Raw genomic sequence first — 54,230 nt, 5'->3', positions numbered from 1 at the left:
GACTTCATGTAATGATAAGTTTAATTATAAAACACAATTTACTTCACGTAATGCAGTTTTTACCTCACATATTAAAGAAATGAAATGATGTAAAGAAAAATTCATTTCATGCAATAAAGTTTTAACACAATGTAAACACATTATCACTTCACATAATGAATTTTTTACTTTAAGTTATGAAGTGCTGACATAATGAAAAGATGTATTTACTTCATGTAATGCAGCATTGACATGATGTTAAGATATATTTACATCATCTCATAAAAAATGGACATAACGTAAAGATATGTTCACATCACGTAATGATAAATTGACATAATAAATGCATAGTTGTATGCTATAAGGCAGTGATGGCGTTCCATAGATTTCGTTTTACAAAAATCTCTTATTTTTGTTTACAAATATCTTTAATCAGATCTTTTTAGAGACAAGAGGCCCATGGGCCTTATAGGTCACCTGAGTATCATGTGACAACTTTCCAACAATTGAATTTGATTTATGTTTTAAACTAAAGGCCATGAAATTCACAATTTCGAAAGAGGCACCATTGCTTATCATAATTACACACTCAGCATGCTTATTTTGGTTACTTAATACCCAGAGGTAGATCAGAGTAACAAAGAGAAAATGCATTTCCACTTTTAGTGAATTTCAGGGCCCCTGGGTCAGGGCTTCTTGTGTTAGGGCGGGTCCATAGTCGAGCTCCCCATTCCACAGGAACCACTGACCCTAGGGCCACATCTTTCAAAATTTTGGAATTTTTAAAAAATTTTATTTCATCATGCTGTTGATTGATATCAAAAAGAAGATTTCAAAGTATTAAATTATTTCAGACTATGTTACCCACCCCCCAAGAACCTCTTCTGTCCCAGGGGCCATGAAATTAACCATTTTTGGAAGAAGCAGGTTTTTTGTCAGAAATATATACTAAGATCATTGACATTATACCCAACAACAAAGGAAAAGATTTTTCAAAGAATTCAAGCATTTTCACTGTATAAACATTAGAGCCCCACCCTGACACAAGAAGCCCTAACCCAGGGACCCTGAAATTCAAAATCCTTCCTCCTCATAGCTACATGTATGTACATAGTTCATTGATTTAAAATACTCAGGTGCAGAAAAGAAGAGTTTTAAAGAATTTGTACATTTTCATTATATAATCAATAAAGCCCCGCCCTTACGCCAGAACTCCCAACCCAGGGGCCATTAAATTCACAATTTTGGAAGAGGTAGCCTTATTCAACATAACTATGTACTTGGTTAGTTTATTTAATACTCAGGAGCAAAGAAGAAGATTTTCAAAGAAATAATTCATTTTTTACTATATAATTTATATCGCCCGACCCTAGCCCTAGAACCCCTGACCCTGGGGCCATGAAATTTACAATTTGGAAGAGGCAGCCTTATTCAACACAACTATGCACTTGGTTAGTTTATTTAATGCCCATGAACATAGAAGAAGAATTTCAAAGAATTTTTGCATTTTCACTATATAGTCTATATAGCCTCACCCTACCACTAGAACCACTAACCCTGGGGCTATTAAATTCACAATTTGAGAAGATGCAGTCTTATTCAGCATAACTATGCGCTTGGTTAGTTTATTTAATGCCCACAAACAGAAAAGAAGAATTTCAAAAAAATTATGCATTTTCACTTTATAATCTATATAGCCCCGCCCTGGCACTAGAACCCCTGACCCTGGGGCCATGCAATTCACAATTTTGGAAACGTTAATCATTTTCTACTTACCTATGCACTTGGTTAGTTTATTTAATGCCCAGGAGCAAAAAAGAAGAATTTTAAAGAAGAATGCATTTTCACAATACAACCTGTTTAGCCCCGCCCTATTACTAGAACCCCTGACCCCAGGGCCATGAATTTCACAGTTTTGGTAGAGGACTCAATGCTGATTACAATCATACCAACAGTTTGACTGTTTGATGTCCCGGAGTGAAGAAGATGTTTAAAGATTGCACTAATTTTAGTGGTTTTTGCCCCAACCCCCAAGCCCCAGGGGGGCAGGGACCATGAAATTCACAATTTTTGTTCCCCTTCACCCATAAATGCTATATGCCAAATTTGGTTGAAATTGGTTCAGTGGTTTCAGAGAAGAAGCTAAAAATGTTCAAATGTTAACGCACGACGAACGACGCACGACGCACGACGCACGACGAAAACAGATAGCAATAGGTCACCTGAGTTTACTCAGGTGACCTAAAAAGATGTTGACTTAAACAAATGTTTTTGCGTTTATAAATCCTCATTGGAATGTAACCTTGAGATATGTAATATGACTTTCACTCAAGATTGCGATTTCACTTTCGATTAAACATATTCGATTTTGATTTGTTAGATCAAGGATTCCAAAATATTTTTCTTAATAATATATTGCTGAGGACAAACCAATAGAAAGCTCGAGGACCGCTCAAACAAGGAGTTGTAATAAAAGCACTGTGCCTTTTCTCTGTTTATGGGCTTAACTGACATTTGTATCACATAATTAATAAATGTCGTAAGTTCAATAAGGTTATTAGATTCTTCTCGCTGTTAATAGTGATACAAGATTATGTTTTTATACTTGTTTATATATAGATCGCAGTCTGAAAGCCTTATCAACGTGAGGAAATATAGATAAATGATAAATGCATTGCAACAAATTCAACTGATGGGAATGAAGCACTATGAAGGTAGCTCAGTCGGTAATGTGCTCGCTCCTTGATCGGAAGGTCATGGGTTCGAATTCTAACTGCGCTGCGACTGAAAAGGTAGAAAATGTTTTTCGTTAAGAGATTGGTAGTTTGAAGTGAAAGGAAAAGATCTTAATAATCGAGGCCCCGTACTACGGCAGGTGTTGGTAAAATAAAGATCCCTCACTGCTAAATCACCCTAAATGCCGATAAATTCAAGTCCTTCATTGGTATATAACCATGTCTCTGTATGAATGAAACATTCTCGAACTGGACGTAAAACAAAATACTATTAATCAATGAATCAAATCAAGTATTTTCCGTTAAATTACCTTAAACCCATAAAAAATCTCATGCTTAAAATTTGCTATTAAAACTTCAATTAAGGCTTCAAAGTTACCTGGATGGACGTCTCTGTATTGGTGAAAAATTCTCAAACATGTCGTGAAAAAACAAACAATCAGTTAATCAAAGTTACCTGCAATTATTCCGTTCGTAGCTACCAACATCCAAAAGAATTCTACAAAGAATGAAGTTCAACGACGAGCAACATCCCCCTCTAAGGCGGAAGTGACTTTACAGCTCCATCTGTTGATGAAATAACTCGCCAAAGGTCCTTCATTTAAAGCAATATTCTTGTTGATTAATTCTTAAATGTATGTTTTCTTGAATACTAATATATGGTGGCATATTTCTGCCTATACAAGATAATTATGTTAACATGCAACATAATTATGTAGACATGTCAGCATGCAAGTTAATTATGTTGATTTGCAAGTAACCCAACTTATAAGAAAATAAAATTTAAATATGGGTGAATTAACTTAATTACTAACGCCCCTATCTGTCATTATAGATGCAAGATACAATATCATTATGTAGACATGCGACTTAATTTTGTAAACATGCGACTTATATTGTAACGTATTTACAATTAATCATTGGGATCGTACCTGGTTATTTCCAGGGTTTGGGGTGTAAAACATAAACTGATTTAAAATTGATTGGTATGATTTAAAAGGACTGCCGAAATATACAAATACGTCCTAACCTTATCTAGGTAAACAATAATCAAATGGTGAATCAATACAAGAATCGGAGGCAAGTAACAACAAATTATTTGGTAGACCTAATAATACTAAATCGAAAGCCCAGTCGCCCTCGGACTACCGCATATACTGTAGGATGCCTTATTCAGGACGGACAGTATATGTGATAGCCCTTCAACCACTACACTCACTGTAGGATGCCTTATTCAGGACGGACAATGAGTATAGCGGCCTGGACGGACTGGTCAGCCAATGCAGACGAACTTTATGGCTAGCCTCTTTACTTGAGGTTAACCTCTTAGTGGCAGGCCTCATAACTGGTTTGTCAAACCTCAAATGGCCTTCCAAATTCTCTCTCTAACTGAATGAACAGGCGAGGAATTAATAATAGCAAACTTGATTTGCTATGCACAGTCTTTGAACACCGTCTATCGTCTTCTCTCCTTGGCTGCATCCGAAGAACAACAACGGATGACTGCGGAGTCTCCGTATATATACACAATCAAAGTCACGTGATGTTAACAATGACTAATTGAAAAATCTATATGGTCATACCTTAAAATTCCGGAATTGTCACACTACCCATGCCTCCGATGACATGCGCCCCGCATGTACAACTTAAAAACTAAATGATTCTTAACAGATAACAAATCAAAAGATATGTGCAAAAGATTACCTTTTTTTCATTTTTTTTAAACCACTATATATAAACTATGTACAACTCTGGTAGAATCAATTATCTTACATGTCAGTCTCATAATCATGTAACCAGATGGGTGGCCTACGAGATCTACTTGGACGACTATTGCTTGCTGGATTTATATTTGAGGGGATATCATCATAACTAGCATGATGATCTGAGTCACAGTTTTCTTGACCATCATAATCATCCCTTAAGTCATCAGTTTCAATATTCACTATGTTATCATTTTCGCCTGATAGAACTTGCATACGCTTTTTGCGCATTCTATCTACATGAATGACTTGGTCTGAACCCCTTGGTCCACAATTTACAAGATATGTCAAATCTGACATCTTTTTCTTAACCTTGTAAGGACCCTGCCAGAAACTGGTTAACTTGGGCGATGTTCCAGGTTTTCTTCTTGGGAAATAAACATACACCTCATCGTTGGGTTCAAACTTTTTCCACATCAACTTGCGGTCATGATAGTGCTTTTGTCTCACCATTGACTGATTCATTTTGGTCCTAACAAAGGAGTGAGCCTTCTCCAGACGTTCCTGCAACTCCCATACCCATTTATTGCTTGGCGTGTCTTTTATTTGAGGTGGCATCTCATATTGGAGATCCAATGGTGTACCAACCTCCCTTCCAAACATCATCATGTTCGGTGTCATACCAGTAGTTTCGTGTACTGAACTGCGGTAGGCCATCATAATGAAAGGTAAGTGCACATCCCAGTCATTATGATGATCATTTACAAACGCACTGAGCATTGTTGTGAGCGTTCTGTTAAAACGCTCAACCATCCCGTCTGACTGGGGATGGTACGGGATGGTATGCGTTTTCTGGATGTCCAGTAATTTACACATTTCCTTGAAGAGAGTACTTTCATATTGTGGTCCTTGGTCTGAATGAACCACAGCTGGTACTCCAAATCTTGTGATAACCTCCTCAGCAATCTTTGCTGCTACTGTGGACGCTTCCATATTAGGTATTGCAAAACATTCAGTCCACTTTGTGAAGTAGTCTGAAACTACTAGGATATATCGATTACCATTGGCAGTCACAGGGAGCTCTCCAAGAAGGTCAGTGGCTATTCTTTCGAATGGATAGCCAGAATACACCAACTTCATTGGAGCCTTGTTGCTTGGGATTGGTGCTTTCCGTCTAGTACATACTTCACAACCAGCAATGTAGGAATGTACGTCTCTTTGCAGACCAGGCCAATAATAAGACTGTCGAATTCGGGCAAGTGTTTTGTGAATACCAAGATGGCCTGCAGATCTACAGTCATGGTAGTGCTTTAACACGGTTCTCCTTTCACTACTGGGAACAATGGCTTGTAGAATATCTTGCCTCGTAGTCAAGTCAGTCCATTTCCTGCAGAGAACTTCATCATTTATGACAAGCCTGTCCCACTGGGAACAAAGAGACTTCACAGTGACCGACTCTGATGACACGACATCTTTGCTTGGTCTACTTTTGAGTGATAACCAAGCTTTTACTTTTGATATGTCTTTGTCATCATCCTGTAGACATTTCAAAGGCTTCTGCTGAAACAACTGTTCATCCACTTTGGCACTACAGATACTCATGTGGTCAGTAACACAATGCTCAGCCTTACATTGTTTACAAGGTGCTCGACTAAGGCTGTCCGCATTGCCATGCAATCTTCCCAGTCGATGTTCAATGGTAAAATCATAGGTAGAGAGAACATCCATTCATCGGGCAAGCTGTCCCTCAGGATCTTTGAAGTTCATTAGCCACCTGAGTGAGCTATGATCTGTACGTAACGTAAATTGACGACCATACAAGTAATGCCGGAAGTATTTCACAAAGTGAACGGCTGCCAATAATTCCTTCCTAGTAACACAATATTTCTTTTCAGATTTTGTCAGACTCCTGCTTGCAAAAGCAATAGGCCGCTCTATACCGTCTTGCATCTGAGACAACACTGCGCCGATAGCAAAACTGCTGGCATCAGTGTCCAAAATAAACCTTTCACTGAAATCTGGATGGGCCAGGACTGGTGATGTTGACAATTCTTTGCGAAGTAGATCAAATGCTTCCTGGCATTTGTCACTCCAAATAAAATGTGCTCCTTTCTTTGTTAGGTCATGAAGTGGCTTAGCTATTGTTGCAAAGTTTGCTACAAAACGTCTGTAGTAGCTACAGAACCCGAGGAATGACCTGAGCTCTGATACATTGGAGGGAACTTCCCATTCTTTCACAACCTTTATTTTATTTGGACTTGTTGATATCCCCTTTTGAGACACAATATGTCCCAAATATTCAACCTCTGACGCAAACAATGTGCATTTTCTGGCTTTCAACTTAAGGCCAGCTGCTACTAAACGGTCGAACACTTGAGTTAGATTTTTCATCATATCATCTACAGTTTCGCCGACTACAATGATATCATCCAGGTATACAAGGCAAATTTGCCATTGCAGACCTCTCAAGACCGTTTCCATTAATCGCTCAAAAGTCGCCGGGGCGTTGCAAAGCCCAAATGGCATGACTTTGAAGTTGTATAGACCCTTTTTGGTTGCAAACGCTGTCTTATCTCTGTCTTGGGAAGCCACTTCAACCTGCCAATACCCTGCGTTAAGATCTAATGTTGAAAAATATTTCTTCCCTGATAACTGATCCAGGGAGTCGTCGATTCTTGGGAGTGGGTATGCATCTTTAATGGTTACATTATTTAACTTCCTATAGTCGACGCAAAACCTTGCGCTCCCATCCTTCTTCTTTACTAGCACGACTGGGGATGACCATGGACTTGTGCATTCCTCTATTATTTCCCTTTTCAGCATATCATTAACGTGGCGGTCCGTTTCCTCTTGCATATGAACGGGCATGCGCCTTGGAGGCTGTTTAATTGGTGTGGCTGTTCCAGTATTAATGGTATGCTCGGTAACTTTTGTTTGACCTAAATCAGCATCTGAGGCCGCAAACAGGTGTGAATACTTCAAAAGCATGTTTTTAACAGCCTTGGCATTATCTGCTGTCAATCCTGTAACTGACCTTGCGTACAAATTCTTAAGATGGTCAGGCAATTTTCTCTTATTGTCTTGTAAGTAACTGGTCTTATCATAGACGTTGTCAATGTCAGACAAAGTAGCTACAAAAGTTCCTTTATATAAGGTTTGTGTTTCTGCAGAAGGATTCATCAATCTAACGGGCGCTACTTTATTGCCTTCTACTAAAGTTCTGGCCACTAAACCTCTATCAGATTCTAAGAAACGATCAGACGACTCTACGATACCAAATTGTGGTATCTTCTCAAAGACAGGAGGTATGACATTCCCAATGGTAATAATTTCACTGTAAGGCGGAACATTGACATTCTCAGCTAAGGTTATCCTACAACAACCTATCTTGCCCTCAAAAACTAATTTTTCACGCTTGCCCTTAATAATCATACAAGAGTTTGTCAAATCAATCAAGCAATCATTGTTCGTCATAAAATCAAGCCCAAGTATACCGTCAACACCAGTGTCGGCTACAGCAAATGTTTGGCTAAACGTTGAGTCCGCTATTGTAAAAGAAATTGAAAGAGACCCTTCCACTTTCATGGCAGAACAATCAGCCATTAGGATGGGCTTGCTCACCTCATTAAGTCTTGGGTGCGGATCCTTAAGAACAGAATGTAGTATGTCTGGTGAAATAATACTGAGGGTCGCACCAGTATCTACAAGTAGTTTAACCCTATAGCCATCAATAACTGCTTCGATAAAAATACCAGCTTCCCCAGCTTTTCGACTAATGCCTGTCTTGTTGGCTGTGCTATCCTTTTGCTTAGCATTCTGATGTTCACTTCTGATAGGCGCTGGCCTTTGGCTTGCGTTGGCATTTGTCATGCCTTGTATCGCATTTTTATACTTGAAACAGTTCTTCTTCACATGGCCTTTCTTTTTGCAGTAATGACAGGTCACACCAGGAGAGGATGGCTGTGTAGAGTTTTGCTTCTCTATTCTCATCTTCATAGATTGCATTTCCTTTTTGATATCCTGGACTGCTTTCAGTAGGGAGGTAATTGTATCTCCTTGGTCTGCCTTTTCTTCTGGCTTCATCTCCCTCAAATATCCTTTGCTCTCTGTCAAACGCCGTTCAGCTGAATTGAATGCATCTAATTCAACGGCATGCCTGATTGCGTCATTCAAGTCCACTGGCCGGGCTTGTTTAATGCGCAGTCGCATGTCGCTTTCCCTTAAGGCATCAATGAACTGTTCTTTCGCCAGGGTTTCTCTCACTTCCACAGGAGCTGTTGGGTAGGCCAGGTTTGCCAGACGACGCATGTCCTGTCCAAGCTCTGGTAATGACTCTGTAGCCTTTTGCCTTCTTTCCCTCAACTGAGCCCTATATAATTCAGTCTGATTGGACGGCAAAAATCTCTCTTCAAGTGCCTTACTTAAAAGTCTGTAGTTACATCTGTCTACAGCCGGCAGATTTCCAAGGACACCCTGTGCTTGACCTCTTAGGGCAACGGCTAAATACATCCCCCTCTCAGCCAAAGTCCATCCGTTTAGTTCTGCACAGACATCGAAGTGAGACTTAAAATCAGCCCATGACGAGCTTCCATCAAATTTATCTGGTTTCACCATGGCGTTTTTCCGTTTGTCAGCCTGTGTAATATTCTCAGGACGGCGGGTTGTAATGTTTGCCTCATTCAACAATGGGAAATCATGCCTGGATGTATAAGCATGGTATGGTGTGCTCGTAACGGAAAACCTATCTGACTCGCCATCATCAGCTCTTCTCACTTCGCTAAGGTTGTCAGGCCTAGTATATATACTTGGTAGGGTGGTCGTCCTATTTGTTTTAGGTCTTACGCCCTCACCTAAATCTATGGTAGTCCGCCTACTTTCAGGTAATCCTGAATCTCTGGCGGCCGACTTTGCTCTTTCTTTATTTATACTGGCCTGAAGCTTACTTAGCTCCTGCTCTAATGCAGACATCTCCGCATCCACAATGTCGCTCTCAGACATATTAATAATTTACAATAATAAAATCAACTAAGATCAACCAAGACAAAACAAAATATGTATATAATTATAAACTTATATGATTGAATGCAACCCCAAATCCCGACGCTGCCACCAAATTTTTGTAACGTATTTACAATTAATCATTGGGATCGTACCTGGTTATTTCCAGGGTTTGGGGTGTAAAACATAAACTGATTTAAAATTGATTGGTATGATTTAAAAGGACTGCCGAAATATACAAATACGTCCTAACCTTATCTAGGTAAACAATAATCAAATGGTGAATCAATACAAGAATCGGAGGCAAGTAACAACAAATTATTTGGTAGACCTAATAATACTAAATCGAAAGCCCAGTCGCCCTCGGACTACCGCATATACTGTAGGATGCCTTATTCAGGACGGACAGTATATGTGATAGCCCTTCAACCACTACACTCACTGTAGGATGCCTTATTCAGGACGGACAATGAGTATAGCGGCCTGGACGGACTGGTCAGCCAATGCAGACGAACTTTATGGCTAGCCTCTTTACTTGAGGTTAACCTCTTAGTGGCAGGCCTCATAACTGGTTTGTCAAACCTCAAATGGCCTTCCAAATTCTCTCTCTAACTGAATGAACAGGCGAGGAATTAATAATAGCAAACTTGATTTGCTATGCACAGTCTTTGAACACTGTCTATCGTCTTCTCTCCTTGGCTGCATCCGAAGAACAACAACAGATGACTGCGGAGTCTCCGTATATATACACAATCAAAGTCACGTGATGTTAACAATGACTAATTGAAAAATCTATATGGTCATACCTTAAAATTCCGGAATTGTCACAATATATGTCAACATGTAACAAATAAGTAGCATGTTGACATAACAATCTTACATGTTGACATAAATAAGTTGCATGTCTACATAATTATCTTGCATGTTGACATGAATAAAACTAAAGTCTACATAATTATTTTGCATTTTGCATCTACAATGTGAGATACGGGCGTTAAACAGTATAGACTTTATTCATCAGAGTATCAAAGCAAGAGACAATGAGAAACCAAATGGGGCTACACTCATTTCCTCGTTCATTTGGCATCTTTTTCATGGGGAATTTTACTCCCAAGTCTATGTATATTTTTGGTTTATAAGTATGATATATACTACACTTTATAATGCATTTCTAATTCATGTATAAAGGTAGTTTGTAGAATATTTTACTTGATATATATCAGTTATCAGATGCCTGCTGGGATCAGCCCCGGGTATAGAACGCCGACACTGTCTTATAGCAGAACACTACTATTGCATTGTGTCAACCTTCCATTATATTATGTCAACTCTTTATGACATCAACCTACACTACTATTGCATTGTGTCAACCTTCCATTACATTATGTCAACTCTTTATGACATTAACCCACACTACTATTGCATTGTGTTAACTTTCCTTTACATTATGTCAACTCTTAATGACATTTACCCACACTACTATTGCATTGCGTCAACCTTCCATTACATTGTGTTAACTCTTTATGACATTTACCCACACTACTATTGCATTATGTTAACTTTCCTTTACATTATGTAAACTCTTTATGACATTTACACATACTACAATTATATTTTGTCAACTTGCATTTCGTAATGTTTACTTTTCATGACATCTTATTTTTTATTAACTGATTTGAAAAGCTCATGTCATACTGTGCGCACTCTTCTACATTATGTCGATTCACTATTACGTTATGCGAACTCGGGTATCCTCGGCCTTTATATAAGCATGACGTGTTTTCCGCGTTCCGCAAGCACTAAAAATGGGGGAAAGAAAACTGTCGTAGAAGAAATTCTCAGCGATTTAGGAATGGCATCTTTAAATGAAAACTTTAAGTGACAAATTGTTGACAATCTTGAAACATGCAAGGTCTTAACACTGCGACTGTGAATTAAAGTCACGTCGAAATTCAATGGTGTTTACTTTAATCTGATAATTAAATAAATCAAATATTATGAGTCGTGCAGCAATTTTTTTCTTTTTATTGTGAATTGGTTATTTTTTATTAAAGTCTTAAACTTTGTAAGACATTGCATTAGTTTCACATTAAGTTTAGCTGAATTAAGTTGAAAACTTTATTCTATAAAACTATAAAGCCTGAGAGCTTCTCCGCTTTTCGCCCTTGGTCTCCGACCATATACCGTCCCCCTTCCTTGTTCAAAATTACCATATCCGCCACTGATATGTGCCCATGCATGCTTACTAAGGCATTTCAATTGATTTAGATGTGCGACTGGTAGATTTTTTGTAATAGAATTCTGGCCCTGGAATGGTTAAAAAAAATTACTGATTCCAGTGACGTAGCATCTTTTTTTTTTTTTTTTTTTGAAAGAGGAGGTCATCCAGAAAAAAATTATTTACCAGAAAAAACTTGACAAGCCAAGAAAAAATTGTCCAAGCCCAAAAATCCTATTTCAGGGAGAGTGATTCAACTTCGATCAGTCTTACTTTTTTTCCAGATATACTACATTACCCTTAGTGGACTATACTTCAGCAAAACGTGGGGATAGGGGCTGTACAGTTTCAATGAACATTACATTTTCTATAGTAACGTTATGTCTGGGAAAAGAGGGGGGTTGATACTATGTGCCTTTAATTCGTCCTAATCAATCAGGACCCTCCCCCCTTCTTACAAGTCATCAAAACACGGTCGTCAACATTCATTATATACTTGATATACATCTTTGAGATAATGTAAATATATTTTAACATCAGGCAATGAACTTTGGGAATCAACATGATAAAGAGTTAACACAATATGAAGATATTTTTAAATCACATAAGAAAGAGTTGACATAACGTAATTATATATCCACATCACGGAATGGAGTTGATATAAGGTTGATATAATATAAAGATACGTTCACATTATGTTATACACTTTTTACACTTTTTACACTTTATACACTTTTTACACCACGTAATCAAGCACTGAAAGAAAGGTAAGATGTGTTCACCTCACATCATGATGTCCTCGCCGTAAAATAAATATGAATCCATATCACGTTATAATGCTTTGATATAAAAGAAATATACACTCTCAAAAAGGAATGGGCTTTTGACTTCATGTAATAATAAGTTTAATTATAAAACACAATTTACTTCACGTAATGCAGTTTTTACCTCACATATTAAAGAAATGAAATGATTTAAAGAAACATTCATTTCACATGATAAAGTTTTAACACAATGTGAACACATTATCACTTCACATAATGAATTTTTTACTTCAAGTTATGAAGTGCTGACATAATGAAAGGATGTATTTACTTCATGTAATGCAGCATTGACATGATGTTAAGATTTATCATCATCATTTCATTAAAAATGGACATAACGTAAAGATATGTTCACATCACGTAATGATAAATTGACATAATAAATGCATAGTTGTATGCTATAAGGCAGTGATGGCGTTCCATACCCGGGCATGGTTTTCTTGCTCCTAGATGCCGGTGTAACGACGAAAAGTGACCCCGTAGAATATTGACCAGGGGGTCATTTTTCTACGTAGAAATTTGACCCCCTGGACAATATTCTACATAGGAAAATGACCCACTTTTCCGTAGAAATTATGGTCTTGGGGTCGTTTTTCTCCGTCTGCATTGTAGAAAAATGACCCCGTAGAATAATGACCCTTTGTCATTTTTTGATGCAAAAACATTCGTTTTGGTAGGAATATTTTTGTTAGGTGAATGTACAGCTCAACAAACTTTTTAAGCTCACATGGTTTTTCGCACAAATTAAGGTCACATTGTTATAATGTAATATTGTGTGTTGAGACATCAAAATACATTTTAAAAGTATTTGTTTTACATTATTTGAGTTTCATTTTATTCACTAAAACATAATTCAAACAAATCAATTTGTAGAACTTTGATATTTTCTTGGCAGAAAAATAACTATTTCCGTTTGATTTTTTGTGGATTCTTGCCAATTGCAGCTGTCTTTTTATCCAATCTTTTGAAAGCAGTGGCTCTTTGCAGAAACATAGATACAGGCTCAGTACAGCTACTGTAACTTGTGTTTTCTGTACATTCTTACTCTTTAACGCAGGATGATAATAATATTTTTTCATCTGTTTGACTGATTTGTATGTTAATAAGGTGGCATTTTTCACAGTCACCTTCTAGAATCTAGAATCATGAAAGATTCATCCCACAGGAAAATTTTATCCTTTCAAACCGTAAATGCAGAAGAAGTTTCCTTTTCATAGAAAAAAATTACTATTTAAAAAAATAAACAATACTTCATTATCCTACCCTGTAGTATGGTTTCTTCCTGTAATGTTATCCCTTTTCGGTGCTCCATTTCGACAAAATCAAGATGAGTATGATAAATGAGCAAAGAATTTTTAAAAATACTCACCTTTAAGAAGGGGCTTCTGTTTTTATTTTTGAACGCCAACTTTTTGCTTGTAATGTATATATGTTTTACAATTTTTTCTGTTATTTCGTACATTATTTTGACATGTAACAGGGGAGATCATTATACAACTTTACTTGTTTATGTAAAAGAATATTTGTATAAGGTTTTTTGATCTCCCCATTTATTGTATTCTTTAATACTCATTGTCATTTTCAATAAATGACAATTCACATAAATATGGAGTTGTGATTTTTATCCAGGAAGAAAGTGGAAGGTTATTTAGATCTCAATAATATGTAAACAAGCAGGTATTATATAAAGAAGAAAATGTAAAATTTTCAACTACATTGTATCAAAGAAAGCACATTTTATATTATTTGTAAATATCCTATGTTAGAGGCCTATAGTAGAAACATCGTACCATTCATTAATAAATTCCCCTCTAAAACATCCACTTTGGAAACTTAAGATAATAATTTTAAAGGACATTTATACTTGACGTTATATTATATGTAATATAACGTAGGGCTATGTCATCGTTCTGAGGTTTGAAAATAATATTTTTTATTTAAAAAATGTGACCTTAATTTGTGCAAAAAGCCATGTGAGCTTAAAAAGTTTGTTGAGCTGTATACGGGTAATATCAAGCTGCCCAATGCTTTGAAGTGTTATTTCTGAAAGCTTTTAAGCTTAGATAACGAAATCAAAGCTATACAATACCTTACATTAATAATACAAACTGTTTCATCCTCATTAAAGGAAAACAATATTTTAAAAAAATGTTCTCACTAAAGGCTTTTAGAGCAAAGATAAGCGCATTCATGGAAACGTTTATTACATTTTATACAGTAAGTTTTCACAGTTGTCATTTTAATCCTTAGAAAAGGTTATGTTCTAGCTGGTGTCAGAAAAAAGTTTCCATAATTAATTAATTATATATATAAATCTCTTTGATTTGATAAATAATTTGCAAAAATCAAAATAAAGTTTTATTTTTCATAAGTTTAACGTTTTTGATGCCTACTTTTAAAACTGGCGCGAAAAAGAGCGCTAGCTTAGAAAAATAGATCTTATAAAAATATTTGGTTTTCCATGAATGAAATTTCAAACGTCTCGTAAAAAAATAGGGATGATTTGATTTTGTAAAAATAAGTACGAAATTAGATTGCCTCTGACCTATGATACAAGGGAAACAAAATGTGGTTAGCTCAAAACCTGTAAAATGTCTTTTGTCGTTTGCAAGTGTCAACAAAACCTTCACATTGGGGGTTGTAGCAAGTAACATGATTAACTACAAAAAAGGAGTGCGTGTCTTTCCAAGAATTGGCACATGGTATCGTTTCCCCCGTTCTACATGTACTTACATTTAATGATTTTAGGAGTTTTTTTACCAATAGAAAAAAAAACAAATGTTGGATGTTGAAAAAGTTGTTAATTTAATGTTATACTTATGCCCCCGTAAACGAAGTTTCGAGAGTAAATATTTTTTTACCTGTCCGTCTGTCTGTTTGAATCTTTGTCCGCATAAATCTTGCCCATATCTTTGGACTGGATGGGACTATGGCTTTCATATTTCACAGTTGTATTTTTACGACAAGACCTTTTTTGTGTACAACCAACTTTGACCTTATGACATTGATCTTGGAGTTTGAGACACTTTTACACCAAAATTCCACACTTTTACTTTAGGACGGTATGTGCTAGGACTTTATATCGAAGTAATGGCATGATAGACTAATAGAGTTCATTATTTTAGAAAGGTAATGTCTATAAAATCTCAGAAGAAAGGGAATGTAACAGCAACCATTGGTCAGGTGTCTGTGGGCTAAGAAGTGTTGAAAACGGAAGTATATATATTTTTTTTTTTGAATTTATAGATATCTTTGAAGGTTGAACTATTATTTACTCAGATGTAAATTTTTGCTGTTTTGGAGGAATTTTTAATATATTATAAGAACGTTCTCGATGTGTATGGTATTTCCTGTATATACATTAAAACATTTAGTACTTTATATAAGGAAGTTAAAAAGTGTGTAATTTAAAGCAGAATGCACAACCCTGCTTCTTCAATTGGCGTTGGAATTTCATAAATATTATGGATTCTGTTGAAAATTACGCCAGACAATGGGCCACATAAGAAAAAAAAGACGTTGACACTTTGTCAGCATGGATTAAATGTATCAGATCCATGTTTAAGTCGCGTATTAAAAGATTGAGGGGCAATATGAAAAGCATCTATTCTTCTCTATTCAATAATCCAGAATTGAAAAAAGAATTAGATAGATTACATGATCAGTTCGTACTGGTCCCTACCGACAAAGCAGGTAACAATACTGTCTTCGTTAGCTCATTATTGTTATGGGTCAGAATAACCCTAAATGATACTCTGGACATGGCATCTGCAATAACATTGTCTTTGCCTTTGATATGCTTAATTGTTATGTTGTATTCTTGTAACAACAAATTCCATCTAGTCAGTCTTTGATTTTTGTTTGACAATTTATGCAAAAATGTCAGGGGGTTGTGATCAGTATATACAAGAATTGGATGCAATGTAACATTCAGATAAACATCAAAATGCTGTAAGGCTAACAACAAAACAAGGCATTCCTTTTCAATGGTGGAATACTTTTGTTGACATTTTGTAAGTTTCTTTGAAAAATAAGAAACAACTCTATCTACCTTATCACTATGTTCTTGAAACTAAGCTGCCCCGATTCCAACATCACTAGCATCAACAGTTAACTTAAATTGCTTAGAAAAATCTGGAGTCGACAGAACTGGATTGCTCATAAGGACAGATTTGATTTTATGAAAGGATTTTTCACAGTCCTTTGTCCATTCAAAGTTAACCCTCTTTTGTAAAAGATTTGTAAGTGGACTAACTACTGAGAAAAATTTGGACAAAATTTTTTGTAAAATCCAGCCATGCCCAAAAACCTCATTAACTCTTTCTTGTTTGTAGGAATCGGGAACTTTGCAATAGCTTCCACTTTAGCCATAATGGGTGTAACATAACCTTGACCTACTTTATGGCCTAAATACTCTACATAAGCATGACAAAATTCGCTCTTCTCAAGGTTCACAGTTAAGTTTGCTTTAGCTAAAATGTCAAATAAAGCACGCATGATTCGGAAATGTTCGTCCCATGTGGCGCTGTATATGACGACATCATCAATGTAAGCCTCGCATCCCTCGAGGTCTTGGAGAAGGGAGTGAATCATCCTTTGGAAAGTAGCCGGTGCGTTTTTCATGCCAAAAGGCATTACTTTATACTGGTAAAGTCCATCTGGTGTAGTAAAAGCAGATATTTCTTTTGCTCTTTCTGTTAACGGCACTTGCCAGTAGCCTTTCAACAGGTCAAATTTACTGACAAATTTCGCGTTTCCAATGTTGTCAATACAGTCATCGATTCTAGGTATTGGATATGAATCAGTTTTGGTAACAGAATTCACCTTTCTAAAGTCCGTACATAATCGGTAGGTACCGTCCTGTTTTGATACAAGAATACATGGTGAGCTCCAGTTACTTTTACTAGGTTCGACAATGTCATTGTCCAACATGTACTGCACTTCCCTTCTTAGGTACTGCAATTTTATTGGATTAAGACGGTACGGATGTTGTTTGATAGGCAGAGCGTCACCCACTATGACATCATGACAAGCTGCATTAGTTTTCTTTGGAACATCCGAAAAGATTTGATGATACTCACTCGTCAAGTTTTTAACTTGTTCTTTTTGGTGAATGTTCAAATGTCCAAGTTTAGCATCCAAATTAGCCAAAACTTCTGAGTTTTTCAAACGGACACTCTGATTACAATCTTTCTCATTCATTTCTACACTTGTATCACTTTCAATTTTGAACAGTCTTAGCATCGGCTAAAGTGGAAACTGGTTTTACAGAATTTCGGTCACACCTTTCAAAATACTCTTTCAACATGTTTATGTGACAAACCCGTTTCTCTTTACGTCGACCTGGTGTCTTAACTACATAGTTTACATCACTAATCTTGCTTTCAATTTCATAAGGGCCGTAATATCTGGCCTGTAAAGGATGACCAGGAATAGGTAAAAATACAAGAACCTTATCACCTGGCTTAAACACCCTATTTCTGGCATCTTTGTCATACCACATTTTCATTTTCATCTGAGAACTCTTCAAATTTTCTTGTGCTAATTTACAAGCATTGTAAAGTTTTTCTTTGAAATCAGACACATAATCTAAAAGATTAAGATCACTAGTCTCAGTCAGCCACTTTTCCTTCAACAATTTCAAAGGACCTCTAACTGTATGACCGAACACCAATTCAAAAGGACTGAACCCAAGAGACTCCTGGACTGCTTCTCGTGCAGCAAATAGCACAAGATGAACCCCTTCATCCCAGTCTTTCTCATACTGATAACAATAGGTCTTCAGCATTGTTTTTAAGGTCTGGTGAAAACGTTCTAGCGCCCCCTGGGACTCAGGCTGATCTATATTGCCTTATACCTAACTCATGCATGACTTGCTGGAACAACCCCGACATAAAATTTTAGCCTTGATCCGACTGAATTGCCTTGGGTGCTCCTACAAAACTGAAAAACTTGGTTAGGGCCTTAACTATGCTCTTTGCCTTTATATTCCTAAGAGGTATGGCTTCAGGAAATCGAGTGGATGTACACATAATGGTAAGTAAATACTGGTTCCCAAATCTAGTCCTAGGCAAAGGTCCTACACAATCCACCAACACTCGACAAAACGGTTCTTCAAAAGCTGGAATTGGTTGGAGAGGGGCGGATGGTATATTCTGATTCGGTTTACCTACCATCTGACAAACATGACATGACTTGCAAAATTTCGAAACATCCTTTCTAGCTTAGGCCAATAAAAATGACTCAAAATCCTATTATAAGTCTTATTGACACCTAAATGACCTGCCATAGGTGTATCATGAGCTAAACTCACTACATCTTGACGATAAGCAGCTGGTACCACTATTTGGTGAACAACACGCCACACTTCGTCTGGGGAAGCGTCAGGTGGTCGCCATTTTCGCATAAGGATGCCATCTTTCATATAGAAACATTCTCCAACTTTAGTGGTCTCTTCTGGTGGAAGTGCCCTCTTACTAAGTTGAATGATATTTGGGTCTTTATGTTGTGCTGAAAGTAACTGCTCTCGGCTTATGATATCCTTGCCTTGGCTTTCTGGTAGATTTAACTCATCTTCATCACCACTAAATTTTGATAAAGGTTCATTCGTCACCAACTTCTTGATATTGTGTGGTTCCATGCTTGTTTGAGTGCCATCAAGGTCAGATAAGAAAGTGTCATTCAAATCAATATCAGTAGAAGAATTTGCACTGTCAAAGGCTTGAGTATGGTCTGCCTCCATTTCTCGTCTTTTGGTCATTTCTCTGGTACAGGCTGGATATATGTCATCATCTTCATCATTACACATGACATCTGAAGTGATTTTCTCACAAACTATAGGATCTGGTACAACTTTTCCACCAGCTAAATCGTTGCCAAGCAGCAAGGAAATGCCTGGAACAGGAAGAGTAGGTCGAACTCCTGCAGTAACAGGTCCAGTAACTAAATCTGACTTCAAACAAATTCTATGCAGGGGAACATCAATGACGCCTAGCTCCACACCCTGTAATAAAACTGACCCATCAGTAGAAGTCTGCTCAGACGAAGGAAGCACGCCCTCTAACAATAACGTCTGTCCAGCACCAGTATCTCTCAAAATCTGGACAGGTTTAATTTCGCTATAGTCACCGAGTGAAACAAATCCCTGAGACATAAAGGGCTTATAATCCTCCATAAAATCAATAGAACTGGACTGTGAACCCTGGACATCAGGAGTGTCAGAACAAATCGAAACTAAGGCTTCTCTATCACCTCTAACTGCTGCACAAGCGTGTGGTTGAGTTTTATCAAAATCATTTTTTCTCTTAAGTTTAAAGCATTCACTGATCAGATGACCTTTTTTCTTACAATAACTACACGTAGGAAGCGACCCTATTCCAGATGATCCTTCAAAACGTCCTGAACCGGACTTAAAACCACCTTGGGATGGAGACTGGGAAATTGTGGAAGACTGAGACTCTGAACCACTCTTTTTATATGTGTCTTAATTTGTAGAATTATTGCTAGACTGAGATCTTGAAACAAAATTCTTTTTATGAGACAGAGCATAAGTATCAGATATGACTGCTGCCTCTTCAAGAGTTTCCACATTCTTATCTTCTAGATGTGTTTTCAAATCTTGAGGAACACATTCCTTAAACTCTTCTACCAGGATGACTTGGCGCAAATTAGCAAAAGTTTTATCAAGTTTCTTAGATCTAAACCAGTGATCGAATAAATCTTCTTTCTCTCGTGAAAATTCAACAAATGTTTGATTATCAAACTTTCTATACTTTCTGAACTTTTGTCTATACGCTTCAGGTACTAATTCATATGCTTTTAATATTGCTGCTTTGACTTTCTCATAGTCTGAACTCTCAACTACCCCTAATGCAGAGTATACCTCAGCCACTTTTCCAACCAGTACACTTTGTAACATCGTTGACCAAACATTCCGTGGCCATTTAAGATTCTCTGCGACCTTTTCGGATTGCGGGAAATATTTGTCTACAGATTTTTCTTGAAATTTTGGAACTAATCTGATATTTTTTGCTGCGTCAAATTCAGTTTTGACAATTGACGGTTCTGGTTGGTGCTGTAATTTTCATTTCTCTAATTCAAAGTTCATTTCACGCTCTCTTTCTCGCTCTTGTCTTTCTAATTTGTCTAATTCAAATTTTCGTTCACGCTCTCGTTCTTCTCTTTCTCTTTCTCGCTCTTCTCTTTCCCTTTCTCGATCTTCTCTTTCTAATTTTTCACTTTCAAATCGCATTTTCTCTAACTCTACTTGAAACTGATATTCTGCCATTTTATAAGAGCCTAACTCTGATTTAACTGTATATTCTGGAAGTTCGTATTTTTCAAAGATGTGTTCTTCTACTAATTTATTTGCAACCTTTATTCTGATATCTTGCTTTTTCTGAGAGGATTTAACATCTAACCCAAGATGCAAACCTAATGCGATCAAGTCATCCTTTTTTAACGTATCAAAAACCTGAACACTTGGTGAATTAAGAAAGTCTGTGACCGAAAACACCATGTTGATTTCTGCTGGCTTATAATTTAATTTAACGATTCAATTAACAAAATTCTGACAATAAACTGCAAAAATGCAAGAAATTCTTGATCCCGGACGAGCCCCCAATTCTGTTATGGGTCAGAATAACCCTAAATGCCAGCAAAGATCAATCACACAATTTAAACTTAACAAGAATCTAAAAATGCATACATCAGAGTGTCCGTTGCTGCACACAATGTCCAGTGTAATTATATCCCAGTCTCTTTATACACCTGTACATCAATGTTACTTATACGACAAATTATTTTTTATGCATCGAATTGACAGGGTATTTATACAGTACTAAAAATCTAGAAAATTCTAGAAGTTGTAAGTACATGATATTACTGGAAAGTTCTGGACATACACAAAGTTCAAGAATGTTCTAGAAAAAATGACCGAACATGTTGACCACTCTGGAATGTTCAAGAAACTTAATGTTATTAATAATATACATGATGAAACAATACAAATTACAACACACCTCACAACATTATACAAATTGTATTTTAGAAGAACTTGGATTTAATTCTACAAATGGTAATCCTACTTATACTCATAATTCCCTTTCTGAGGAAGAAATTCTTCAAAATCATATGTCAGTTTTGAATATTTTTGATATTCCACAGAGCCAAAATGAATTTGAACTACCCTATATATATTGGATTCCAAAACTTTATAAGAATCCTTACAAACAAAGATACATTGCGGGTTCCAGTAAATGTTCAACCATGCCTCTTTCGTTACATCTCACTAAGAGATCGACAGAAATGAAGGAAAAACTTCAAGAGTGTTGTGCAACAAAATATTCAAGAAGTGGTGTGAATCAGATGTGGATACTCAAAAATTCCAAAGAACTTTTGGACAATTTGAAATCACAAGATCAAAATCAACAGCTTAAAAACTTATGACTTTTCAACTTTATACACAACCATTCCCCACGATAAATTAAAGTTAAAAAAGTCCAGACTTTTTGATATCATTGGCAGCTACTTTTTCAGTAAAAATAGAACTCGTAAATTCGTTTACCTGATAATTTGTCATTTGCAAAATTATTTTGTTAAAACACACTCTGATTACATACACAAGTACTCTGAAGTTGACATCAAAAAGATGCTTAAGTTTCTGATTGAAAAAATCTATATGGTTTTGGAGACCGGGTGTTTAAACAATCTATTGGAATTTTCATGGGTACCAATTGCGCTTTGTTATTAGCAGACATATTTTTGTATTCATATGAAGCGGAATTTGTGCAAGATCTAATGCGTGAAAAGAAGAAAACACTTGCTGTGGCCTTCAACTCGACATTTAGAAATATCGACGACGTATTGTCAATTAACAATGGTAATTTTCATTCCTACGTCGATACGATATATCCTGAAGAGCTGAGATAAAAGATACCACAGAGTCTGACACATCTGTTTCATACTTGGATATTTTACTTGAAAAAGATGTAATGTAATCTAACAACTAAGTTATATCATAAAAGTGATGATTTTAACTTTTCTTTCGTCAACTTCCCTTACTCAGGCACCAATAAACCTTCATCACCTGCATACGAAGTGTATGTATCTCAGTTGATTTGATACGCAAGAGCATGATCTAGGTATGAACCTTTTCTTAAACGAGGTAAATCGTTGACAAGCAAGTTGATGAAACAAGAATATTCGTTCAAAGTCATCATTTCGTAAGTTCTATGGTCGATACAAGGATCACACGGCGGATGTGACCGGTCAGCAGGGGATGCTCACTCCTCCATGACACCTGATCCTACCTCTGATGTTTTGGAGGTCCGTGTTTGCTCTGCTCCTATTTTGTATTGACTGTTTTATGGACTTTGATATTGAATACTGTTCGTTATCTCCATATCCTTCTTCCATACAGATGTATATGTAAGTTTAAATGTAAGAGCTAAGGGAATTGAATTTATATAGTTAAAATAACGTTGCTTTTCTTGCTTCTGTGCTATGTTTTTGGATTTGTAAAAAAAAATTCAAAATTTATAGTTATCACAAACATATCATGCCATTTTCGGAACAAAACCTTTGAATGATAATAAAACACCCAAAAATATAATAATAAATTGATGCTCCTCAATGAATAAATATTCATTGAGATTCTGGAAACCAAAAACAAATCCATACCAGATACATTAATAGTGATGCTACTATTAAGATATGCAATCAAATATATGTTGAAAAGGATAAAAGTACTTAAAAAATTCCCCTATTTGCATTTGAAAGTATGAAAAAATATCAGGAGACACATATCTAAGGTTTTATTGTATAAAAAGGTAGGGGGTCAAAATTCTATGGGGTTCATTTTTCAACGTGTGTGGAGTCGTAGAATTACTGGTCTGGAATGTTTTTCTACAGTCGAAAAATGACCCTAGTTGTCGTTACACCGGCTGGGATATTTTTCTTGACTCGGGGTCATTTTTTTTTGTTCACGCCTGCCGGGATCAGCCCCAAAATTTTGCGTTACACTGACCCCCCAGCATGGTAAGCCATATGCAGGTTCTCACTTTACTATCTTAGACAAGTCTTGATGTTCGAATTAATTTAGAATTCTATTTTTCCACCAGTGGTAAGGGTTGATAAAGAAGAAATGAGCCCGGGCATGGTTTTACATGTAGCTGTATTGATGTTTGAGGTTGTAACACTCAATAAATTCTAAACTGTACTCTCTCGTCAATTGTTTATAATTTTCAATTATAAATCGCAGACTTAAAAATTCAGGCACATGCTTTTGTTATAATAAATTTTCTAGCCCATAGTTGAATAATATACGGGTTTAAAATTTATTACAAAAACAAGTGCCTATTATAAATGTGCCAGATACCGCGGCGTCTTTTTTTTTTAGCTTTATTGAATATATTTTTTCACTGTATGAATGAAAATGAAAACAAAATTTTGTAATTTGATTAAAACGTCGAATTGAAAGCTATACAAAAAGAGACCTTTCATATTTTCTTACAAGATTGGTAAGTTGCATGTCAACATATCTAAGTTGACATAAATACATATTTTTGTTGCATACTATAGACAAAAATCTGTAAATGTAGATATCACGAAGTTAAATAATTCCTAATTATAAGTGTTTTATTTTGTCAATTGCTAAATTGATATTATTACTCCCATGTTTTGTTTGTTATATGTTGTTGAACGTCCCTCTCGAGAATTTTTCACTCATATGGAGACGCCACCACTTGCCGGTGGAGAGCTTCAAAATTTGTCCGATACTCGGTACTTACGGCCATTGATATAATAAATTAAAATTCTAATGTAATCCTGCATAAACGTAGTGGTGTCGAGGATTGAAGTTACACTGTACATAAAGAATATCTCTATGATCTTATCTACACTTAAATTTGACTTTTTTGTTGTTTTTTTTAAGTTTATACAGCGTACCTGAGATGCTCAGATGATTAATGAACAGCGACCCAACGACTGAGGTAGTGTATAAACATCAAGAAGCGCCAAATGTATAACACCAACTCCATAGAGCAGTAAGGATAACAAAAAGTGGATTATAAACGCAGCTATTAAGGTAACAATTGTCTCTCGTGAATTCACAAACTGCATTGTGCTTAAAAATCGTGAAGAAAGATGTCATGCCTACATTTCAAGAGAAAGTTGCAGAAACTTGCGATTATTCCCTATATCAAGATGTATGAAGAGCCTTGTCTAAATAAAGATATATTTAAGTAGATGAATATCGTAACGAGGGGTATTTCCAGATTGATATGGTAAAAACACTACATATATTACGTTTATCTTATGTCTTGTAGACATTTTGGTGCTTTAATATCCTACTTTAAAATTATTTTTAAGAATACAGGTATTTGGGAAAAGGCTCTGTGGAAATGAAATTTTTTTTGATCTTAAAAAACAGTTAATTCATCATGAAATTGCATATTTTGGAACAAGGGATTGCTTTATATGAAATATTAAAATAAAAACTTTAACTTTAGGCCATTTTTCATAGGAATATTAATGATACATGTATATGGAAATATGACACATTTTATGACGTTATTCTACATTCGTGGCTTTTTTCATAAAAATTTTGCATTTTACGACTCAGACTAAAGTTTCACCATAGCGTAAAATTTTATTTAATGACTTTTTTTTCAAAATAATTATGATAAAGATGAAATTAATCAAATCTAGGTCATAATAGTGCTAAAAAATACCCTTATCTATGTCATACTGCTTCCGTAAACAATAATTCATGTTTTTATGTATGGTGACATCGATTTAGCTTGATTAGGACATTTAGATTTTCAGTTATTGTATTAAATTTTCAGTTCAAATAAATTAAGTTAGACATCATGGTCCAAAATTTACAAACGCAACGAAGAAATAAATTGAATTTAAACAATTGCACTATTTAATTGAGTCATTTTATTTGTTGTACTCCCCTCTGCTTCATGTATTACCGTTGTGCTATTGGTCGCTCACCTCTGTAGTTGATAGATGAGTGATCTTATGTGATCTTACGAGGTCAATATATATACTATAATTCTTTTTATTTAATCAATAGTGTAGCTGTACATTTGAAATCTGTTGGACATTGATAAATTTAACAAATTTATAAAATCCATTGAGTCGATACCATTCAAAAATACAGTTTTACTTAATGCAATAGAATGTTGACCTTTGTTTCAAATTACACGTGGTACACCAGTATCATATAATGACAATTTCTAAAATGAGGTACATCATTGTCAAAGAAGTTGATGAAAAAAGAATATCAGCAGTCTCATTTGCATGCTAATTGTTAGGTCAATATTTAAACAATAAATTGTCGGCGGATTTTTCGTTTTTTTCCGCTCATGACAAGGAGCACACGGCGGGTGTAACCGGTCAGCAGGGGATGCTCACTCCTCCATTGAACATACTTTAAACATATTTTATTGAATAACACAGAAAGGGTGTGGAAACAGGCAAGGCCCATGTACACCCTCTCCTTGTATAATAGGTCAAGATACAATAGTTAATAATAATACATGTACACGATAATAAATAAGATTATAATGAAAAATAAAGATTCACAATCAAGTATTATTTATATCAATATTATATTTCAAAAAAGATGACGACCCCTAACTGTAAACATATTATTTACATACTGTTCCAGCTTAAAATTAATACAAATATTTGGAAAAAATTATGCATTTAATAAAGTATTTAATATAACAGTGTTCCCAATTTAGTCTCGTAGAAGATTTAATAAATTCTTGTACATATGAAAATATTTTGCAATTTGTTTGATAAGAGTATTGACATTTTCCTCTTAGCAGAGTGTCAAGTTCAAAAACAACATCAACAATATCATATAATTTTTTTTACCAATAAGTTTCTTTCAACAACATATGATGGGCAATTGATTTAATAATGTTCAGTATCCTCAGTATGAAATCCTCAATTTTGACATGATTGAATATCTGATAAAAATGATTTTTTTTTTAAAATGTGCATTAAGATGGCTAGCATTGGAACATGATTCCTTCCCTGAATTTATGGAGGTCTCCTTAAGGGGGGACCTATGTCGTTCTACGTCAAAGCAGCGTTATGTGACGTCACAATAGCGAACTTTTGCAACTGTGATTATAGGCATAACATTGTTATTAAGCAATAACGTACACAGTTTACAAAAAGAAATTTTTTTTCATCATTTATAACAGTTTTATTTGATTTATGGAGTTTGTTAATATTAGAATTCTCTTCCTTTGGTGGATAATTCATAGCAATTTCAGTTGTGAAGAAATACCTCCATGATATGCTGATATAAAAATGCAAAAAAATATAAGATAAAATTCAGCAAAGACCGCGGCTTAAATCAGGGAAATATGTTTAATTTTATGATTACCATTCATTGTATTTTCTGGATAAAACTAAGAAAAAATTAAGAAATGTACTTGTACCTATATTTTATTGATTTATAGTGTATGTAGATTTTATTGTATAAAATCTTTCCTAGGTTCTATTAGGTGTTGGTTGTTGACGGGGAAGGGGGGGGGGCAGATTGATTAGAATGAAGAAGAAAAGAGTTTATCTGTTTTAATTATTTCTTATCAAAACAAAATACTCGTTTATTGCAAAATAGATTTATATGCAGATGTTTAACAGTACTAACTTACCTTTTTTTAGTGCAGAAAGGTCAATATTTATGACAGAAGAGTACGAAAATAAAAGAAAACGTCATATTTCTCGTTTTTTATATCATAGAGGTATACTTTTTTCTTTGTTAAAATAAAGAGAGGGGTCATTTCTTTCAAAAAATATTAATTACAACATTTTCACACAAAGACTTTTGAAGATATTACCTGTTATGCATGTCGGAATTGTAAAAAATACGATGATTTACATTGTGCTCCTTTATAATTTTTCATGCGAGGTGAATTACAATGAATTTGCCTTCATTTTAAAAATACAAGTCATATAAATTAAATACATGTTGATTTCGAATGTGATTTGACATTTTTGGTTCTTTTTAGCGCATATTTGGAGTAGAACAATAATGTCTGAAGATAATCTATTTTTAGCATTTCACACTGTTTTTGCACGTGCTCCTGTGTAAAAATAAGCATATAAAGGTATTATTTTTTATACCTAAAAACTAAAAGCAAGTGGTCAGGAAAGAAATGTCAAAGTTTTGAAAATTTCACACAAAGACTTTTCGGACATAGGTCCCCCCTTAAATAACGTTCGTGATATCCATATTTTTTACATGTATAACTAAAAGCAGATAAAGCTATTCCATGTATTTAATGATACCCACTTATCATCGCTGTTTTGGCCTTAATTTATCAACTGACTCCAAAATAACTTTCTCTACGAGCAAAATGATCCTTTTACGACAGTTTATGAGCCATGGTAATTTTTTTACAACCAATTCAAAACAGAAGTTACCCTGATATCCTTCGAGTCATGTTTAAAATATTCACAAATCAGACTTACATTAAACAAGTTTAAATTTACACTCTACAATATCTCCTTACTCGGCTTCAGAAGGTACTAGAATTTTTAATATATCAACAGGACATTCTACTTCTTGCGCCTTTTTACGCAAACTCTGCATTTATTTCATTTTAAATTGTGTATGGTACATATGCTACCTGGAGTGTCTAGAGAGTCTATGAGAAGAAAAGCACACCAGAGGAAAAATATTCTCACATGATATAGATTGATTTATTGATGTTACGTCACCACCTACCGGTCAAGAGCTTTTTTAGTCTTTAAATCGACTTAGGACGATTTAAAAGTGAGAGATCGCAATGGTGCCGTCACCAGCTGAGGTACAGGACCTCAATTTAAGGTCTTTTTCGAAGAACCCACAAGTTTCATTTCAAAGGAGCAAGCCCTTGGCGAAGAAACAGTTGCTACTTATTTTTATCGACTTAATCGCAGCCGGGGCTCGAACCCACAAACTTCCAATCACGGAGCAAGAGATCTGCCGATTAGAGATCGATGTCATTAAAAAAAATTGTGCACATTCTTGCCATTTTTTCAAATAAAAAGTAAATATGTGGAGATAACGAACAGTATTTGAGCCCAAAAGTCCATTAAACAGTACAAAATAGGAGCAGAGCAAACATGGCCTTCCAAAACGTTAGACATGGGATCAGTTCCCATGGAGGAGTAAGCATCCCTAATTTAGACATCTTACTAAGGTTGATAAAGTGCACGTTGACGATGTTGCAGTTTAAAATGACGTGGTGCTCTTCGATATTCAGCTCCTTCAAAAATATATCGATTTATTTGCAAAAGTACAAAAAAAAATTGGATCTGGTAAATAAAAATTGAAAAATCAATTTAATATACTTCACTGGGACTTTTTAAAATTGTCAACTGTCAGAATCACTCAATGGAACAACTCTGATTTCCTGAATCTGTAAAGGTGTTAATTCGTTTAAATGATCCATGTTTTCATCGAAACGTGTAAGCAGTTTTTTCCTGGATCTGGGTGTGAAATTTTCGAGTTCAATTTCAGATGAAACTTCAATTGTTTTAGGGGATACATCATCATTCAAAGTATATTTGTCCATAAATAGACTTTCAACACTAGTTTTACTAAGAACGTTTTTGTTGCCAAAATCTTGAGATCCTTGATGCAGTTGTGTCGTGTTTCCATTGTCAATAATAACGGTGAAGGAACCTGAAAAGTATGCTGATCCGGAAAGAAAACGGCTTTCCTTAAAGTCCACAAAGGAAGCGGTCTTTTCAACGTTGTCTGTAGTCTTGTGCCATAGAGATGCACAGAGACTTACAAATGCACCTAGAATACATATTGACCCTGGAAAGAATCGATTTAAATAATTATAAGTCTTTTGTGATATTCCCATTCAATAGAAATGAATATAAACTGTAGTGTTTTAAAATTCACAAAACACAATTATTTGTAGAATTACAAATGTAACCTCTCGGAGAAATTCTGCCATATTTCTGAACTTCCAGTATTTTTTTTTCTTTATTTGAATTATCAAAATAATTTCATTCAATGGAAACAACATATTACTTACCTGATATGAAAAACAGCACCTGATACGAAACATTGTTATCAATTAAAAATCCTGTAAAGAGATAATATATACAGTTTACTAAACCTTGGAAAGGAATGCGCAATTTGCTATAAATTCTTTGTCATTTCAAAAGCATCTATCATAATTAAAGTAAAAATATCACCTAAAACAGTTATATTTACCTGCAAATGGTCCTCCTAATATCCACGCAATCCCCGCCCAAGTAAAATATAGTCCTACAGCTGTTGAGAGTTGAGATATACCCACTATTTCTATACACAGAGGATTAATTAATACAGTAAGACCCCCACTGTAAATTCCTGTTATAAGAGAGTATATATTTTGGCCGATGTAATCCGTACAATACAGTGGAAATGTAGCTGTCGTCAGACCAAAAATTCCAAGAAATCCAAAGTTGAGAAGCAAAGGGTCTATTCCACCTGGACCTAACACCATCCCTGCTAGAAATCTGTTAAGAGTACTCCCTACCCCGATCATTGTGATTAATGAGGCTGCTTGCATATCTGTGGCACCATAGACAACTGAAAACCGCGGTAGATGAATGAACAAAATGGCAAAGGGGACATTCCATAAAAATGAGCATGTCAAAATACAAAGAAATGGCTTATTTTTAAGAATATCACAGCGAAAGTCGCACATTTTTCTATTTTCTGAGGTGGTTTTACTAGAATGCTTGTACGACATTTCTATTTTTGTTGGCCTCATCAAAGCGCCAAATACAATATTTTGACCTCCAAAGGCACCTAAGATGAGCAAAGCTCCTCGGAGTCCATACTGATCAATCAGATATTGGATGAAAGGACCTGATGCAAACATCCCTAGTCCTGCACCTGCTACATTCAAACCAACAGCGATTCCACGATATTTCTTGAAGGAATATCCCACAACAATAACAGCTGTTATTCCGCTAAAACCAAGGCCAGTTCCTATGAAAAATAAAGTGTTAAAGCATCAATGGTAGGCAGAAAAGTATCAGAAATCATAAATAGCGAATAAATATCCTTCCTTTACGATAAACAACTATTTAATTTACCTTCGTGCATTAATATACCTTAACTATCAAATGAATCACTATATATATAATTCATTTTTGAAAAAAGGTAGCAGAATAACTTACATTTCATACCTGCAATAACTCCAAATGTGAATATTAAAGTAATTAGATTTGGAGCAAAGTAGCTTGAACAGAGCCCGGTAAATATACAAACTCCCGATATAATGTCTGCTACTCTACAGCTCCATTTATTGATGACAAAGCTCACTAAAGGTCCTGTAAATGCATTTTTGTGATTTAAAGTCAATCTATTCATATTAAACAGGAAATTTGAAAAATAATTAATAACTCTCTCTCTCTCTCTCTCTCTCTCTCTCTCTCTCTCTCTCTCTCTCTCTCTCTCTTAATAAATAAATAAATAAATAAATAAATTACCTAGAAGACTAAGCAGACTACCAAACACAGATCCCACCAGTGATGTCAATGTTAAATCCCCTTGAAATTCATTTAGGAATGCGTTGTGAAACACTCCAACCCCGTAACCTAACACCCCGGTTACGAACTGAGTGCAGAATGCCGCCATCATGATCACCCAGGCCCATCCGTTATCGACATCCCGCATCTGAAATAAGTTATTATGTTGTTCAAATTACGTTTTATTTTTTATCTCCAGCTTTTTGCTTGTTTTAGAGAGTCATATCATATCCAAATTTGGTACACATATTTTAACAACAAATTCGAATTAATTTAAGTAGAAAAATTGGAATATATCTTCATATTTATAAAAGTTATCGAAGATTTAGAACAGCAAAAACAATGGCACGGAGCAATGTCAAAATTGAGTAATTTACTAATTTTCACTTTATAGTATCTAAAGCCATACTCTAATAAATGGGGGTGAAACGAAATTTAAATTACATGTTTGAATTTAGTCTTGCTGTATTACTTAAGATGCTATCAGGTAATGTCATATATCGCTCCGTTTTAAAGATTTCAGTTTCTTAAGACTTGTTTAAAAATGGCAAAAAAAAACGACGTTGGAGGACATCACGGAGCAGAGAGTAGCAATAAAATTTTGCTTTGCATTCGGGAAATTTCTTTAACAAACTTGAAAAATTCTGTACAAGCCAGGAAATATATGAAAATAAGCCGTGTATTTGTATAAATATGGAAAATTCAATTTTTGAGTGGTAGCGAGTTTGAATCGGACGATGGATGGACTGCAAAGAAACAGGTTTTAGTTAAAAAATCTTGTCAAAAGAACGTCATGAAACGAACGTGATTTGCGTTTCATTGTTGCAGAACTAATTGAGTTACATGTACGCGGTAAAGAATTTGAAGACACTGATAACCTTGTTCAAGCTATTTGCACAATTGTTAGCAAACTAGATGTTAAGTGTTATGGATACGTTTTTGTGAATGGAGAAAATGCTACAAACCGTGCATGAAATTAAAAAGCAGAGTAATTTTGAGAAACTTTCTCGGCGTTGTTTTTGACGTTACAATGTTGGTTAACCGTGCTCCGTGGTAACAAAACATGCTGCTTTAAAAATTGGCTAACTTGAGTTCTATTTGATCAAATGGAATAAACCTTCAAACTTCTACAAAATAAATGTTCATATTTACGATAATGTGTTCATATATCATCTTGTAATAATAATATGACGATGAGGAACATAATCTACGTATTTTTTGAATGACCCTCGTATATATACATGTACGTTTTACATGTTTTATTTCGTACATTATTTTGACAAATAACAGGTTGAGGTCATTATACAACTTTACTTTGTTATGTAAAAGAATATTTGTATTAGGTTTTTGGATCTCCCCATTTATTGTATTGTTACATTGTTATACACATTGTCATTTTGAATAAATGACAATTCACACAAATCTTGTGTTGTAATATTTTATCCGAAGAGAAAGGTGTTGGTATATTTGTATCTAATTAATAATTGAACAACATATATTACATAGATATGAATCTATAAAAAAAACTTTTGCATATTTAGAAATTGAGCAATTTAAATTGTCGAAAAAAGCACAAAATCAATGTTACATTATATTATTGCCATATACTTGTAATCTAATTATCATTACGTCAATTCCTGACCGACTATTTTCATACGAATTGTTAGACTATTATTTATATACTGAACTCTCTTAGAGGTTTTTTTCACTTTTTGTTTTCATTATGACAAGGAGTAAACGTTAGATGTGACCGTTCCAGGGGATGCTCACTTTCCCATGGCACATGATTTCACCTCTTCTCTAATGCATTAGTTGTTTTTTTCTGATACTTATTTGTTTTTGTTTTTTTGAAAGGAATTTTTTTTAGCTTGAATGATGTTTGTTACCATCATATGTCAGAGGCTTGTTTCTCTTCGGTGTTAAACACCGGGATATAAAAAAGCGATTCTTTCTTTTTAAAGTCAATATGACAGGCGAGGAATCAATTTAGCTAAAACTAGGGTGTTTGAATTTAGGGTCTACGTTGAAAGATTTCACAGATGAATGGAGAGGAAATACTTTTTGAATTACCCTTCCTTTTCCATATCCTTTAATACAGTAAATCAATCTAGGTTGTAGCGTGTTGTATTAATTTTAATCAACATGGTCATTATTCGAATTGAAGGTAACTTTGGATATATGTAATCTGTTGTAATAAACAAATGTTTATAATAGTTCACTTTAAATAATTCATTGACCGGTCTATAATAAAAGTTCCATAACTTACTTTTCATTTAGAACTACAATCTGTAGATACTATTGTTCTTTTTTTTCTTGTGAGTATTCAACCCGGGGTGATTAATATCCTTTCAAGGAGAATAAACTTTATTTTCTTTACTTACTTTTAACTTTTAAGCTGTTAATAATACCAACGCCTGATCATAAAGTCTTCCACTTGTGAACGTGTTACACACACAATCGTTTTTCTGAAATAAATTCGTTAGAATTAGTATTGTCCCTGGATGAATGAATCTCTCTCTGTTAAATTATTAAGATAAAACGTAGCTTTTAAAATAAAACAGGCGAAGAAGATAACAACAGTGATCGATTTCTAAACTTCATAAGCACGGCATAAAAACAAACTCATTCAGGGATCCCTTTCAGAATCTATAAAATTAGCATTCATGACCTCTTTATTCAGAAAAAAAAATATCAACATACCTTGTCATTATTTGGTTTTACTTAGTTGAATGGTTGCTTTGCAAATAAGTTTAAAAATGAGAACACGAAAAAAAAATTATGTTAAAGTTATTATCAAAAATGCATAAAACAGGTACTAAATAAACTTTAAATATAACACGATCTAAAGCTTTTTGTTGCATTGAAAAAATAAATCAATATTATTATTATTATTATGTCATTTAGACTGAACTAGCTGTTGAAATCTTTTGAATCTCAGAAGCATCTTTAAATGCTCTAGTGAAGCATACAGTGATTATGCGCTGATAAAAGGAGAATATTCAATTTTAAATGCTTCGATAAAAATTAATACCGGTATTGAAAGTAAGAAAGGGATTTTAAATATTATTAAAATGAACAGAATTTGCAGCTTACCATCGTCTTTGTCTCTGTTCGGCCAAGTATGCCCTGTGAGCTATTGATATGTTATTCTGTGCTACCAAATAATATGCAGGCTGGCTCAACAATGTATAGTTAGGTAACACGGCACGTGCTATCCATTAGTGAAAATCCCATTGGACATTGATTTTTTTCCCCCTCTCCTACACTAGTTTAAATATACAAAATCCCATATCTGAATTATAATCGATAGAGGTTATCCGTGTAAAATTGTCATTTTGATTCAATATGAAGGTGATGTTGAAAAGAGATTGTTCTAAAAAATGGTTTCAGAATAAGAAAACCTATTCAGATTTAATCAAGAAAACCTCTTAATCTAAATGGCGTTAAGAAAGTTCAATCTACATATTTCTATTATTTAAAAAAAAATGATTAGTAGATATTTAAAAGTTGTAATATTTCATGTTCACAGAGTCCATTCTTGCTACTGATAAGGTTTTAACTATGTTTTGTTAAAAAAGGTTAGGGCAGGTATTGAAACAGATGAGGCATAATGCAGAAATATCAGGGATGTAGCAATTCTGTGACATATATAAAACGCATATAGGTCAATAAATTCTTTCAAAAAAAACCTATGCAAAATTTATCAAGTTAGTATAGAATTTAAATATGACAAACCTATTCTTTTGAAAAGCGACACATTTTCTTTTACCTAAGCTCATCAGTTTTTAGCTCACCTGAGCCGCTGGCTCAAGTGAGATTTTCTGATCACATTTTGTCCGTCGTCCGTCTGTCCGTCTAGCTGTCCTTCTATCCGTCTGTCCGTCTGTAAACTTTTCACATTTTCGACTACTTCTCAAGAACCACTGGGCCAATTTTGACCATACTTGGTATAAAGCATCCTTGGGTGAAGGGAAATTTAAATTGTAAAAATCAAGGGCCAAGTCCCCTCACAAGGGGAGATAATCAAGAAACGAAAAAAATGGCTGGGTTCATTAAAAAATCTTCTTCTCAAGAACCACTGGGCCAGAAAAGCTGAAAGTTATGTGGAAGCATCCTGGGGTAATGTAGATTCTAAATTGTAAAAATCATGACCCCCGGGGATAGGGCGGGGCCACAATGGGGAATCAAAGTTTTACATAGAAATATATAGGAAAAATCTTTAAAAATCTTCTTCTCAAGAATCACTGGGCAGAAAAACTGAAAGTTATGTGGAAGCATCCTTGGGTAGTGAAGATTCTAAATTATTAAAATCATGACCCCCGGGGATAGGGCGGGGCCACAATGGGGAATCAAAGTTTGGAAATATGTTTAAAAATCTTCTTCTCAAGAACCACTTTGCCAGAAAAGCTGAAAGTTTTGTGGAAGCATCCTGGGGTAGTGTAGATTCTATATCAAATCATGACCCCCAGGGGTAGGGCGGGGCCACAATGGGGAATCAAAGTTTTACATAGAAATATATAGGAAAAATCATTAAAAATCTTCTTCTCAAGAACCACTTTGCTAGAAAAGCTGAAAGTTTTCTGGAAGCATCCTGGGTTAATGTAGATTCTAAATTGTTAAAATCATGACCCCCGGGAGGTGGGCGGGCCACAATGGGGAATCAAAGTTTTACATAGAAATATATAGGAAAAATCATTAAAAATCTTCTTCTCAAGAACCACTGGGCCAGAAAAGCTGAAAGTTATGTGGAAGCATCCTGGGGTAGTGTAGATTCTAAATTGTTCAAATCATGACTCCCAGGGGTAGGGCGGGCCACAATGGGAATCAAAGTTTTACATAGAAATATATAGGAAAAATCTTTGAAAATCTTCCTCTCAAGAACCACTGGGCCAGAAAAGCTGAAAATTATGTGGAAGCATCCTGGGGTAGTGTAGATTCTAAATTGTTAAAATCATGAGCCCAGGGGATAGGGCGGGGCCACAATGGGGAATCAAAGTTTTACATAGAAATATGTGGGAAAAATCTTTGAAAGTTTTACATAGTAATAAAAAATGAAAAATCTTTGATAAGTCTTCTTCTCAAGAACCACTTTGCTAGAAAAGCTGAAAGTTATGTGGAAGCATCCTGGGGTAGTGTAGATTCTAAATTGTTAAAATCATGACCCCCAGGGGTGGGCGGGGCCACAATGGGGAATCAAAGTTTTACATAGAAATATATATGAAAAATCTTTAAAAATCTTCAAGAACCACAGGCTAGGGCCACAAAAGTTGACACTTATGTGGGAGCATCCTGGGTAGTGTAGATTCTAAATTATTAAAATCATGACCCCCGTTGGTTGGGCGGGGCCACAAAGGGGAATCAAAGTTTTACATAGTAAAAAATGAAAAATCTTTGACCTTCTGGACAATGGGCCAGAAAACAAATTTTTACATAGTAATAAAAAATGAAAAATCTTATATAGGAAAAATCTTTAAAAATCTTATTCTCAAGAACCACTGGGCCAGAAAAGCTGAAAGTTATGTGGAAGCATCCTTGGGTAGTGTAGATTCTAAATTATTAAAATCATGACCCCCAGGGATAGGGCGGGGCCACAATGGGGAATCAAAGTTTTACATAGAAATATATAGGAAATATCTTTAAAAATCTTCTTCTCAAGAACCACTTTGCTAGAAAAGCTGAAAGTTTTGTGGAGATTTCAAATTGTTTAAATTATGACCATTTGGATAGGGCGGGGCCACAATGGGGAATCAAAGTTTTACATAGAAATATATAGGAAATATCTTTAAAAATCTTCTTCTCAAGAACCACTTTGCTAGAAAAGCTGAAAGTTATGTGGAAGCATCCTGGGGTAGTGTAGATTCTAAATTATTTATGTAAAATCATGCCCCCGGTGGTTGACAGAAAACAGTTTTACAGAAATATATAGGATAATATCTTATATTTGCCACTTTCCTAAAAAGCTGAAAGTTATGTGGAAGCAGTTCTGTTTTAAAGATTTATACGCATATATTTATATATATGGGAAAAAAAAAATCTTCTTCTCAAGAACAACTGGGCCTGAAACCTATAAATGAATGTGCTTTATTAATGACCCCCAGGGATAGGGCGGGGCCACAATGGAAAATTTTACATCTATCTTTAAAAATCTTCTTCTCAAACACTTTGCTAGAAATATAAAAACACCTAGTGTAGTTCTAAATTGTTAATCATGACCCCCGGGGTTTACAATGGGGAATCAAAGTTTTACATAGTAATAAAAAAATGAAAAATCTTTGAAAGTCTTCTTCTCAAGAACCACTGGGCCAGAAAAGCTGAAAGTTATGTGGAAGCATCCTGGGGTAGTGTAGATTCTAAATTGTTAAAATCATGACCCCCGGGGTCGGGCGGGGCCACAATGGGGAATCAAAGTTTTACATAGAAATATATATGAAAAATCTTTAAAAATCTTCTTCTCAATGGGCCAGAAAAGCTTAAATATAGAGCATCCTGGTAGTGTTGTTATTGTTCATTGACCCCCGGGGATAGGGCGGGGCCACAATGGGGAATCAAAGTTTTACATAAAAATATATGGGAAAAATCTTTGAAAATCTTCTTCTCAAGAACAACTGGGCCAGAAAAGCTGAAACCTATGTGGAAGCATCCTGGGGTAGTGTAGATTCTAAATTATTAAAGTCATGACCCCAGGGGGTAGGGCAGGACCTCAATAGGGAATCAAAGTTTTACATTGAAATATATAGGAAATATCTTTAAAAATCTTCTTCTCAAGAACCACTTTGCTAGAAAAGCTGAAAGTTATGTGGAAGCATCCTGGGGTAGTGTAGATTCTAAATTGTTAAAATCATGACCCCCGGGGGTGGGGCTGAGTCAAAATGGCTGACCACACTTTTACATAGAAATATATGGGAAAAAATTTTTGAAAATCTTCTTCTCAAGAACCACTGGGCCAAAAAGCTTTTATGTGGAAACATCCTGAGGTAGTGTAGATTCTAAATTATTAAAATCATGACCCCCGGGGGTTGGGCGGGGCCACAATGGGGAATCAAAGTTTTACATAGTAATAAAAAAATGAAAAATCTTTGAAAGTCTTCTTCTCAAGAACCATTGGGCCAGAAAAACTGAAAGTTATGTGGAAGCATCCTGGTGTAGTGTAGATTCTAAATTGTGAAAATCATGACCCCCGGGAGGTGGGCGGGGCCACAATGGGGAATCAAAGTCTTACATAGAAATATATATGAAAAATCTTTAAAAATCTTCTTCTCAAGAACCACTGGGCCAGAAAAGCTGAAACTTACGTTGAAGCATCCTGGGGTAGTGTAGATTCTAAATTGTTCAAATCATGACCCCCGGGGATAGGGCGGGGCCACAATGGGGAATCAAATTTTAACATAGTAATAAAAAATGAAAAAATCTTTGAAAGTCTACTTCTCAAGAACCACTGAGCCAGAAAAGTAAATATGTATATGTGCGTGGTAGCAAAATGTTTGTTCTTGTTTTTTAGGGCGGGGCCATTTGGGGAATCAAAGTTTGACAATGTTGAATCAAAGCATCCTATGTAAAAGATTTCAAATTGTTTAAATTATGATCATTTGGGTAGGGTGGGTCACAATATGTATTACAAGGGGAAATCTGGTAAAGAAAAGAATGGTCAAAGCTTCTCAGGTGAGCGATGTGGCCCATGGGCCTCTTGTTTTTATGATGTAAGATAAGCTGTGAAGAAAACAACAGTTAATAATCTTACATTTGCCTCAAAATGGCGAACAGTTCTGTTTTAAAGATTTATACGCATATATTTTTATTCAAAAGGAAAAAATCCTACAACTTCCTACTAGAAATGAATTGCTTTAAATGACGGCATAACTGGAAAATTAATCTCTCTAATTAAACATTACTCGGAAATATAAAAAAATATTCTTGGACAAACTTTCTTAACACACCTTAGATCCATATTTTCCCATTTTGAATTGATAGTCAAGTCTTTCAAAGCAGTCTCTGAATTGGTTTCCTCATATTGCACCAAACAAATATTTGTTAATATACATTTTTCTACCAATATTGAAATTTAACTCAAAATCAAGTCACATAGAATTATCTGCATTAAAGTAATAAAATGCTCAGTTTTTCTTTTGTACATTCTTTGTTACAGAATAGCACTCCAATTTCATCAGAAAAGAAAAGGGGTCAAATAATCCGTTCGAAAATTTTGCGGAACATGTTTTTCCTAAATACAAAAGCAAGTCAGATTGCTTTTATTAACTCTAAGATCATCCGTGTTCCATCAACACATTTGTTTAGATGATATCAATGATTATGAAAAATACACTATAAATCATGTTCACTTTTGTTTTCTGCAGAGCTGTAGCTCTCTGCCTTAGAAAATTCGGACAAATAAAACAGAGAGTCACAGAACTAAGCATTGTAAAAACCTTCGATTCACGCTATTTACTCTATTTGTCGCTCGCTTCAGGTATAAATTCTTGTATTTTATTATTTCTTTTACTTTTAGAATACTATCCAATAATTAAGCATATATTTTACTATTGACACTTTATTGACCTTTCAACGATCGAAAACAGTCCTTCATGGTTTTGGAATGCCGTTTTATAAAAGATTCCCATTTCGACATCCGTTACTACAAAAGGCTTTTTGAAACCGTTGATAGGTAAATCAAATATCAGAAATAGGGGTTTAATACATGTATATGTTTAATTATCGGATACCTAATGAAAGCTTGGGAAAACAAAAACTACAAGAAATAATCCTCCAAGTGAGCGACAATAAAAAAAAAGGTGACGTAAATCGAAGGTTTACTTGATATTCTTTATTTATTGTAAGATTTAATTTGTATGATCATGAAATCTCCGAAAAGGGGAAATAAAGATTGAATGAATGAATGAGTTGAATATGCAGGTATGATTTCAGTGACATTGAGAAGATGATTAAAAATCAACTCAAGGATTAAACAACGTTTTACCCTCAAATACAGAAAAAAAGTCCTTCGACTCCCCATACTTTAAGAATCCAGTAAAATTAGAAAGTAAACATTTCTGATTGAAAGTTAAATGCAAAAATATTCAAACTAGAAGAACTAAATTCTTTACCTAGTCTATGTATAAATATAAAGAAATGAACCTTTATTTAAATGTATTTTCTTCATTTAAACAAGCAACACTGGTTTCTCTTGACCAGTACTATGTTACTTATGTTACTTTTGAAAATAATTGGCAGGTTTTAAACCTTGAAAATGAAATACAAAGACTTAAATTTATAAGGAATTATTTTCTCCTTTAAAAATATTTCATTTTTGTAGAAAGGGGCGTGTAGAAATTTTAATGATAATTCATTCTAGATATGTTAAAAAATATATTACTATTGATAAATTTAAAACCGAAACTAAGAGATTTATTAATAAAAAATACAGTTGCTTTTTATGTTTTAAATTAACTCTTGTCTCACAATTTACATCATTTGGTCTAACTTTTTTCATTTTTGTAGTTGTGTAATACCCCCTATATATTAACACTCAGTTCATACTAATATGGTATATATATATATATATATATATATATATATATATATATATATATATATATATATATATAAGTCTGTTAAGGTAAGTCACTCGTCAGCTTTTTAGAAAAGTTCATGCAGAACCTCTTACTTAAAAAATATTTATTAAAATTCAATTTTTATAAAATATTTATATTCAACAATGTAAATTTTTTAACATTCATCGAAAAAACTGCTTAAAAATCTACAAAGAAGCAAGATTTATGAGGGACTATTTCTTGTTGTGGAAGGATATTCAGCAGAAATTTCTGTAAATCTGCACATTTATTAAATTCAATGTCTTGAAACTTTAGCCTCACATACTTTTACTCTGAGAATATTTTCCGTTGTGATTTTGCAGGAATATTTAACATAGGTCTTAATTTATATTTTTAGAACACGTTTTACACCTTCCCTCAACAAACTTTGCCAAGAAATGAAGATATATTAAAGAAGTCAAGATAAAATTTCACATATTTTGACCAATATTTCAAAATTAACATCACTGACCCCAACTTTTTCTTTCATTATTTTAAACTACTCGATACTTGTGACTGATCAGCACTTAACTCCTAAAAAGCTTGATATAAGAAAATATTTTATTGCCTATTTAGTTTTTTAATACCCCAAATATGTTATTTTTTAGTGCAAAAAGGTCACACAATAATAAACGCGCATTAATTTGCAAAATTTGTTCAATGATAAATATTATTCAAACTATTTTATGTAAAATAAGATTAAATTTATCAACGTAGTAACATCTGATAAAATAAAATTAGAGAGAAAGTAATAAATCAAAGAGTTAAAATTTAAGTGCAAAAAGGTTAATTGTACCATAGATCAGAAAGATACTCCCTATTTTCTCTGCGATTTTGAAATATATTTTTTCCAAAATATACTTCCTAAAAAATCCTTGATATAACAAATTTGAGGAGTGACTTACCTTAAATTTAGGTTTTTCCACTATGAATATTTTTTTCTTTTAAATAAAAAAGGTTAATAACAATTAACAAGTAATAATTTGCAGCATTTTCTTTTCAATGATAAAAATGATTAACATTTTGCCTAAATTTGTTTTTAAATTATAAATGCGGTGGTAAAAAGGTTTTTAAAAATCTGGAGGTTGAAGTGATTTACGTTTAAGTTAATCGTCCTATATGTGACGTTAAAGTGCATGTGACACTAAGTAATTATTTCTATTATGACGTCATCTTAATTATGACGTCATGGTAACGTCAATGTTATGCAATGTTTTGAACAATCAGTCTAGATAAACAAGTCAACGTGATTAGATGTTTTTTTCATTCTATCTGACTCAACATTTGTTTTTAGTAGGCTGCCTGACTCCTACATGTACATTTTGTTTTGTGATCTCGAGATATTAATAAGATAAATGAATTATTTTTTTCCAGAAAATCCTTGTTAGAACGCAGGTCAGTAATTAGTAATGGACTTTTCAAAAAAAAAAAAAAATGCAATCTGTGTTGGAAATGAAGAGAGTTTTGTATAAAAAGAATGAGAGAAATATGCATGTAAGAAACTTCTGTAAAGAAGTAAAAATAGGACAATTCACTTTTTTAAAAGATGTATCTATATATGGGTGGTATAAAGGTCAATGACATTGACCTTGGTTCCTCACAACACAAACATATTTCCGGAATTACTCTTCTTTGTTGACATGTTATATACATTTTCTTATTTTAAGATATCAATCGGGTGGCATTTCATGGAACAATCCACAATGCGGTGATTTTAAATTGTACATCAATATATATGTAGCATTTAAGCGACAGTAACAGATCCTTTCAGAAGCAAGAAGTATACCAATTAATGGACCACAGAATATTTGAAAATCTAGAGATGTAGAGGTAATGTACGTGATTTTTTTGCGAAGAAACAAAATTGGAAATCCGGGTCAATTTTTTTTATACCAACAGCAAGTTAGGTGTTTATTTTTTTTTGGGGGGGGGGGGGTGTTTGTTTGTTTGTTTCTTTTTTTTTAGGGGGGAGGGGTGTTGTATTTGTGAATTTTAAAATCAGTAAGTTGCATACCAACAAAATTTTTAAAGCTATACAAGAAGCTTTGCATTTAAAAACGTTCTTTTACATGTATCAACGAACATTGAAATCGATATTTCTTAACAAAAGTGTTCAATGAGCAGTACAAAAATATATCTTTTTAATAAATACACTGTACACTTGTAGAGAGTCAATGTGTATTTCACTTGTACATACCTGAGCACTGTTTAGCATAAATATTGCCTCTTACATGTTTTATACATGTTATATTTCCGCCATGTATCCCTTGCAAAACATGCCGCATACTACAGTTTATGTATCGATTAGGGCTTTGCTGCAAATGAAGAAGGTCGTATCCTTTAGCCGAGTCGTTAAAACGCTTTGTTTACAGTGAACCTGTTAATTAAATTGTTAAACGTTGGCAGTTAAATGTACATGAAGCTATGATGATAGGGCAGAAAATGCTGACTTGCAAAAATGTGTATTTAAATGCGTAATTCGTCGGACTTAACCAATTTAACCAGATTTTAATTAAATACACACTCATTAGGGCCAGATCATTTAATGATAGTGATCAAAATATGCATTACATTCTTTTTAAAAGAATGTGGATAAAGTTGCAAGGAAATAAGATTCATTGCGTCTCTTGAATAGTTATCATAATTTACATAGCTGTTTTCTTTTTTTCATTTTTTGAAGGAATGCATTGCTTTTCTTTTCTTTTTTTAAATAAAAAAATTGAAAGTGATATTTTGTTTTAAATCGGTTTGTATTGTCAAATTATCTGCTAATTTTTATCTAATTATGCCTATCAATCCGTGGTCAGTCAAATTCAAAAGACAACAGATATACCCTCATCATTTGTATGTATTAATGTATAGGCGATTTATCTCCCTACTGGCCACGTAGAAAACAAATCTCTTGATATGAAAATCATTTGCAAAATTATTTTATCAAAAATATTATACACACAAGTATTTAGAAGCTGTTTCTGATTGCCATTATATATGGTGTTTGGAGACCAGGTCGTTCAACAATCTGTTGGAATTAATATTGGTACCAACTATTCTTGGACTTATATGAAGCAGAATTCATTCAACATTGTATACATGAGAAAAAGAAACTACTTTCTTTGGTCTTTAAATTTACATTTAGATATATTGTCGAGATTATATCAAGAATACTTATTTCCCATTATAAATTGATGCGATATATCCCAATGAGCTTAAAATTAAAGATACCACAGTCTAACACAACAGTTTTATACCTGGATATTTTAGTAGTAAAAGATGTTAATTAAGAATAATATAACAATACAATTTTATGATAAACCTGATGGCTTCAACTTTTCAATCGTCAAGAAACTTTCCTTTCATCACCAGCAATATACCCTTTTCACCTGCATACGGGTTTATGTCATCCAGTTAATACGATTCACAAGAGCATGTTTTATGTATGGACAATTTCTAAAACGCGGTTAGTTACTGACAAATAACTTAATGAAACAAGACTATCAACAATCTCGACTCGTTTAAAGTCATTTTCAAATATCCATGATCGATACAATGTGCTAGTCAGCAAAAACAATCTATCATTAAGTCAAATACTGATTGACGTTTTTATACTATTTTAGACCATGATTTGCATATTGATTGTCGACAGATTTTTCTGATATTTATCGATCATGACCAGGAGAACTCGGCGGGTATGACCTGTCGGCAAGGGATGCTCAGCCCTCCATAATACCCGGTCCTACCTCTGATGTTTTAGAGGTCCGTTTTTGTTTTGCTCCTACTTTGCATTGTTTAAAATGACATTTAAATACTGTTTTTTATATCCATATATTTCAATAACTCCCTTAACTCTGAAAAATATTTGAGAAATTTCTTACCGCAAAAATTCTTTACCAGTAGAGATTGGAAGATGGCATGGTATACAACTGTGTAATAGAATCTGTAACATTTCAAATGATGCTCAAACTGCTGATGAATTTCATTTTATCTTCGAAGATAAAACTTCAGCTAATGCAAGAAAAAATACATGGAGAATAATTATAATTATTTCCACAGACCGAAAGTTATTAAATTCATGGAACTAATGTTAACTCAAATTGAAAAATTGCTTTTAAAAAGACTAAGTGTGTTGATCATTTAAAGCTATTTCTGTTCTTAGATACTTCATAAAGCATGAATTGATGAGAATTCCTTTCATAAAGAATCTAATAACCCCAAAAATTGGAAATTTGATTTTAAAAACCAAGCAGTTTAATATATATTTCCAAGTGTATGTTCTAAAATTGTTTTGTTTTGGTTTTTTTTCAGCAAGAATATGATATCTTGAACTATTGAAAACCATTGACCCTTACCTCGTTCAGTGTAAAAGTAAACGATGCAGTATACACAAACATTAAGATCATTTTTGCAAAATGAATTTTTGGGGCTTTTTTCATGATGAACGGACAGAATTATAATGTAACGTATTATGATATATGTTTACTTGTATTACTTACATGTGAGTTATTTTTCTTATTTTTTGGAATTACGGTTTGTTTGTTGTTGTTTTTTTTTTTCGTTTTTATTTCAGTTAATAACTGGAATATGACTGAACAAGCTTTTGAACAGATAGAGACTTGTTGTCCTAGAGAATCAATAAATTACAGGAAACATCGTGATTATGATCATATTACTTGTCTTTATATAGAAAATCTATCAAGAAAAATGTTCCCCGGTAATAATATGCTGCCAGTTTATGTCCTGTTCTTACTTTATGGTTAACAAGATATAGAACAAACATCATTGATACCATATATATATATAGATGTAGGGCTTTTGCCATGAAAAGAAAGTTTTATTATTGCAGTATTATTCATGATAAAGATTGATTTCTTTACTAATTAAAATGCAATGTTGTTAGTATCAGTATCAAAGAGACATAACTCAAATGATATAACAGCCACTTTCGGACGTCTAAACAGAAACAGAACGGTAGGTTGTCTCCCTAGGTTTATGTTTCACTGTTCTAGATAGTCTTAACTAATGTGTTCTCTAATCTCTAAACAATAAAAACATGATAATCCTGATATACTTTTATTAGGTTACTATTTTCTTCAAGGTATTTCTTCAAAATCAGAAAAGCTGAATGAACTGAAAATATATTTGTTGCTGAAAATAAAAATAAAAAAATGCGGTTTACCAGAATACATCCTTAAGGCTGTGTCACACTGTCATGATTTATGCTACGATTACCCACGAATCAAAAAAAAGGTTGAAAATCGCCGTTCATCGCCAGGTTAGTCTTGCGGTCTCTACACAGCCTGTGGAATATTTTGCTTCTAGATCGGCGTGTCTACGATGTCTGTGCGACAAAGTACCAGGTTTGTACGATTTAAGTACGAACTGAGGCGACGGCATTACGAACTGTTTGCGATATTTCTACGGTTATAAAGGATTTAACGCGGTTACATACGAAACTCGTACGAAGGACTTCGATATGCCACGTTACATACACGATATTCCTACGACTAATGGCGATTTCTTAAGAATATACATGTAATCATGGAATGCATATATAGAGTAAAGGGAGATTTGTCTGAAATCACTAAACATCATAGTTATGTTATTTGATCATGCTAAAAAACTACAGTGTGGAGCTTTTGATTATGTTCAATCTCTTCATGAGTTTATTGTACACGGTTTTTATAGTTTCTGTTACACTTGTAATTTCAGTTTATTCCACTTTTCTAAGCTTCTTTCCTTTTATTTTAGGCATTATTTTGATTTCGACAGTGTTAACATCAGACAACATCTGCCTACTTTGTATTAACTAGTATTTCAATCGCACAGTTCTTGTACAGCACTTGCCATCAATCGTCCTATAGATAAAATATTTTTCGTATCATATTCGCGGGAAAGTCGCCCTATGTTCCTATCAATTCGAAGAACACTCGCAGTATCTCGTAAGACACTCGCAGTATCTAGTAAGACACTCGCAGTAACTCGAGAGACACTCGTGCAAACTCGAAGGACACTCGTAGTAACTTGTAGGACTCTCGGAGTGTCGCTAGTTCTACAAAGTTCCGCGATTGTCGCACGAACTTTGAAAATTTACTACAAATATGTGTACAAGTGCAGTGCGGATGCTGTCAGATTGTGTACGAATAATTAAGAATCGTACTGTGTCCACGATTGTTTTATACATACTCAAATTAATCGCAAAGTTTGGCCATTTGCTGCGATCCAACACGATTAAGGAAGATATCCTACGAGTATTTCTGCGATAAATCCCGATTTGCTGCGATTATTGAATTTGTAAAGAATCGTAGCTATAAAACATGACAGTGTGACAGGGGCTTAATGAACAAAATATTCCATGTTATTTTAAAATTTTTACCTGAAAAGAAAAAAAAAGTTTGCTTTGGCCTTTAACTCGACATTTAGATATATCGGCGACGTATTGTCAATCAACTTTATAATTATTTCCACTCTTATGTACACACGATATAACCCGGTGAGCTTGAAATAAAATATATCACAGGGTAAGGGTTTTATCTGTTTCATATTTGGATATTGTATTAGAAAAAAGACGTCAATCCTCAACAAAGCAACAAATAATAACAACGCTTTATAATAAAAGTTTAACTTTATAATCGTCAACTTCCCATACTTATGGAGCAATTTATCTTTCTCACCTGCATATGTTTATAGAGTTTATATCTCTCGGTTGATTCGATACGGAATTTCTAAAACGAGGTAAATTATTGACACAGGACCTCCGTTTTAAGGTCTTATCCGAAGGACCAATAAGATACATTTGAGAGGGCCAAGTGCTTGGTGAAGGAACAGTATATTCTTATCGACTTATAATTAGTCGAGGCCGTGGCTCGAACCTGCAACTTTTGGATCACAAAAGTCTCTACCGATAAACGATCGTTGACATAAATTATAAAATAACGTTTTATCCATGTTTGCCATTGTTTCATTCAAAATGGAACTAATTATTACATCTAGCTAAGGTTGATAAAATGCACGTTGACGATGCAGCAGCTCAAAATGATGTGGTACTTTTCGATGTACAGCATTGTTTTCCTCCTGAAATTATTTTTAACAATTATATCGATTTATTTGCAAAGGTACATAAAAGGTTTGTATCCGGGAAATCAAAATCAAAAATTAAATTCACACTTGACTAAAACTTTTTAAAACTGTCAACTGTCAGTATCACTCAACGGAACAACTCTAATTTCCTGAATTTGTAAAGGTGTTAATTCGTTTAATTGATCCGTCTTTTGATCGGTATGTGTAAGCAGCTTTCCTCTGGATCTGGATGTAACGTTTTCTAGTTCAAGCCCAGATGAATCTTCAATTGTTTTAGGGGATATATCATCATTCAATGTATATTTGTCCATAAATAGACTTTCAACACTAGTTTTACTAAGAAAAGTTTTGTTGCCAAAATCTTGAGATCCTTGATGCAGTTGTGTTGTGTTTCCGTTTTCAATAATAACAGTGAAGGAACCTGAAAAGTATGCTGATCCGGAAAGAAAACGGCTTTCCTTAAAGTCCACAAAGGAAGCGGTCTTTTCAACGTTGTCTGTAGCCTTGTGCCATAGAGATGCGCAGAGACTTACAAATGCACCTAGAACACATATTGACCCTGGAAAAAATAGATTTTTAAAAAAGTCCATTTTGATCTATCCATTCAATAGAAATGAGGACAAAACGTAGTGTTTCAAAATTCAATTATTTGTAGAATTTTATTAAAAAAACTCTAGGCTTTATTTAAATTATCAAAAGAATTTCATTCAATGGAAACAACATATTACCTGATATGAAAAACACGCCTTCATATGACACATTGTTATCAATTAAAAATCCTGTAAAGAGATAAATAAAAATATTTTACTGAACTGAAGATTTGCTTATCTTTGTCATTTTAAAAGTTTCTATCATAATTTAGGCAAAGATATCACACAAAACATTTATATGTACCTGCAAATGGTCCTCCTAATATCCACGCAATCCCTGCCCAGGTAAAATATAGTCCCACAGCTGTTGATAGTTGAGATATACCCACTATTTCTATACACAGAGGATTAATTAATACAATTAGGCCTCCGCTGTAAATCCCTGTTATAAGAGAGTATATGTTTTGACCAATATAATCCGTACAATAAAGTGGAAATGTAGCTGTCGTCAGACCAAATATTCCAAGAAATCCAAAGTTAAGAAGCAAAGGGTCTATTCCACCCGGTCCTAAAACCATTCCAGCTAGAAATCTGTTAAGAGTACTCCCGACCCCGATCATTGTGATCAGTGAGGCTGCTTGCATATCTGTAGCACCATTGACAACTGAAAACCGCGGTAAATGAATGAACAAAATGGCGTATGGAACATTCCATAAAAATGAACAGGTCAAAATACAAAGAAACGGCTTATTTTTAAGTATATCACAACGAAAGTTGCACATTTTACTATTTTCTGAGGTGGTTTTACTAGAATGCTTGTACGACATTTCTATTTTTGTTGGCCTCATCAAAGCGCCAAATACAATATTTTGACCTCCAAAGGCCCCTAAGATGAGCAAAGCTCCTCGGAGCCCATACTGATCAATCAGATATTGGATGAAAGGACCTGCTGCAAACATCCCTAGTCCTGCACCCGCCACATTCAAACCAACAGCGATTCCACGATATTTCTCAAAGGAATATCCCACTACGATAACAGCTGTTATTGCGCTAAAACCAAGTCCAGTTCCTATGAAAAATAAAATTATTTAAGATCAGAAATGGTAGGTAAAACTTTTATAATGATTATTGAATAGCCTATAAATATAAAAATATCCCTCCTTTACGTTAAACTACTAGTTATAAATTTTCATTCAATTTAACTTCGTACATTTATATAACTAAACGATCAATTGAATCACTATACATATTTATTTCATCAAGGATTTTGAAAGAAGGTAGCAAAATAACTTACATTTCTTACCTGCAATAACTCCAAACGTGAATATTAAAGTTATTAGATTTGGAGCAAAGTAGCTTGAACAGAGCCCAGTAAATATACAAACACCCGATATAATGTCTGCCACTCTACAGCTCCACTTATTGATGACAAAGCTCACTAGAGGCCCTAAATATAAATTTCTGTGATTAAAAGTCAATATATTAATGATAAACTTTTTTGTCACATTTAAACAAAACTCTCTCTCTCTCTCTCTCTCTCTCTCTCTCTCTCTCTCTCTCTCTCTCTCTCTCTCTCTGCAAAAATTACCTAAAAGACTAAGCAGACTAGCAAACACAGATCCCACCAGTGATGTCAATGTTAAATCCCCTTGAAATTCATTTAGGAATGCGTTGTGAAACACTCCAACCCCGTAACTCAACACCCCGGTAACGAACTGAGTGCAGAATGCCGCCAACATGACCACCCAGGCCCATCCGTTATCGACATCCTGCATCTGAAATTATTATTTATTATGTTATTAAAGTTTTTAATTTTTAACGCCAACTTTTTTGCTTGTAATGTAAATGTATATATGTTTTAAAATTTATTCTGTTTTTTCGTACACTATTTTGACATGTAACATGGGACATGGGAGATCATTATACAACTTTGTTAAGTAAAAGAATATTTGTATATGGTTTTCGGATCTCCCCTTCTATTGTATTGTTAATACTCATTGTCACTTTCAATAAATGACAATTCAAATAAATCTTGTGTTGTGATATTTTATCCAAGAAGAAAGCTGCAGGTATGTTTGAATCTTTATCATTTTTTAACAACATGTATGACCTAATTATGAATCTATAGAAAAGCTTTTGCTCAGGTTGAAATTCAGCTGTTTGAGTAGAAAAAGGACAAAATCAATGTTACTGGATTTTAATGCCAGAGCCTTTCGAAAACATCGTCAGCAAATATAAACTAGCCATCATAAAGTCAACTGCGGAATGACGATTTTCATACAAATTGTTAGACTATTATTTATGTACCGAACTCTCTTAGAGGTTTATTTTTGCTTTTTTGTTATGATTATGACAAGGAGTAAATGTTGGGTATGACCATTCCAGGGGATGCTCACTTCCCAATGCCACCTGATCTCACTCTATTTAATGCCTTAGAAGTCCTTGATTACTCTGCTACTTATTTCTATTGTTTGAAAAGATTCTTTGAGCTTGAATACTGTTCGTTACCATCATATTTCAGAGAATTGTTTTCTCTCCAGTGTTAAACACCAGGATATAAAAAGCGATTCTTTCTCTATAAAGTTAAAATGGCAGATAATGAGTCGAGTGATCTAAAACCAGTGTGTCTGAATTGGGGTTATCAACTTTCAAAGATTTTATGGATAAATGGAGAGGAAACATTTTTGAGTTATTTTTTTCTTTCCATGTCCTTTTATACATTAAATCTAGATTACATATGTATCGTGTTTAGTTAATTATAATCAACATAACTACAGTACAGCTCACGAGTTTTCCGCATAAAACACGGGGCACCGTGGACCGAGAACCCACGCTTTAGCGTGGGCCTTGAAAATAGTCGGCACCTTTGAAGTAGCGGTTTCAGCGCTCCGTGTAGCACGGTGTGTCCACGGTGCACCACGGTGTGTCCACAGAGTGTTGCGGTGTGTCTCCACCGTGTCGCACGGAGTTTATGACCAAGAAATCTTACTATTTTTTAAACTCACGAACATGTGTTACAAATTATAGTTTTATTTTAATATCCGATGTCAGCTAGCTTTGCGTGGCTTTTTTTTTCCCTTGACGTCATTCCATTTTCCTCGCCTTAAAGTAATAAATAAATCGCCTAGCAGTGTCAAGACTGAATAATCCTATTTTTGCAACTCATTTTCAGATGCTTTTAATGCATCCAAAGTATGTTTTCGTGACAGGAAATCGCTTCAAACTTGAACGCACACAGCCAACTGGTCAGGTAACATGCCTTAGGCTGTTTATGGATTATAGTGAAGTCTGAGTCTATTAAATAAATATATTACGTGAACACATCATTGTATTGCATTGATTATGCAAAAGGTGGTCTATAATAAAGTAGTTTAAATCAAGATCATTTTATATTCGATGATAAAAGTTAAAAAAAAAAAGTTAAAACAAATGTTAATTTTTTCTGTTTTATCTTTGTTTCTGTTTTTTTATGTGTATGTAAGGGTGTGTGTGTGTGAGTGTAAGATTATTTTTTTCAAATTAATTTTTTTTGATACCTCCCCCCTAATTACTTCTGAAATATACAAACACAAATCTGGAAAATATCCATACCCAAAACCAATAATAATTCTTGCGTATGTAATTCCTAGAATCACATATTTAATCTCTTACACTGTTACTGTCCGCATTATTCTTTTGAAATAATGTACATCTTTTAGCTGATTCTCGAATCTGGATTTTCTGGAACCCCACCTGAAAGTGTTATTTTAATTCAAATATATGTAAAACTATGACCTTTTATATAATCATCATTTGTCTAATGCATACTCCTGAAACAAAACTTTGATAGAAATTAATATCAATGTTCTTTCCAATTAGAGTATCGGTAGACGTTCACATGGATCTAGTTTCTTTTCAAATTAAAATGGGGGGGGGGGGGTACGTGCGAATTAAATGTAGAACGATGAACACGTCCTTATTTATTTTACTTAAGTAGAACACACAATTTATACTGTCGTGTTTAGTTTGTACTCATTTTTATCTGTTTAGGAAAAAAAATTAATAAATATAATTAAAGTAAACATAATAAATTAACTTAATAAATCGACATTTCATAGCTTTGTTCGGTATCGAAACCAGTATCATGATTTTACAGTAACACTGTGCTTCTTATTCGTCAAAAATTATTCAAGTCGTTTAGCTGGTATCCAGCCGAATTACATAATCATTCAACATACAATCGTAAACTTGGTGAAGCACCTGTGTTTAAAAGAAATTGTCTGAGGCGATCCGAGTGTGTACGGTAGCGGGTAAAGAGGACAATAGGTGTCACTGCAGCATTACACAGAAGACCATTCGCCGGATTTCACTGGAAGTTAGTTACGCAACATTACGGCGACAGGTAGACTCTTCTTCAAGACAGACTGAATTTGAGAAATTCAACACCAACACATCCGTAATATGCAATCTACAAACCTTCAACTTCTTCTTACATTAAATAAATATATTTTTTTAATATACCGACGTAAGAAAAAATTAACTATTAATGAAAAAAGAAGATTGATGTAAAAACCAACCGGGGAAAGGCACAAATTGTTTAAAGATGTAAGCAAAAATAAATATGAGAAGGGATACATTACATCCAAAGTTTTGTAAAAATTACTGATTCCTTATATTTTTTGTCAAGTCGTGATAGTGTGTGTGTGGTGGGACAGTTGAGTGAGGAACTTGTTTGATTATCAAATCAAGTAAAAAATATTTCATAGTTTATTTCCTCAACTTTTTATCAATAATTAAGAATAAAAATCAAACAAAATTTATATGCAGAATATTATGACAGTAAAAAAAAACAGCTGGAGTTTAAATATATTTTAAACTTTGCCTTGGTCGATATTGATTTTTTGGAGAGAGAGAGAAGAGAGAAAAAGAAAGAGAGGAGTGAGCGAAAGAGAGAGATGGATGGTTACTCAACACGGAAGATAATGGGCACCTACAGTTAGCGAATAATCTTACTCTTATGAAAAGGAAAGATGTTAATGAAACATAAATCAAATTAATAATGATTACTTGTATAAATTGATCAAATGGACAAAGAAATTTGCATCATTCACAAAACTTGCACATTTTTATAAAATTCATATTTAAGTACCGGTGTACTATATACTTTTTCGTGTAACGTGTGTGTAAGGGGGGGGGGGTTATACATGTATGCTAGAGGGTTCGGAATAAATATTTTTGAGCACTGGTTCGACTGACTAATGACTTCCAATTTCACTACTTCGTAAAATAGTTTACCAGACAAGTCCACCCTCTACCTTTTTATTACGTTAACATCATAACACCCCCTACGCATACCTCCTTTAATGAGATGAAATTTAATTTCAGCACATAAAATTAAATTAATTCCAATTCACCGATAGCTACAGGAGGAAATTGGAAGTTATGAAACATGTTATATTTTTGTTAAAATTGAATCATGATTAAAAAAATACTTTAAAATTAAGTTCAAAAACTAATAAATAGTGATCCAACCCCCTCGGCAAATTGAATGTGAATTTAAGAGAGAGAGAGAGAAGAAAAATATTGGAGAAAAATGGTGCTACTGTTAATATTAGTCTTACCGCTGACCTAGTAAATATAAATATTTTACTTAAGATTACTATAATTGCTATAGTGCATGAATTTTTATTACTAGTCTGATAATTATTTATTAGTCTCGGACTTACAGATATCGAGTACTTATGAACCCTGCGTCATCGATCAACCAACCATTCATTTAGATATAATGTTTTAAGTGACAAAATTAACAAGGCATAGTACAAGTTTAGATATTGAGCACTGCACTGTTCAATAGGGGAACTCCAGTATGAGCAAATGAAACCGGAAATCTTAAACAGGGGTAACAGGGGTAGCGGACAGTATATAGGGAACTTATATATAGTGAGCTAGCTTTTCTGGTGATGCGGTAGAGTCTCCCTCTATTTCAGGCAAGTT

General features: G+C 34.3%; 1 protein-coding gene across 1 annotated transcript; it reads right to left on the bottom strand.

Moving 5' to 3' along the window:
* Nucleotides 1-28,845: 28,845 nt before the first annotated feature.
* Nucleotides 28,846-50,032, bottom strand: LOC134229774 (uncharacterized). The gene is made up of 11 exons (XM_062711569.1): nucleotides 49,846-50,032; nucleotides 49,561-49,704; nucleotides 48,562-49,326; nucleotides 48,396-48,446; nucleotides 47,783-48,226; nucleotides 46,837-46,922; nucleotides 30,971-31,157; nucleotides 30,668-30,811; nucleotides 29,703-30,467; nucleotides 29,521-29,571; nucleotides 28,846-29,294 (listed from the first exon to the last, which is right to left on the bottom strand). Exons 1-11 carry the CDS (start codon nucleotides 50,030-50,032, stop codon nucleotides 28,846-28,848), a joined length of 3,273 nt encoding a protein of 1,090 aa, XP_062567553.1.
* Nucleotides 50,033-54,230: the final 4,198 nt, after the last annotated feature.

This window comes from Saccostrea cucullata, unplaced genomic scaffold (assembly GCF_032062105.1).
Source record: "Saccostrea cucullata isolate Sc308-1 unplaced genomic scaffold, CSIRO_AGI_Scuc_v1 ctg287, whole genome shotgun sequence".
Classification (NCBI taxonomy): Eukaryota; Metazoa; Mollusca; class Bivalvia; order Ostreida; family Ostreidae; genus Saccostrea; species Saccostrea cuccullata.
This window is presented reverse-complemented; position numbering and strand designations above follow the sequence as displayed.

Coding starts and splice junctions, on each gene's coding strand:
- LOC134229774 (XM_062711569.1), bottom strand. CDS start 50,032: ATGCAGGATGTCGATAACGGATGGGCCTGGGTGGTCATGTTGGCGGCA. Junction 49,327..49,560: donor CACGTTTGGAGTTATTGCAG/GTAAGAAATGTA, acceptor TATTTTTCATAG/GAACTGGACTTGGTTTTAGC. Junction 30,468..30,667: donor CACATTTGGAGTTATTGCAG/GTATGAAATGTA, acceptor TATTTTTCATAG/GAACTGGCCTTGGTTTTAGC.